Raw genomic sequence first — 72,089 nt, forward strand, 5'->3', positions numbered from 1 at the left:
ACACCATCAATCATTTATTTCTGTAACCGCTTATCCTGTTAGGGGTCGCGGGGGGGCTGGATCCTATCCCAGCTGACATTGGACAGGTCACCAGACAACCATTCACACTCACACCTACGGACAATTTAGAGTCACCAATTAACCTGCATGTCTTTGGACTGAGGGAGCAAGCTGGGGCACCTGGAGGAAACCCACGCTGACACAGGGAGAACATGCAAACTCCACACAGACGGGCTCCCCCACCCTGCATTCGAATCAGTAACCCTCTTGCTGTGAGGCAACAACGCTAACCACTGCACCACCCACACACCAACGTAAGTCTCTCTAAACATCCATGACGATCAAAATAAAACATTAATAACTACAAAAAATAACACGCCCAAAATGTTGCCTGTACTTTGCTTCTCTAAAAGCACCACTGAGGAATAAAACACTGTGCAGCAGTTGCTCATTTTTTGGTGCAGGGCAGTGAGTTGCTCACACTTGACTGTGACTCACTGCACTCGGCCCCAGAGGTAAAAGCACTCTGCCCTCAGTAAAGATCTGAAAATAATTAGCTGAACCAACCCAGTGGACCTGCTGTGTGCCGTGTGCGTGTGTGCGCATCTCTCAGCTAGAATGTTCAGATCAGTTAGAGCTGATTATTTAAAGGTTGAGTGTGTCAAACAGAGGGGGATTTAGTGGCATCTAGCTGCGAGGACTGCAGATTATAACCAGATGAAACTTCTCCCAGTTAGAATTCCGTCAGTGTTTGTTGTTCAGAAGGTTTTAACTGGGAGCTGAATTATCGACAGAGGTGAAAACAAACAGAGCAGCTGATTAAAATCAGTGAGTCAATCAGTTTTACGTCAGAAACCAATCAGCCAGTGTGGCCAAGAAAACACCCTCCATGTCTCTAATGAAATCAGACTGACGCCTATGGGCGTTACATCGGGAACAGGTGCTCAGAGCCCAGCAGTGTGTGTTGAGTGTGCGCTGTATGTATGGGTGTCACCAGAGATTAGTCCCTCGAGTCAGTGACATGGGGTCGATTATGGAATTACAGGATCATGGTGGCTGCCTATTGTTCCTACAGCCTGGGATCACTGAGTCGCACTGCCTCACTGAGACAGACACGTCCAGAGAGCCTCCTGAAATAGGGGGGCTGACCACGGACCGCTGACTCAGATCATAAGTGGTGCACAAACTGGTGTCTGAGGACCTGAGAGCATTCTGCGAAAGTAAAAGAGTTTCACTATGAGCTGGGATAAAAGTTAATTCCAGCATCAAACTGGAAGTATGTAAAGACAGAAACATGTTCAGAGGAGATGTTCAGGTGCATACTGTAGAGGACCTCCTATAGAAAAACAATGAGGGAATATTGTAGTCTAATATCACTCCTACCTCTTATTTAAAGTTCAGAGTGAAGCAAGACCTGCATTTGCATAATATAAAAATGAGAATCCCCAGAGAGCACTTTTCATATTGCTCCCATTTCAAACTATGTATGTTTTTGTGGCTTTTTTGTGTAAATTCCTTGCCCTCCTCTCACTTCAGCGCGCCGCGCCGCAGACCTGACACGTACGAGGCTGTCTGACTGATCAAAAACACGCTCTAAGCTCTAATCATTTCTGCCTCGATCCTTCTCCTGTCACCTTGCCCTTTAATTTCCACAAAAAGAGCAGAGCAGACGGAGTGATCTCATGCTTTCTCTTTCTGCGCTCCCCGTCCGCTTAGCCTCACCCTGCTATTCACTGATTAACCCTCACCCCTGCAGCCCTCCCCTCGCACCCCTCCGTCCCCAGCTCCTGCGCTACAAGTCAAGAAATGTTGCCATTGTACATTTCTGCAAACCACAAATACGTCACATTTGAATGTTTCATACGCATCATATTGATGTTTCTGAAGCGACATAGTGTATGAGCTGAGTTTGTCATCAGGAGGTGGAGGGGACGGTGGATAGTGAGACGCCTGCCAAGGTGCAGACCTCTGTTTGAGACCAACAAACAACAACAAAAAAGGTGCTTTTTAGCGAGTCACTGCTGTGTTTCCGAGACGTTTTATGCACCAACCTTGGGTGTTTTTAAGGGATCTGTTGGTGTTTTTCTAGTAGGAATACTGTCACAATTAGTGGTTGATTTTCACCCAGACATCGATGCGTTTCCTGCTGAGAGAGTGGCACGTAAAGCAACTGTTTTTTAAAGAGACATTGCTGCTTTCCAATCAGGATTAAGCTCCCAAAACTAGGTATATTCAGCCTAAAAATCATCTCTTCCAAACCATAAGCAAGTTTTTGTGGCTAAACCTAACTACACATTAACCACAGTGTTGTTGAAATGTAAAGTTCAACATATCTGCCACCTAATAACGTGCAAATGTGACGTATCTGTGGTATGCAGAAACGTACATTGCCAATATTTTTCTGCTGACTGGGCTACTGAGTGTTTTTTGCTTTGTCTTTGGCCCGGTATACTGAGCAATTTTGGGCTGTCCCAGACAAACGATGACCAACTTGAAAGAAATTTGCCGATATCTTTTTTCTCGTCTTGTCTGTCTCTAAAATGGTGGTCCTATGTCGCACAGTGAGGGAGTTTCAAGGATGGCTGTTGCGATCAAAGACAGCTTGGTATAAAATTCTGACAGTGTAAGAAATTTGGGATGACCATCTCACTGTGTGACTGATGTTACCACCTACGTCTGCTAACCAACCAATAGAAATGCAGCACGACATGACGCACTGGTGCTAAACCCAAACAAAGAGACTAACAGCAGCTCGCCATGGAGTCAAAACACACTAAAAGAAATGTGTGGGATTCCAGCAAAGACGAAAAGAAGGACGAAGCGTGGAAGGAAATAGAGGCGGAGTTACAGCTGCCAGGTGAGACACCTAGCAGCTAGCAAACACACGCACACACACACACACACACACACACACACACACACACAGTGTATAGTGCCCACAAATCTTTAGGTTATTTAATAATGTGTGCCTCTATGTTGAGCTTTGTATGTTGTATCCTACATACACATACAGTTTGCATACATCAAACTTGATGTCATACCCAAGTTTATTAGATCCATGTTGCACAGTGTAGCTTGCATTAAACTTGTACAATATCACAGAAAGGGATACCATAGACTGATAACTGCACTTTAGGAGAAGACCCACGGTGATCCAGTGTTACATCAAAGCTGTCAGTTAAGAGAAACAGGTATTTACAGTAGATGACACTCGTCAGCTAGTCCAGTGTTCCCAACCTAAAGGTCTGGACGTCCCTCCGCTCACATAAATCTCAGGGGTCGCAAGATGATTAAGAAACAAATAAATACAGATTTATCAAGGAGAAAGTCAGAAAAAATAAATGTGTAGCACTACACAAAATTACATTTATTTTTGCTGACTTTCTCCTTTGAGCTCTTCAGCCTATAACAACCCTTCAAATCAAACAATCTGAGAAGGAGAACTCATTTCACAGCTTGTGATGAAGAGTCATGTGGCTATTTCTTCATTTCAAGGTGTCGCAGGATAAAAAGGTCGGAGACTGGAGGGCGCTTTACTAAAGCTGACAGGAAGTGAAACACCAACACTTCTGAAGACTCATTTAAAAGGGAAAATGTCTGCATGTACTGCCCTCTCAGATATGAGGACCTTCTGTTTTACATGATTGATTGATTGATTTTTATTTGTGTCAAGCACATTTACATGTGCCCAACCCTCATGGGTTTATAAGACACCATTACAATGATGCTGCAGTAACAATCAAAAGCATTGCTTCTCAGTCTAGAAGCAGAACACTCTGCCTTTAGCCACAAATGAATCAAAATCTGAAACAAAACTCAAATTTTTCATGATCATCCAGGACAAAAGAGATCAACATAGACAGTGGTCGATTTACTGAAAAGTACATCCCTTATGTCTCCATATACAGGACAGTAAAACAGGAAGTGAACCTCATTCTCACCTTCACCTAAATTACACGCCAAACAAATTCTGTCCTCCTCTAGAGTGGCGTTAAACCTTCCAGTCTCTAAGGCTAAAGGTGACGTTCCTGAGCTCAACTTTGCACGCTTTTGTTTAGATGATACTCCAGGTAAGGTTCCACACTGCAGCTGTTCTTTATGAGACAATAGGTTTGTAGTTTTGGTTTATATCAAGTGTCAACAGACCATTTTTCTCTTAACATGAGAGACATGTCACTCCTAATCTCCTGAATATCACAGATGAACCTGTTCTGGAAAATTTAATTAAAATTTAAGGATTTTATGTCATTAGCCCATTGGACATCTTCAGAAGTCCATTCCCGAGCTGAAGCATTTGACATTTATGCCTGATGTTTGGAGGTTTCCATCCCGTATCTCCATTTATGGCCGAAACAGGAGTTCATTTATGAACACCCAGGAAGGATGGAATCGCTCTATAATGCACTGTGTTACAACTTGTATGATCTTGAAAACCCCAAACAGCAGAGGTATAGTCACACACAGAACACACATGAATTATAGAGCAAGATTTCCACGTTGTTTAACGTTGTTCAGTGCAGATCCCAGTGCTCTACCCACTGACTGAGCCTGAACACTGACTGCTCCTTTAAATAACATGTGCTCGTCCAGCGTGAGGCCACGATATTTATACTGGTCAGTAAATGACAGCATTAATCAACCAAAATGAAAAGCAACTGATCCTCTCTCCATTGATTCTCCTCTGTACTGTAATATTCCCGTTTTGTATATCATTGTAAACTGAACACCTTTGGGTTTTGAATTGTTGGCTGGACCAAAGACTTCACCTTGGGCTCTGGGAAACTGTGGGAAGCATTTTGTGTCTTGTTTTTGGACATTTTCTGTGCTAAACTGCAATGCAAGTAAATTAAAAACTCACCCATAAATTAACCATAGATGAAAATAATTATTAGCTGCAACTCATTTCTCCATAACTCCTTTAATAACAGCTCACGCTGATACGATGTCCAATCTCTGACGCTCACAATGAGAGATACACAGTACATGCAAAGCCATCAATCAATATAAAGAGGCATCTGGACATGAAATAAGGAGGACCTGCCTTCGCCGTAACAATGACACCATAAATCTGTCTGCTGGCGCTCCTGGAACCTGCAGCTCAGACTGTCGATAGATGTCACCTGCCTCTGATGTGAACTACGATCCTGTGCTGCACATGCTTCAGCACTGATGGCCTGTGGGTGTCTCATCCCTCCTGCGACTGGCTGCTATATCAAAGGCCAGAGACATATATAGTGTGACGTGGTGAGAGTCATCCTCTTTCTCTACAGAGAGACTCAAGAGGAGAGAATAGGCTTTACAAAGCAAGCTGTCTTCTCAGCGGGGGTTTGTTTAGAGGCAAATTGGTCATGAAGTCAATGCCCAGGCCAAGATTTTGTTTCTATGTATCTCAGCGCCCACGTTATGATCTCACCCTCCTCTAGGAAAAGCTTCGGTTTAGGGCAAATCGGCCTATTGTGAGATAAAAATGAGAGAGGAAACAGAAAGAAAAGGCTCCTCTCTGTGAAAAGGGGTCAAAATATCAGCCTTGTTCTCTGAAGATGTGGAGGCAGAGCATGCCTGTTTGATTTGACACAGCGCTCGTCACCTGCAGCGTGATAATGAAAATGTGAGCAGCTACATGATTGCGCCACATTCATAGATCAGGCTCTCAAATACCCACAGCAGTGTCAACTGTGGGACCACGGAGTACCTGAGCGGCTGCGAAGAGGGGAATAACATCGCCATCTAGAGGCTCTAATCAGCCTCGCTCCCACACACTGATCTGACCAGGTGGAAAAATGCCCATCATGCTCTCCCACGTTACTCACAGAGTACTCACTCACTCTTCTCAACAAGTGGATCCAAACAGCCACAAGAGGAAGCTGTCCAACGAAACACAGCAGAGCCCTGCCTCTGCATCTGAAGCATTTATCCACTGCTTGATGAGACTCAGAACTATAGCTCCCCATGCAAGGTCACTTCAAGCCAGCATGCAATACTGCTGGGGTGAGAACGAGCGGACAGAAAGACAGGTAGCGGATAGAGAGGATGGGGGAGGATAGATACCTGAGACACAGATAACCTTCGGTGAGAGCATGCACAGCTTGGAGCTTAACCGTGTCTCAACTGAGACAGGTGACCAGTGGAACAATGAAACCAATAAATACAAAGGGATGGAGTGGAAGAGTCCGCAGGGCAGAGTGTTTTCATTCTTACCTATGATGGGAGCCAGGCGGAAAATGTCAGAGAGACGGCTGTTCACTGGTTCATACGGAGAATCCTCCAAGAAATCATTACCTGTGAGGAAGAGGAGCAGATGTTCAGATAGATAGATAGATAGATAGATGGTGTTTTGAACCCCCTCCTGTTTTGTTTATCATCTTTCACCCCTCACATTGGCCTGCATGTGACATGGGTTATTTGGGTCAGTCGATATCCACGCTGGCACACAGCCACACGCTTGATTAGGCAGGTTGGTCAGCTGTGTTGCGCAACTGGAAGTCGACTCGGCGGCAGCGGGCCTGGATGCAGTTTAGGGACTAAAAGGGCCCCCCTGCTATGATCAACACTTAAAGATGGCACTGCGAGCGCTGAGGGGCGTCACGCTCCATTACCCTCAAGAAAAGTGATTCAGGAGGTCAAAAAGTGTCTCGGCTCTGCAGGACCGAGACTGAGGGCCGAGTCCAGAGGCCAGATTTGAATGAAAGTTGAGTGATTGTGCGTGATCATACTGGACTGCTAATGGATAAATAGCTGTGTGCTACTTTTTGAGGGCTTTTTGTGTGTTTCTGGGAGCAGGGGTGGAGGCGGAAGGGGAGGAGGAGGAGTAGGGGGGTCATAACAGTGGGAGGAGCTGGGGCAACTAATCCTTTCACCCTTTACAGGACAGATTAGAAACCCTATGGGGAGTGAATGTCCATTTCACATTAACCAAAGCTGCAGGGTGTTCTCTAAATGTAGCAGCCCACCCAAACAAAGAGCCCTGAGGGATTTTGGTAGAGTTTTATGCCCCCCCCCCAAAAAAAAAAAATCTCTAGTAGACCTTTAAACAAAAGCAACCTTTGATCAGATGGAGTTAAATTACGCACAATCTGGGGTGCGTCTCTTGACAAGCAAAAGTTCCCCCAACAGCCCCAAACCCTACCTTGTAATGTCTGATAGATCCCCCAGTAAATGCGCAGGCAGTTCTTCTCCTTCTTCATGCCCCTTTTACACCGGCAGTTGTACAGCGGGCTCTGTTTGAGCGCGTCCATGGCGCTCCGGCACTCGTCCTTGGCCTCCAGGCCGGCCACCATGCTGAAGTTGCTCTCCTTGCCGCCGGCCACGCACTGCCTCATGGTGCGGTACTTGGTGCTGCACGCCTGCTCCTTCAGGCACTGCTCGCTGGCCCTCACACAGTCCAGCCGGGTGGCCCCGGCGCGCAGGTTCTCCTCGGCGTAAGACAACACATCTGGAGACAGAGGTGGCGTTTATAATATAAATAACAGTATAGTGTGTGAAAAAGCACAATGCCTCTGTCGAGTTTTTTGCTCATTTTTTCTACAGGTTTTAATATTATTTTGTGATATTCTAACCCCTGAAAGCAGCGTGAAAAACACGTCGGCACAAATACATCAGTGCATAAACCTGCGCATGCATAAACAGTTTTATACTTCTTAGCAGCTACTTCACTGACACTTTCATCACTCCAAATGCAGCTGAGTGAGGATTTGCCTCCACATTCATTACTGTTTGATGAGGCATCGACAGATTCTTGATCGACTTTGTCGCTTTGGAGCAGTTTGGACTACAGTAACCTCTCCACATCTTTACCCCGCCGACTCTGCCACGCTCCCCTTATCAGCACAGCTCACAATTTATCCCCAAATATACGCACCCATAAATTAGTATCAGACACACAGTTGTTGGTGGAAATAAATCAACTTAAACTTACCTAAAAGAGGCAGAAGGACATACAATACTGGGAGGATCATTGTCTTCCTCTCCATGTGAAACATAAACCCTTATTTGGAACGAAATTTGCGAACTAAAAGCGACTTAATTTAATTCCCAGGGTACTTCCACTGTATTGAAATCCATTGAAAAGACGTAACAGTGCGCGCTCCGCTGTACAAAACAGATCCAGCTCGCCTCATGCGAGATATTTCACCCCCCTTCAAGAAAAAAAGTGTCCAGTCCCGATTCGGCACAGTTTCTCTGACTCTAGACAAAAAGAAGTGGTTGTTTCTTTCCCTCCCGTGCGGGTGGTCTTCTCACCGCCGGGAGACAAAGACAAGGGATCAGAGCAGCGGTGGAAGCGAAACGGGCGAGAGTGTCCTCCAACTCCAGCCAGTGGGATGCTTGCGTCTGTGCGTCTGAGCGCACACAGCCAACTGGAGCCCCACTGCTGTCTAGCGCATTCAGCAAGGAGGAGAGTGCCAGCTTCCCCCCTCGCGCTGAAGTACAGTAATCTTATAATAAATGTACAAAGCTAGAGCTTCCTATCAGAGCAAACACACTCCCTTATTAAGACAATATCACAGCGCTGAAAATAAATAATTAGCTTTAAGCTCACTTAACTCACTAATGAGCACCGGAGACACGAGTCCCAGCGGGAGCATAACAGCACAGAGATGATCATTCTGAAAAGGTTACCGTCACTGCTGAGTTGCACACTCACTACAAACCTCTCTGGGGTTATTACAGTGTCTTTATGGTGTTTACTTTTAATAAACTTTCCAGCTCACAAAGGGAAAAAAAGAAACAATCACTTTTCCAGTCCATTAAAACACACATAGGCCGCGCTGTCTAACCGCAGAGGGCATGTGGTTGCATTTAAGATGTTATGAAAGGAAACCAGCACTACCAACTCTTGATGCGTGTGGGCTGGTTTTACATTTCAGAGTAGCTGCGTTGACAGGGAGAGGGCAGAGAGCACGCCTGGAGTGCGTTTTTATGACGTGGTTAATACGGCAACATGTGGAGTAGCTCATATGGTGATTTGTAAATCTGGATCTCCTTTTAAAGAGTCACACTGAAGTGAGGAAGTGACATGTTTCAGCTGCACAGAGACGCTGGTGATGATGTTTCAAGCATGTGTGGCACTCCCTGTTTGCAAAATGACAAAAAATGTTATGCAACATAGGACAGTGGGCTGTTAGGTGTTTGATGATGCCACTTCAGATGGTGATATAAAATACAGCCTCTACAGAGCATGGTTTTGGTACTTGGTGCGCAGAGGGAGAGCTGCCCTCAGTCCACACACAGGAGAGTGGACACTGTGGGACTGTCGCCATCTGTTGGTGGTTTTAAAGCAGGGTTGGAAATTAACTTGTGTGTCCACCTGCCACTGTGGATGGTGGATGCAGAGACCTACCAGCTACTCACCAGGGCTCAGCTGTTCACAAAAATTAATCTGGATCAGAGTGATTGAATGAATTTGGAAATCCCATGTTTTGCTGTTCAGGATCAGCTGATCCATCTTGTGCTGGTTTTTGAAGCAACATTGGATCAGATCACCCTGATCCAGATACAAACTTTTCAAGGAATCCAGTTCACCATTGCTGATGAGGTTTGGAGCAACACTTACAGAGCATCTCACAACCATTGCACATCCTTCAAAAGAGAACAATCAGGACAGTAAGCAAAATTTTCAGATCTAGTCAAATTTAAAACCGATTTCATGCATGAATTATGACTACTTAAGTCAGAATTTTTCCCCGAGTGTTTATATCCCTCTTTAGTCATGAAAAAAAATGAAGTTCATTTTTTGAAGCATGCATTTTTGTCAAGGAGTTTTTTATACTCTAAAAAATGATTATAGGGTTAGTGGATAGCACTTAAAATGAATAACAGCAGTCTGCCAACAAACATACTAAAATGACCACTTATGACTATAGGTGCTGCAAAAGAGAAAGAAACAGATTTGAGATCATAAATTTGAATATTTTTTTGTTGATTCTGACAGCTATTTGGGGCCTTAGTTTTAAAGAGGCAACATCCTTTTGTTTGCTTCATAGGTGGCCTCATGTCTATCTTATCTACTTCATCACAGCACCTGTTAAACATATCAAGTGTAACATGTAAATAAAATACATACACACATATACATAATGCATATATATGTGACCGATTTAAAAAAAATATTACAATTTGATCCTGAAATCCACCCTGAATCAACCTTTCTGCTGGGATCAGGATAATCTTCATCTTTTTGACTCAAAGTCTTACCAAAAAAAAACTGACCAAAACATAGCCTACTGAAGGTTTGAGACTGGATTTCATGATCTAATCCAATTTCTGAATATTATTTTCTTTAGAACAATCATTTTCAGGATTTGAGCTTATCCGATGGCCAAAATCTGATCAGATTACTTCTACTTCTACTTTTTGGCTGGTGGATGAAACAAATCTAGCAGCCACTTGCATATTCTACCAGCATTTAGCTGGATGGCTGGTGTTAATTTCCAAAGTAAAGGTCGCTGTAAGCTTTTAGTTGGGTTTCTATGTGTATTTTTATTTGTTTTAGGAATTTGTATTATCATTGTAATTATCTCCCCTTTTTTAAGAATAATGATAATGATAGTACCTCCTGATTCTGTATGTTTCTATCATGCCCTGCTTGTTTTTATATGTAATACTTCATTATCTTATATGATGTTTTATGTTTGTCATGTATTATGTTTCAGTGAGTCATATGAAATGTGCTTTATAAAAAAAAAAAAAAAAATCTGACTTCTTGACTTGTTAAAAGTAATGAAACCATATAAGATACTTTCAAACTTTATATGTTTTACACTTGATAAAGTGAGGTCAGGTAATTTGGGACACTTTTAAAACCACCTTAAACTTACCTAAAATCATATGGAAACTTTGGACATTCAAACACATCTCTATGTAACTCAGTGACATGTTCAGGTAAAATGGGACGTCATGTTTGTTTTTAAATGGTTAAATCTATTTATTTGTTCAGTCATTAATTAGTTAAATCTTAAATGCAACATGTGGTTATTAATTATAAACAGATTGTCCAACTTTTCTGCCATGCTTTCACTGTTTCTTTGCTGCCTGTTTCCTAATATCATCAATGGATGTGCGTGCATGTAACATTTGTGGCTAATTCTGAACTACTGTTGCTGACATGATGCTTACTGCATCATTTTCAATATTCTTAAGTGAGAAAAATGCTTAAAAAGAGTCTGTAATATGACAGGGTGGCATACAATAGCATAACCCATGATGTTATGGCACCTGGTAGTCTTAAGACATTTAGAAATAAGTCCCATTTTAGATTAATGTAGTGTAATAGGGGAGAGCAGAGCACTATCTAATGCGGGGTAAACTCTAACAAGGTCTTTTCAAGCAGTTATACACAGTCAATCATTTTGTGCTTCCGGCCTTTTGACCACAATACCGCCAAACAGTGACCCGCGAAATATCCTAGAGATTGGACGCATTTCAGCAGAGTTCAGTGACAAAGAGTGGTTTCTACTGACATAGTAAATTTCTTTTTCATACTTGGTTTTTGATCACTGAGTTGTCTATGTAAGTCACAGAATCCAACCATGCATTATCTTGATAATTTTTCTCTTGCATAAAATAAAGCACCATTTTGAACTATGTAACCAAGTCACAGCAAGTGTTAGCCATAATTCATCTCAGGTAAGTTTCCATTGAACACTTTCAGATTCCGTCAAAGGTAAGTTTCCATTCATCAATTTCAAAAACTGTTTGCTTCCTCTGTCACACACCTGCTGCTCATCACCTGCACCTCACCTGTATCACCTGTGTTTTCCCGTTCTAGTGCGCCACCCCGTGTACAAACCGTCACCGTTATTTAAACATTAATCAAAACAAATATATGAATGTTATTGTGGCTCCAACATATAATAGCCACACATACTATGTATCTGTCTAAGTGCTGATCTTTCCATTCATGAGGCTTTGATGGTCAGATGAGAGATGTACAGATGTTTAGATATCGATCATAGATAGATCCATAAACAGTTCTCAGTGTGACTGTAGAAGAAAGGCAAGTTCTACTGTTCATTTGTAGCAGAGATGTGCATGATGTTAGAATAAAACAACAAAATAATTGTGACTTTGAACGTGGCATGGTTGTTGGTGCCAGGCAGGCTGGTCTGAGTATTTCAGAAACTGCCAAGGATTTTCACACACAACCATCTCTAGGGTTTACAGAGGATGGTCCCAAAAAGAGAAAATATCCAGTGAGCCAAAATGCCTTGTTGATGCCAGAGGTCAGAGGAGAATGGCCAGACTGGTTCAAGATGATAGAAAGGCAACAGGAAGTCAAATAAGCACTGGTTCCAACCAAGGTGTGCAGAAGAGCATCTCTGAAGCAACAACACCTTGTCCAACCTTGAAGCAGATGGGCTACAGCAGCAGAAGACCACACCAGGTGCCACTCCTGTCAGCTAACAACAGGAAACTGAGGCTACAATTCACATGGGTTTTCTCACCAAAACTGGACAATAGAAGATTGGAAAAACCACATTCAGATGGAAGCATGGATCCATCCTGCCTTGTATCAACGCTTCAGGCTGCTGCTGCTGCTGGTGTAATGGTGTGGGGGAGATTTTCTTAGTACCAACTGAGCATGGTTTAAACACCACAGCCTACCTGAGTATTGTTGCTGAGCATGTCCATCCCTTTATGACCACAGTGTACCCATCTTCTGATGGCTACTTCCAGCAGGATAACGCACCATGTCACAAAGCTCACATCATCTCAAACATGACAATGAGTTCACTGTACTCCAATGGCCTCCACAGTCACCAGATCTCAGTCCAATAGAGCACCTTTGGGATGTGCTGGAACGGGAGATTGAAAAAAAGTGGTCCAACTTGGTACTAGCACAATGTACCTAATAAAGTGGCCAGTGAGTGTATAACCTGATCGTTTTAGCTGCAATGCTCTTATGACCAGAAAGAGAAAGTCAACATGCCATGTGGCTTTCCTTGACTCTTTGCTCTGCCTGTCTCAGACCAATCAAAATGACTGAGAGCCACAGATGTAAAACGGGATTTGCCCCATTTTCCTTTATGGCCCAAATTACCTGATTTTGCGGGATACAAAAAAAATATGAGTATCACATTTTAAATACTGCGTTTAATCAATGTACAGTCACATGAATAGAAATCTAACAGACAAAGCTTGATTATAATAATGGGGATGATGCATCATGTGACTTGTAACTCTTCCTATAGCTCATTGATTGCCTATATGGTCTTTTCAGAGGCTAATCCACTTGGCTAAATACATGGGACCAGACTATGTCAATGAGCCCCTCTCTGCATTAAAGACTGGGCTGAAATCAATGGATGCTGGCGTCGAGCACAGTAAATCAACCCTTATACACACAGACACACACACACACACACACACACACACACAGAGGGAGAAAGAGAGTTGGTTCATTCAGAGATGGGATGAAATTATCTTATTTAAACGTCAGTGAATAATCCCTGAAAAGGAAGTTGTGATTAGTTTGGTATGATGAATCAATCCTGCGAAGTACAGTCACTTTTCAAAATGACTTTCCATTTTGTTAAATATATGCCACAGGCCAGTGTCCATGGCTATTTTTACAGCGAACATGACAGGAGAAGAGACAGAAAATGGGTACGAATGAAAGACAGGCTCAGGCTGCTATCCAGGATAATTGTCTGCTTATAATTTGATGACTTTGCTGTTCTTAAGTCTCCAAAGGGAGCCTTGCCAGTCAGGGGGAAGGCTCAGTCTGGTGATTTATGAAAAGCCTCAATCAATATGTGATATTAATTTTGCAAATGAATGTCAGAATGATGTAGTCCTCAGGTCATTTAACGTTTCACACGGTAATGTGCTTTATGGCACCGGATCAGAGGCTTTTTCCTGTCCCCGTGGTGAAACGAGAAAATTGGTCAAAGTCAGAAATTGTGTGACAAATGTTGGGCAGTGAGTCTCAGTGGATTAGTGTGGAGAGAGCTGACTGTGTCGATACAGCACTTCTTAACGTCCACGGGCCAACACTCAATCCAGTGAGGACAGACAGATCAATGTGACTGTAGGTCTGCTGTAGGCCAACTTTTATTCATTTGGCTGTGTGTGTGTGTCTGTCTGCAACTAATCTCACAAACTACTGGACCTGTCCGCCTCATTTTGTGTTTATGTCTGTCTGCAGCTAACCTCAAAAACTATACCTATCAGCCTCATATTTTGTGTTTCTGTCTGTCTGCAGCTAGTCTCACAAACTACTGGACCTGTCAGCCTCATATTTTGTGTTTCTGTCTGTCTGCAGGTAATCTTACAAACTACTGGACCTATCAGCCTCATATTTTATGTGCACATGTATGACTATGGGGTTGCAGTGATTCATACTTGTTTTTGACTGTTTTATAGCGTCACTCACCCCCGCTATCCAACCTTTTGTTTGCTTCTCCACCCTATTGAATGTAAGGGAGCTGGGAGGGACATAATTCTTTTGGGCCCAGCAGCCTCCGCAGTCCACCTGCGACCGGGTTTTGTTCTCTCAGCAGCACGGCGTCAGACCACACGGGACATTTAAAATGGGGATTATATTGCCTGCCTAATTTAATTTTATGATTTGTGCCGGATCAAAGCACATTCAGCACACTCAACTCCTCTGCTTATGCTCGATTTTCTTTTCATGTCAAAAATAAAGAAAAAAAAAATCTGACATGGTGGTGGGGGATGGGGGAATTGCCCCTCTCTCTGAGTGGCATCCATAGATTTTAAAAATAACCGGCTACCAGACGCCAAGACGGCACCTATTAATTCCAATGGCCACTGGGAAAAAAATGCTGCAAGGCTGCCTTCCTGGGAGCCTGGTCGTGCCATACAGGCAGCTGCCTATGTCACCTATAGAAATGTCTGCTTCTAACTGTTACTTTGATGTGCTGTAGCCTCCAGACAGCACCGTTCAAAGTTCAGATATGAATACATGGATCAAAGATTTCTGGATATGTTTTGCCATTAAAAAAACATTCAGTCTTCATAATATCATATGTATATTTTACATACAGTGCCTATTAGCAGGAAAACTATCTGCTCTGTGCAATGCCTTGTGGCTCCATCAAAAATAGACGAGGCGCGTATTTTAGATTCTGAAACGTGTTGCGGCGCGTCCGCTAAAATTGTGTAGAGTGGCAGTGATCAGTGTCTGCACCCTGCAGAGTTCACTTTACTGTGTGTGTGTGTGTGTGTGTGTGTGTGTGTGTGTGTGTGTGTGTGGGCTTGATCACCCTGCTTACCCTCCGATTGGCGGTTGGGTCGGCAATTACAGTTAGGGCCAATTCATGGTTTCCGTGTCCACAAGGGTCCTCTTTGGCCCGCATAATGTAAATGTCATCGTCTGGCTATGTCAGTGAGGGTCTGTGTGGACCTAAAATCCAAATCAGAAACAGTTTATTAATCCCCCAGGAGAAATTGTGATTTGTTACAATTGCTCGGATGTAAAGAAAATAAGTAGAAATAAGAATATGAAATATAAGCATAAACATTAAGTTAACTAAAATAGAATTAAAAATGTGCATTACACTACAATGTTTAACACTAGCTAAGGATATTAAAATAAATATCTGCATTGTGCTACATTATTACACTGTATAAACTAGTATGTTACATTCATAAATATAAAATGTCTTATGCTATAATGTTCACTACATGAAACACATCAATGATTAACAGTAATGCTAATGACTAGCAAGGTAGCATGAAGCCATTGTTGTGACAGTTATTTTCTTTGACTGGTGTTTTGACTCTCTCAGAGCTGTCCCCAACAAAATAAATGACTGTGGTTCATCTTTTATCAGTAATGGTGGTCTTATTTTGAATAAATAAAAAGAACAAACCAACCGGTGTCAGCCACAGGGGCAGGGCAGTCATTATTGAAAGCTAGCTGCATTATGCTAGCTAGATTAGTTTAGCTAGCCTTATGAGTAGTGCCGACTGAATTAGTAACAGGGGACTGACTAACAGTAGGATTTATTAATTTGATTTGAGGCGACTTATTAAAATGAGTTTAGACACGCTCTTTAAACAGATCCTCCTAACTGAACAACAGTTAACTGAGCAGACACAAAAACTCAAAGACGGTAAGGCTAACTTTGTGCCTGTTTGCTAATTTAATGTTAAGATAGCAAAATTAGCTATAGCATGTAAGCTAACACTGGAAGACTAGCTGCAATGCTAACTAGCCACGTTAGCAACAGAAATAGTTAGCTAAGGGTAACATCTGTCTTTATCCATCCTCAGGTCACTCAGCTAAAATTGTCTTAGGAGTATTTATGTCTGGTTTAATAGCTTACATTAGCTTAGTGCTCAGCTTTCTCAGTGTATGGCATCGTATGTTTTTTTGCAGGTTAGCCTGTTAGCTAACCTAGGCCAGACTTTAGCCTGTTAGCTAACCACCAGTTCTCTTTATTTCAGTCAAAACAGCCATCAGCAGATGCAATGAGAGGATCAAGAGCACCACTGGCAAGTGTGAAAGGACCAGTGAGGAAATTGATATAAAGGTGACACTGCAAAACAGTTTGTTTTCTCATTTATTTGTCACTAATATCTTAATTATGAAGATACTGTATTTTGTGACTAGAGCTGGGGTCTGCACCTTTACTATCCAAAAATAATCTGTCAAAAATCTGTCAGGAGTGCTTTATAATGAAGGTTACACAGCCTTTTAAGTCTAAATTAGCCTAATAACATTACTAATAGGTCTAAATTAGCATTCATTAATAGGTTTTAGCACAAGGTAGCTACTCTGCAGGGTGCTATGACTATTCAGTACTTTAATTTTTTATTTTCCTCCGAGACCCATGAGACCCATCTCAGAAAATATGACAGTTTAATTGTATCCGGGTATACAGTAATATACAGTTATTAGGCTATTATCAGTTACAATGACCCTAACCTCTCAAGACAGATTCTGCAATTTACACTGTAGAATCTGTCGGCAGCCCTGTGTGAAAGACAGCTACAGAGGGGGTGAGGGCGGGGTTTAAGTTTGAACGATGCTGCGCTTTAGCCAATCACAATGGAGGGGGTGTGGCCGAGACATGCAGGTGTCCCCAGGAAATGTGTACCTACAGAAACAGCAAGCTCCGCGTCCATAGTGACCGCTCCAATCAAAACGCTGTCTCGTCAACATGAAAAAATAAAATAAATTTTTTTTCCAGCAGATGTCTGAGTTACAACATGTTTGAGCTAACTGGAGTAGTTTCATGTCGTATCCGACAACGGGAGGCTTTTAACAGATGACGTCCTGATGTTAGCTTTGCTGCTGCTGTTAGCTGTCCCTGTCAGCTGCAGCCACTGATGCTTTCTAGACATCGTGATTTCCCATAACTGAATAAATACCACACATAGCAACACAAAACTGCTTTGCTAGCTCAATCATGTTGTAACTAAGATATCCACTGGAAAAAAATATTTTATTCACGGACCGTTTATTGAGTTATTACCTTATTTTTATACAGTCTATGGTTATTACAGACACTGCTAACGGCTAACGTTAACAGCTAACGGTTAGCCCAGCTAATCTACAATAACCATATTATTGATTACAAATCGTGCACACGGAAATAGTAACGTTTGTTCAGATCATTGTGTTTATAGACTTAAACATCAGATTAGTCTACACGGTGATATAGTGATGTGAAAAATGTGATATATAGCTAAACTCTGCTGGTTTTCTACCTGGAAGTATTTGTAAACAACACGGCGATTCTCTGGGGGCACCACCAGGAAGTGAAGGGCCTGAGCGATCGCCGAGGCCCCTGCACTTCTGTTAGTCGAAAAACTCCGGGCTGTGCCTCCAGAGGTAAAGGAAGGGGAAAAAAAGGGTTTTTTTAAAAAAAAATTTTACCAATGGATTTCCAGATTGCAATGACCCTTACAGGAATGAAAACAGAGGGTTTTTTGGTTAAATGCTTCGTTATAACTGACACTTTAAATATTTTTTTTAGTGGAAGTATGTGTAAAAAGTATCCCTTCTGAAAATAAATAAATCAAAGGTGAGATTCTGCATCCACTTGCATGTTAATCATCAATTTTCATACCATGGTATTGTGAAATCGGTGTGCCACTGCGAACACTTTAACACTCTAAATACACTAAGAGTTCATCTAGGGTTTATGCACAAGGTAGAGTAACATGATGTATTAATAATTTACTATTTTGTCTTTTGTCTGTTGTGTCAGGAGGGAAATATACTATTTGACTGGCCATCCAGTAGGATTGGTTTATAAAACTGGGAAATCTTTATTTTATTTATTATGTTATTTTTTTATAGTGTGAATGTAAAACAGTTGTTTTGCTGTAAAATGTACAGAGAGAGATAAAAAATAACAGTAGTACGTGCTTTACCTTGAGGCAGCATGCAGTGTAAGTGGCATTGACACATGAAGCAGAGAAGTGCATATTGGCATATTGATGAGCTGATCTGCTTTATGATTTAAATCACTTAATCACTCCCATTCGTTTCATCAACACTGCACATTGAAAGTGCCCCTGCAAAATCAATGGCTGATTTCCACCGGATAACATTAGCGAAACCTTTTAGCATGTGTGAGATATGATGTCAAAGACGGGCTCGTTGACCTCTCAGAAATAATGCGAACTTCTTCCTGTGTTTAAAGTTGATATCTGATCAAAAGAGCAAATTACTCTGGCTAATTAAAAAGGTAGCTGAACACAATGCAGTGTCTGTGTGAGAATGATCAGGCTGAGAACACAGGACACGGATACCTTTTCTGACCCCTTCGGAGTGAGCGGAATATTGAAACTGTTTACATCATACAGATATGCAGGGCGTGTTTACAGCACAGCGTGTTTATAGCTCTCATGATGTAACGTCTTACAGTTTATGAGAGCTGTCTTAAGATAATTACAGTGTTTAGAAAACTTGGAAGCTGATTGTGCTCGCTGAGAATGCTCCTCCACTACCGTATAAGAAACAATGAACTCAGCTCCTCGTTGACAGCTCGAGTAACAGACTGAAAACTCCACTGAAAGACATCTTTAAACAACGCCCTCTGCGATTTTACCCTCCTACATAATTTGGCAGTTTTCTTTCTTTTGGGGTGTACGGTATAATCACACAGGATAAAGAGACAACAGGAACTAAACAAGAAAAGTTTGAAAGTGAATTACATATATACCTATATAATTGTGTTGAAAAAGAAACGGGTCATTTTTGTCCACCGTTTCCTGGGAAGCATCACTAACATGTCACCTTGTACAGTATACAGCATGGTGATGGTGCCAGCTGCCACTCCTACAACTCTGATTTCATATAATTTCTCCTTCTGTGGCATCACTAACACATCTCTCACATGTAAAGCATCAGTCATGTATGTTCCTCTCATCTGTCTGTCACACTGAGTCTCACTGTAACTGCCCACTCATGTCTTTGTGCTCCAGGCTCAGCAGTTGTCCGCGATGAGACTGCAGCGTGACCTGATGAAGAAATGTGAAGACCAGATGTTGAAGCAAATTGAGGAGCTGCTCTGCCAGAACAGTCAACTCAGTGAACGTCTGGTGGGTTGGAGCCTGAATCAATATTTACATCGTATGTTATATTGGTTATGTGTAATATGAATACCTGGACAGCTTATAGTGTGTAAACCAGGCATACTCAACTTACTTTGCCTCGGGGCCCCTTGTACAAAAAGACAGGAGGCCAGGGGCCAGTTACGAAACAACATATGATATTTATTAGTATGTATAGTGAATAAATTGCCTGTTTTCAACCTTTAACTTGTGCTGTCCTCACTCATCTTTGCCAAGAGGCAAATCCAGCTGCAGCAGCCCCAAACAGGTCAGGTGTAAGCAGGGGTGTGAGACTTCCAGCAAACTGTGTTCAAAGAATTATGGGTACGTTATACCTGCTGAATAGCCTGGAAATCCAGACTCAAATCTAGAAAGATTTTGAGTCTGGCCCTCACCTATACACCCTTCCTACACAAGGGGCGGCACTAACTGAAGCATTTCAAATGCCGCCACGCTCAGTTGGATAGCACGATCGCCAATCAGAGCAAAAAACAAGGTGAGGTATTCATTGCACTAAGCCCCATTTGTTTGCCGACCAGTGGGGCTAACTGATATGTTATGCTTTTGCCGTATCCCGTCAGCAAACCGGCAACCACGTCCTTCCTGGAAGCGAAGGCTTCTAGGGCAGTCTTCTGTTCCTCTCTCAAGGAAAAAGATAAGTGTAGTTGGCTTAGTGTTTCTTCCAAAGACTGATCTGATTGGTCCAATGGCGATTCAACGGGCTCTGCTCGTCGGGGATCCCCGTGCAGTGCAAATTAGAATTTGCATCTGGATTTCCAGGTTACCTGCCGAGGATACACATGCATTCTTGAAAATTCTCTGAATGAAGGACTCTGTCCTCGGTAGAATTTGAAGGATCCTTGACATTGGAACAGTCCGTAGGCAGAATTTGATGACCTACCATCCTTGAAATTCAGCCATTTGAGAATCCTTACTTGATTTTGAGAAACACTCCGGATGTGTCACACCTCTTTGACCTCTGCATCAGCTTAAAATCATGTGTGATGAGTCCCTAGTTAAACTTGATTTCTCACCTGATGAGCCGATCTTTAGAGTTATGACTCTCCAAGAAGTGCCCTTTTGGCTGTTGTCTTTATAATGATGGGATTATGGGCCATTTAATTTGGGATATTTCTCGACCTCAACAACAAGTCTCTCCTCATCCACTCTTTGTCACACATGAGACCCAACAACAGCTACTGAGTTCTCTTTATCATCCATGGTGAGGAGCTGCCATCAGAGCAGAATAGAAGAGCTGCTATGGGAGCTGGTATGTACAAACAGAGAGCGAGCGCAGGGAAGATGCATTTAATTCTGGGGGCAGGGAAGCTGTGGTTTGGTGCATCCCGGAGCCCCGACACACGTCTAGCTGCTGCTGGTGTGGGGTTATACAATGAAAATAATAGGGGCATATTTTTTTGACATGCCGCTGGTGTGTTTTGGACTTAAGCCTGATCTCTGTCCGGAGGTCCAGGGGATCTTCCCCTATATTTCGATGCTTTCTATGATCTCTGGCAACTTAATAACCTTCAAAGTCCAGCAACAGCAAAAAAGTTAAGTGGGAATCAATTTATTTTTTACTGTGACCTAAAAAATGATGGGGGTGGTGGCCACCTGTCACCCTATTGCAGGCCAGATTTGATCCAGAGGTGGCAGGTTGAGTATTAGTGGTGTAAACTATGTAGACGTACACAAACTGACTCAGCTTTATTTGGAACATAAGCTCTCAGTCAACCATTGTGTGTCAGGTCAACAACGTTTTTTTAGCTGTTATATTCCCTGCACTACAGAGCTTTTGAAAGATTCAGAAAATGTCAAAATAGTGATAAAAAGTGTTAAATATTGCACACAAGTCAGACAATACTGTAAGCTCTTGACTTCCTGTGGTAATCTCAGTGGATAGTAGCAGCATTAGAGGTTGTTGTAGCATCTGAAGCAGCTGTGTTTGTGTTATTGTTGGAAGCATTTCCCATGATCCCTCTTTTCATACCAGGCCAAGATAAAGTGGGAGTGTACAGAAGAAGAGAAAAACTTCCTTCAGGAGATCTCGAGGTTCAACAGTGACTTCAGTCTTCGAGGAAACAGAGGGGTAGTGTTCGAGAGCCAAACACACACTGAGATCCTGGACCTGGAGAGGGAGGTGGACTCATTATACAAAGGTCATAAAAGACTGTCAGCTGCACTGTTGTCACAGTAGACAGATGTTATTTAAGGCAGATGTGGCCCTGACCGCTCATTCAAAGCTGTTATTTATGTCTTGGTATACTGTGTGGTATAAGTAGATGAATAAGTGGTAGTGAGTAGATGAATTATAATGACGCTCATGGTCCCTGACATGTTGACAGCATGTCGCTGACACAGTGTAGTCAGTAGTTGGTGTGATTTCAGGTTAAATTTATAGATGGTGGTTAGAGAATGATAGTAAAACTGGTATCAGGAATATGTAATGAAATTCATTACTGAGTGGAGTGAAAATATAGTAGCTGTATTGCATAATAATGCAGGGACGTTCAATAGATGCACACAGTAAGAGAAGCTGAAAGGTTTCTGAACAGTTTATCGTAATGGAAAAAGAAAATCTGTCCATCTGGACTCTAAAGGGTGTTCTCACACCTTACCCATTTGGTTCGGTTAAAACAAACTCGGGTTAGTCCAGCTCCTTTGGCCTGGTGTCAAACAACTGAACAGACACCAGTTGAAAAGGGAGGTGTCGCTCAGCCAACAAGCAGACTCTGGTGCGGTTTGTTTGTGGTGTGAAAGCAAACCAACTAACCACAGAAATTTATGATAGATTTTTTAGTGTGATTTCAAAAACTAAACTACTAGTAAACCCTCTGCTGATTGTGAAATCTGTTCAAGAAGCACTCTTTATCTGCATAATTCTGTGTATATAACCAATCTTTGCAAATCATTTGGTAACCATAGTAACATGTATGCACGCCAGCATGGGCATTTTCCCTGATTAATAGGTCATAAGTTGTTAAACTGCTGTTTTTGGAACCAACTCTGACAGATCACAACTCCACAGCAATAAGCTGTGAATCATTCCCATTTAATAATGATAATAATAGCTTTTTTCAGGCGTTTGATTGGCAGACATCTTTCTCTTCTTCGTCTTTGCATGGCTTTAGTGTTAGGGTTATATCCAGGATTCCCACAAACATTCCACTTTGAGAAACATAATGCCAAATTTATTTTCTGTAGCTGTTGACGTAACACAGCTCTAATATGCGTCGATGCTTGGCAACGTTTTGTTTGCCACCACATATGTTTCTTCTTTGTCTTGCTGCAGTTCGTCTCTCCCTTCATGTGTGCCCGCTAGCTGGAATTATGTTTTAGTAGAGTTTGATATGTTTGAAAAACGCCGGAAAGGTGGGGCAAGAAAAGTAATGTTGTGAAGGTGTGACTAAACATGTAGGGTCATGTACCCCAACATTTCCGTACTGATACCCCACTAATACTTTTTAAATTGTACCTCATTTTTGAAATGGAGCGATTGAAATCGGCAGCATAGGGTGTTTGATCTGTCACTGGGAGTGCCAGTGTGCAGTTGTCTTTAATTTCAACTGTTCTGAAAGTAGAGCCTTATAGTTCGGAGGTATGGAGCGTTCTTGTTCAAACAAATGAACCAAACTGACCTCCCGGCTGTCACTTCCCCACTCTGGAAGCTCTACTGGTCTGTGTCCAAGGACTGCCTATAATAAAATAATTAACAGTTGGAGTAAAGAGTACTTTACAGTTGTGTTCGTGTCCCTGAAAGACATGGAAAAGTTTTTAAATTTTGTCCATGAAAATGTGTGGCAACCCTGTATTTCACTTCCTGTCGGTTTAGCATGCTCTTGATAGCGCTTCAACTGTGTTTTGGTGTTTTCATTTAGACAGAGAAAATTTTAAAATAGTGTTTGTGTAGACGGGATTTTTTTTTGAGAGCGAAGAAGGGAAAAACCCCATTTTCAAAAATAATTGTGCCCATGTGGGCTAGGTCTTAAATGCACCACTGTAATAGAGATGAGCGAGTACACCATTCTCCGTATCTGTGTCTGTATCTGTTCAACCAACTAAATGATCTGTATCTGCACTCGGGATGGGCGGGGTTTATGCCAAAAGTGGGTGCAGTTTAAATGGAAAGTGGGTTGGGCCTAATCAGAAGTTGTTATTTTACACCTGAAATTTATATGGATTGATCAGAGGTGGCAATATTTATTACTTACGAGAAAAGTATTTACAGAACAGCCCCAGAACTGAGCTTCAGATAGTTTGTTATCAAAAGAGAAATAGATTAAACACAGCTACCGAAACAAGGATTTCCTTGATCATGAATACAGATAATGACACACTTTAATTAGACGATACTCGTTCTTGTTAAGAGTACATTATCTGTAATAGATACTTGTTTCATCTGAGTATTTGGCTCAGCCCTACAATGTATGATTTTTTTATCCTTGGTCTAGACCAAATGAACTGAACTGCTGATGTGAAAGCAGCAGCTGCTAAAACACATCATGAAAATACACCAAATACTTAATACAAAATTGGTCATTAGATCTTGGGTTAAAGATTGTGTGCAGATTAATGTGCTCCAGTGTGTCCATGAGAGAGCACACTACCATGTATGTGCTAAATCTGTCCATCTCATCAGTATTTCTCTGTCATAATGTGCACAGAAATACACAAAAAGAAAGAACAAACGAACAGACTAAATCTTATATTTATAGATAAAAGTTAGTTTAGTCCAGGACTTGGTTTTCCTTTGTATCTTAACAAACGAGGCGACAGAGCGAAGCACAAACCTCCTGAGGTGTAAAGTCCCTCATTTTATGGTGTTATTTAAATTCTTTGCAGCTCAGACTGTAACACGCCTGACCTCTGCAGCACTAATGAGACTCTGGTTCTTCACATCCCACCATTCATGTGTGTAGTAAAATAATTAGCAATGAAAGTGAAATGTCAAAAAGTTAAAAAGAGTTTTGAGAACACCGAAACAAAGCTGAGTTAACTGGGTAAAATACAGTTGTTTTAAAGACAAGGGAAGGAAAGCAAGCAGTAATATAATCATTATGTTTAACCAAGAATTAGTGTGATTATTGGAATTATTTGTTCAGAAATTGCAGTGGCAATGGTTTATAAACGTGCAATATATTGTATTTGTTTTAAAGCCCAGCAACGTTTTCATTAGTTCTACAGGATTAAGGGTAAAGCTCCTGTAACCAATAAGCACCAGTGTCTTCAGATAATGTATTATGTCTGGGCTCAAGGGAACAACATTTTCTGATTGTTCAGTTAAAGTGAATTTAAAAAAATGCCCATGTTGCATTCCCTTGAAAGTAAAAAAGTTTTCTTCCACTGAGCAGTTATAAAAAATTGAATGGAAAGTTGAGCCCTCCTGGTGATTCTTACTCAGTCAGTCTCGAGGCCTGAGCAGGATCCGTCTCTTTCTCCCTCTACAATCAGAGATGGAGCTGATGAGCCGCGGGAACAGTCACATGAACGCCGTGCAGCAGGAGAAGAGAGCGCTCCAGCTCCAACTGCAGGGCCTGGAAAACATCCAGAAAGGTGAACACCAACTGTTCAATTTATGTCAGATGATGTGGTTCTGAGAGAGCGCATGTAAAGCAACTGCACTTTTTCACACCGCCGACTGACTGCTGACAGTTTTCTTTTATCTGCAACACGCTTGACAAGCTCCTTTGTTGTTTCATTCGCACACTGCCAATAGCAGACCATCAGTTTCTCGGCTCATTTCCATCTTCTGTTTGACAGAATTTAAAGCTAGAGAGAAAGAGTCATCTAGAAATTACAACTGCAGCAGAGTCAGCATTGTTGTTGTTGTTCAGAATCTTGAGTCCAGATGTTAAACATAAAATATGTTTCTGGCTTTGTGGCCAGGTTGGAAGGCTCTGCAATGATGGTGTGATTTTTTTTATTAATTTAAATCTGCGTTAAAGGGGTTATACTCCAAATTATACTGTATGTATTCTTCGCTGGAAGCTATCCAGTACACGCACAGGTTAGATGAAGTCAGAACAAAAATAGTACAGCTGCACTGATGTGTTTTACTGGTTTGAGGCATCATGTATAGTAATACCTCCATACTGGATCCCAAGATGGCGCCTTTTCATTCCAATCGCCTTATGCATGCGCCAACAAAAATGTATTGCTTCCAGGTTTACTTCTGCAGTGTGCAGCCCACTGAATGTGAGCAGTAGTGTTTCTGCCAGCAAGTTTCCACTTGGCTCATCCACTTCACATTGTGATGATGTCGTGGATTTTTAAATCGCTTTGCTTGGTTCAAGGAAAGTTTAACAAATATAAAGTCTCCATGGATCAGAAATAACAGAAGATAACGGAACAGAAGACTCATAATTGGGCCTCTGCTTGCTGCAATACCACGAGTGGCCACTGGAGAACATTGGCAGCAAGGATGAGTAGCGAGGAAGTACAATGCAGGAAGTCCAGTTTGAGTAACTGATCCATGAGAGCAACTCCTTTAGAGTGGGAATGGTCAAGTGCCTGAAGACCCAGACCCACCAAAACATCAAATAACTGGTGGTGACAAACACGGACTGTTCAATAGGCTCATGTCGCCTGTGTCTTGGCCAAAAAGTTGCACTTGACCACACAGCAAAGACTACAGCTACCGGCCAACTAGCATGTACATTTTGCGCCTGTATGAGAGGAAATAACTCTCCACAGAGACAGAGCGAACTTACTTCCTGTCTAAACTGTAGGGGAAAACAATTTGTCGATCTTCATTGACTTTGTGTTGCATGAAGGTGCCTCTTTGTCACTTAAGTCTGCTAGCAAACAATGCTGTGTGCTGGGGTGCACTTCTAACAAGATAAAGAACCCAAAACTAATTTTTCATAAGCGGCTTAACTGAAAAACTGAGCTTCTGAGCAATAAGGAATCTGCAGGAAGGATGGGAAAACTGGGATCCTGACACTCAGTATGCCTAACGTCAAGTTTTCAGCAAGCATGTCACTAATTTGGCAAGACAAACTGTAGAGGCTGACGCTAATTTGGTTTTGATCTTACCTGGTAGGTCTATCAAATGTTTGTAAATATCAAAGTATGTCACCTCTGTCCATTCAGTGGGATCATGGGTGAATGGGTCCAGCAAACACCGACTTTCACCCGAGAGAGCAGCATTCACATCCTGTAAGATTGTAAAGACAAACCCTGTTCTTTTATCCAAAACTCAACCACGTGTGTGTGTTGGTGAAGGAAAAAAAATGTCAATTTGCGGTGTTGTACCGACGTAGTGCTTTTGTGTTGTATTTTGAATGCATGTAACAGGCAGAACTTGACACGGTGTCCCAGAACGTCAACAACCAACACACCCAGAGTACCTTGGATGTGGACGTAGAAAGTCCATGACCAAACGTCAATATGTGATAAAGTCGGAGTGAGAATGTGTTGGATGTGACGCCATCTTGACTTCCATATCTCTTCTCATGCACTGAGCTGAACTGCCAATCAGAGTATTTTCCTCTCACCGACGGTCTCCGCCAGGCCAGCCCTGCCGCCGATTCAACATGCCTAATCCTAAAGGACTGACTAGTGCCAAAAGTGCTGGACACACCTCAAAAACTAGGATGACAGAGGCTCACCAGCAGCCGACAGTCAGCCTCAAGTGTCAGAGCTCTTACAGTCAAAACATCCCATAGTTATGGTGTTGGGGGGTATTGTATAAACTAGACTGTGTCCCATTGTCTCAGCCACCTCAGCAAATACGTTAACAGTGCACCTGTGTCTGTCGTGTTTGAGGAAAGTGATTTGGTGTTTGATTTATCACTCCTGACTGCAGAGCTGGATCAGCAGTTGATTGAGGCTGAAGCGGTGACAGAATCTCTGCGAGCTGAGAGCCTGTTTGTCAGTCAGAAACCTCGCACTGACAGCACCTGTCTGAGGTGAGTCTCATCAACTGTCTGGCTGCTGAGAGAGGTTCATATATTTGGATACACAGACGCAGTATACAGTACCTGATTTGCTTTCAATTAAATTATGTCATAGTATATAATCCTTACGAGGCATAAAGGAGTAAACAGTAAACGCTGCGGGGGAATAAAAGCAAATAAAACTCAAAGGAGACAAATAGAACAAAACAAAGTGTAAACACAGCAGTAAGCTATTTAGCAGCTCATAAAAAATGTTAATTCACAGGCTTTCCTTACAGCCGTCTGATATTCTAAATATTTCTGCTGAGCAGCTGTGATTTTTAATTAGTTGAGCGTTTTTTGTTTTGTGAGGCCTGTCAGTAAGCTCTGTGAACAAAAGTGCAATCACTGTCCTCTCATCACCAAAACTCTGGTTTTTATACAGTATAACTGATAAAAATCATCGAGCACTAATAGCTGCAACCACTCGTGTGTTGCTAAATGCTCTTAGAAAAGGACAAGAGGAGAATGACAGTGTTAACAGCACAATATGACGCAGCGTTCTGCAGGCCCATTAGATAGAAGGTGTTATTTATGCAGAGCAGAAGTGAATCATACTGTGAGAAGTGCTGAATAGACCAGTGAGCCCAGCTCCCGTCTGTGTTCCTCTCTCTGTGCCCTGCTGGCTGGAGTCCAGATCTACAAGTGTAAATAACAGAGCATTAAGACCATTTGGCTTAATTAAGGCTTTGATCTGCGGTGTATTTCATTCAGTCAACAAGTGGGGAGAAAGAAACTGAGGCTGATGTGATTGATGCAGGAGGTTTGTTAGGGAAATGAATGAGGGGCTCAGAGTTCAGCTTTTACACTGAATGCTTATCCAACAAAAATACAGTTTGATTCAGTGAAAACATGATTTCACTAAAACCAAACTTTAATGTGTAAAGTGAACACATGGAGCAACATGAACATTCCTCCTTTTAAAGGGGTACTTCGCCAATTGACCCTTCGCTAAGCCCCGCCCCTTTGTGATGGTCTGACAAGCTGTTGCCGTAAGCATGGAGCCCACAGTGTCACCAACTGCACTCCCTGAAGAATCATATTTTCGTAAAACTGAAAGAGTGATTCCAGAGAGCAGCAGACAGAGGGGTCTACAGTCTGTGTTTGAAGGATATATCCAGGATGTCAAACTGACTCAGCAGCAACAACAGGTTAAAAAGACAAAGATAGTTAGAAGCTAAAGCCGAACTATAGGCTACAGATCACAGTGTAAAAGTGAACCACCACATCACTGCTGATCGCCACACAAGACAATGAATATAAAGGGAAACTTTGCTGATATTGAACCAGCTGTATGGCATCGCAGTGTGTGCACATGAACGGTGTTTGCCTTTGCCCCCGTGCCACCATCAGTGCCTGGACCTCCACCACAGGACCTCCGCTGCTGGACTGGTGGGGAGCTCTGGGGGAAGCCCAACACTGTTCATCTGCTCACAATGTGATGACACACAGCTGGCTGAATATGAACAAAGTTTCCCTGCTTCCCTTCACTGGTTCCTGTACAGCAGGGTCGGTCTTTGTTTCACTGTTATAATCATTACAAAGCAAAAGCAGCATGTGTATACATTCAGTAGGCTATATCTTCAGTAGCTAGCTAGCTAACCCTACACTTTTCAGGGTTTGATTTTGGAACAGGGAAGAAACGTATATCTTTTTCCAACCTCTCCAGGTAACGAGTATCATTAATACACGACGTGCCCCAGGCACAACATTTAGCTCCAAATCCACAAAACCAGCCTGAAAATGAAGGAAATCTGAAACGACTACATTAAAGTCAATGGAGCACAGCTGTGTTGTTGGGCTGGTCTGAGCCGACCTGATGCTACGTTATGATTGACGAGTCTGCATCCGGGGGCGGGACTCAGCAAAAGGTCAATTATAAACCAGCTCTGTATCATAGCTAGGGTTGCAGCAGTATACTGGTTTTCAGTGCCAGCCCATGGTGAATGGGGGGGCCCCCCCATCATCCATTGGGGGTGCCACAAGTGAGGGAAGAATTTTTTTTTATCTTTTACTGTTTATACTAGTATTATTTTGAAATATGATGTAAGGACACAACAACATAACTACATGGCAAAGCCAACTAAATAAGAAAGGCAAAAGCGACAAAAGCTTCCCAGTGGGCACATACAACGGCAGGGTCTCACTCTGAAGTCAGTAGAATTAGAAATACAGATGTGTATCTTTAAAGGAGAGAACTTGACAAGATGTCCCAGAATGTCAACAACCAACGTCCACCTTGCACGTTGTATGTGGACGTGGAATGTCCATGAGCAAAACGCCGACATGTGATATTGGTTTGAGTGAAAATGTGTTGCCCCTGTGCCCACTCAACTACCACTACACTACTGAGAGAAGTGTATGTGGAGAGAAAGAACATGACATCAGCAGGCCTCTGAGCAGCTGGCTCTCGAGCTGTCACACAAGTATTGAGGTGTATCGAGAGACAGACCTGCCTCTAGCTCTCTCAAACTCTGATCAAAAGTTAAAACCAGGCAGTGCTGATCACTGCACAGCATATTTCTTCTACTTGTGTTCTGATCACTGAAACACATGTTAACACCACATGTAAACAGGCTCATAAAGAAAGGCTCTTAGATAGATCATTGCAGCTAACTTTAGAGAAAACAGATAAGTAAAGACGTCTGAGCTTCAGCTGGCAGGGAACTTTTATTTAGGTACCTGTTCCCTATTTTAACCACTGAATTAACTTTATACTCCAGTTGTATCTATACACACCAGATCCAGCTGCCTCATTATATTTCCCTCTTTACAGTATTTTGGGACAATTACTGGAGATATTGTTCATTTTATTGTTTTATCTTAATGCCTACTGCACACTCAGATGCTCTGATGAGGGGTCCCTTGTTCCTTCATTTTGTTTTCTTCTCTTAAGTGCAAACAATACTGTCAGCCTGTGTAGGACACAGACAAGGTGGACGTCCATACACAGCCTAGAATGTGTGACTGCAGACTGTATAGACATGTGAACAATTTTGCCTGTGCAGACACTCAGTGTAGGATAAGCAGATTTACATCCTCTGTCCATTTTGGATTTCATCAGGGCCTTTAGGGTCTGAGGCCTACCTACACTGTGCTAAGCTTTGCTCAGGAGGTCTTGCTAGTATCTTTCCATGATGTTTTTATTTTGTTGAGCACTGTTTTGCATAATATTGTCATGTGAATGAATATTGATTAGTAAAGCAGGAGTTATACTTCTGTGTCGAATTGACGCTGTACCTGTTCTGCGTCGACATAGAGCCTACAGTGTGGCCTGACGATCACATCCCTAGAAATGTAACTACACATCGCGGCAATGCAGACTTCCTGTCTATTTTTGTGAGCTGAAACCATTGCCCTCAGTGGAAGTTAAGCTTTTATTTACTTGAATTTCACAGATAAGAAACAATAAATTGTGAAACAACAAAGCAGAGCTTTATTGATTTATCCTGACCTCATGTAACAAAGACAGGTTTTTATCATCTCAAGAATATAGCCAGAGTCTGCCTGTTTCTCTCTCAGGCTAACACAGAGGTGCTGATGCATGCTTTTATCTCTTGCCAGAATATTGTAATGCCCTGCTCTCTGGTCTTCCCAAAAAGACAATCATCTAATCTACAATTACTTCAAAACTCAGACGCACATGTGCTGACGAAGACCAGAGAGTGGGTGCACATTACGCCGATTTTAAAATCGCTGCATTGGCTCCCTGTGTGTTTCAGGATTGATTTTAAGGTTCTTTTATTAGTTTTTAAATGTCTTAACGGTCTTGGGCCATCTTATTTATCTGACCTACTTTTATCATATCAACCCTCGCGGATCCTTTTAATCATCCAAAAAGTCAGAACAAAAACCCACGGGGAGGCTGCATACAGCCATTATGGCCCTCACTTAAGGAACAGCCTGCCAGAGAGCATCAGGACTGCAGAGACTATTGATGTTTTTAAAAGGAGGCTCAAGACTCACCTTTTTAATTTAGCTTTTAACTGATTTCTTCTACTCTTTTTTTTATTATATTTTATTTTATTTATTTTTATTTATGTTTTAATGTCTAATGTACTTAAAGATCTACTTTTAAATCATTATGCATTTAATTAATTTTTAACTCTTTATTTTTAAAATCTTTTAGTTTTTAGCTCCAGTGTTTCCTCATGGGGAGCCTCCACACTGGGAGGTGTGCCCGCGGGGATGTCGAACTGGAGATCCCTCGGGCCCGGAGGACTGGGGGGCTCTGCACCTTGTGTGGAGTCCACCCCGGTCCATCTGGCTTGGGGTGGTCTCTGTGGCAGCGCTCCCTGTGGCCGTTGGCTGTGGCGCCTCTTGGTGTGGATGGCTCCCCATAGGTGGTTTTTCCTCACCTGGTGCCTCAGTGCCTGTGTATTATATGTGGGGAGTGGGAGGGGTGGGTTTTTCATTGTTTTTTTTTTTGTTTTTTTTTATCTTGTGCAGCGCTTTGTGTTGCATTTTTATGTATGAAAAGTGCTATATATATAAAGTTTGATTTGATTTGATTTGATTAGGCTTGTGCTAATAATGTTAGCATGTTATATTTGTTTGGAAAACGCGTTTAGTATAAGACAGTTGTTTTGTCTGGGAAGCTTGTGAGTTGTAACAGAACAGTATCTTGTAACGTTACCTTTGTTAAATGTTGCTGTTATCCCTCCTTCAAGTAAAGGTTCATTAGCTGCTAGGCTAATTTATACAATGTAAAATGCCATAGGCTTGTGCTAATAACGTTAGCATGTTGTATTTGTGGGGGAAATGTGTTCAGATAAAGACAAGTGTTTGTCTGTGAATGATGCGAGTTATAGTGAAGCTGATTTGTGTTTGAAATTGTCTCTATTAAGTCATGTTTAATGTGTGTTTAATGTGTGTTTTGAATCAACTAAACTTTACAGCACTTCACAGAAACTCCGTCGCCAACTGGTGTGTTGGAGGTGTTACTGCAGAGTGACAGAGACACACCACTGCACAAGTATAAATGCTCACAACAGTGTAGGCCACGTGTGTAGGCTACAAGTATAAATCTCACTTAAGATCTGTGTTGGTGAGCCGTCCTGTGAGATCAAGTGTCTTGGTTAAGTGTTCCTTCACCACAAGTCTCCAAAACAACTTTGTGGACATAGATTCTTCAAGTCTCTTATGCCCTTCTGGAGGGATGAACACCATTCCTCCAAAATATATCCCCTCATTTGGTGTTTTAATGAGAGCTCTGTCTCAGCCCATAATCTCCAACTGAGATTTGTTGACTGTGAAGGTGATAGCATAATAGGCACACTTATCACACTATGCAGTGACCCCTTACGCCCCAGATGGACTAATTTATCCTGATTTTTCTTAATTGTCATCTATTGGCATCTGTAAAAAATGATCTTACAGCATCTTTTTTCCCCTTTTTTTCAAAAATAGTCAAGAGCCTTTGGTCAGTCATCAAGTCACAAAGCCAGACGGTGTAATTTAAGACTGGTTTATCATATAACAGCAAATCTACATATTTTAAATCTGCACCTTTGACAGTGAGTGGGAGAGCACGGATTTCTAAGAGATGGAGCTCAATAAGAGTACAAGCTGTTACCAAACACTAAGAACTAAACTCATAAATACTCACACATTTCTTATCTCCTTAGATTAGAGTAGATTTCAGCAGCATGCACTGGTAAAGACGTGCCTGCTCATCCCAGTAGAATATGAACCAGCTGCAGAATATGAATTGAGGGCCTCCTCTATTAAAACAAGACTGGTAGGTGAGAGCCGGTCCACTGAGTTTCTCCACAAAGAGACTTCCTTTATTTAATTAAAGACTGGAGATCAATAGTGTTCCAGGAAGGAAGGGTCATTGTTATTGCTGATGCCGCTACTTTAGATAATGTCTTCTCTCCAATACTATGAATGTGAAGTGATTAACAAATCCCCAAAACCCATCAAGACAATAGGGTTTACAGGATTGCAAAAAGAAAACTGTGTAATTCTCAAAGCGCCTGCAAACGGTGAAACGCACCCCTAACTGCATATGCCACGCAAACAGCACCTCGGTACTCCTGTGCTATTTGCACATATTTAAATGAGGTAATATGAATACATGTAGCACAGAATTGGACCCTTTTCTATGTAAATGAGCCTCATTGCAAAAACAGCCCAATTCACAAAGATCAGCGCTAATAGCCGCACGCAGTTACAATAAAATTATGAGCATTGTATGAGAGTTGGTGGCAACTAACAAGCATTTATCGTCATGAGGTGCGGAGCAGGAGGACCAAACAGGAAGTCGATTAGACCGCTATTTATTCCAGCAAACTAGAGCGCTTACAACCAAATCAAGGATCCAACAAAGACTGAACTGAAAACTAGCACTTAAATACAAACTAGTCTGACGAGGGGATGAAGTACAGGTGGAGAAAAAGGGGCGGCGAGGGGAATAAGGGAGCTGATTGGCTGGGAAAAAGGACTAATGAGGCTGATAGACGTTTGCAGCTGGGTGAATGAGGGAAAGATGGCACAGGAATACAGGAGGGAAAGAACACAGTAAACAGAAACTAAAACACAAACTGCTTAATAATAAACTGACTTACAAGACTAACTAATGCGGGCAACTTAAATGAGTCCGTCACACTCAGTTCAGTCTTTTCAAAAAGTCATCAGGACACTGACTGTGACATTAAATAAGAGGTGTCATGCCCAGACTTTCCAGTGATGATTGATTGTAGACAGGTGAAGGCGTCATCATGCCAGGCACGTCATGAGCAGACATTTGTAAGGAGAATGTCACTTTCTGATTCGACTGAGACAGAAATTATTTGCCGATACAAAATTTATTTTTCTCGCTGCCATTGTTCTGCCATGTGTGTTGTTAGTGCAAAGAAAACATTTATACTTTGCCACATGAATAAAAGCAATTAGATGCAATTAAAGGGCAAATTGCACTCAGCTTCAGAACTTTATAGGCATGTTTATGATGTAATATCATCAGCGCAGTATCTTGAATGAATCGGACTTTGAGACGGAGCAAAGTTGCAAGTTATGCACAAAACATGATCAGCATCCACAGACACAGTCCATTCTTTGTGAATTCAGCCGTCAGTTTTTATGCCTCCGTGCCGACAATAGCCGTGGGCGGAGGCATTATGTTTTGGGTCATCTGTCCTTCCCATTCTTGTGAACACAATGTCTAAACAACACCTTGAGGGAATTTTTTCAAATTTGACACAACATCCAACTGGATTCAAGAATGAACTAATTCGATTGTGGGGGTCAGAGGTCAAAAGTTAAGGTTGTGTTGACCTCATCTGTCTCATTCTTGGGAACCTGATATCTCAAGAATGCCTTTTTAGGGAATTTTTGCAAATTTAGCACAAACTTTCCCACGGACTCAAGGATGAATAGATACGATTCATTAGATTCATTGAATAGACGATAGATTTGAATGTGAAGAACACGGTAAGAGACTTTTAAATTTGGCACAAACATCTACATGAACTCAAAGATAAACTAATTAGACTTTGCTGGTCAAAAGTCACTGTGATCTTGCGTCAGTCTCATTTTGTGAACATAATATCTCAAGAACACCTTAAGGACATTACATCAGTTCTGGCACAAACGTCCACTTAGACGGTCGAGGTTGTTGTGACCTCATCTGTGTCATTTTTGTGAACAGGATAACTCAAGACTGCCTTGAGGGAATTTCTTCTTGGCACAAATGTCCACTTGGACTCAAGGATGAACTGATTAAACTTTGGTAGCCAAAGGTCAAAAGGAAAGGTTACTGTGACCTTGCATCCAGCTCATTCTTGTGAACATGAACACGGCAAGAGACTTTCTTTAAATTTGGCACAAACATCTACATGGATAAACTGATTAGACTTTGGTGGTCAAAGGTCACTGTGACCTTGGGTCAGTCTCATTTTGTGAACGTGATATCTCAAGAAGACCTTGAGGACATTTCATCAATTTTGGCACAAACGTCCTCTTGGACTCAAGAACGAATATTTTGGGGGTCAACAGTCGAGGTTGTTGTGACCTCATCTGTCTCATTTTTGTGAACAGGATGACTCAAGACTGCCTTGAGGGAATTTCTTCATATTTGGCACAAATGTCCACTTGGACTCAAGGATGAACTGATTCAATTTTGGTAGCCAAAGGTCCAAAGTCAAGGTCACTGTGACCTTGCATCCATCTCATTCTTGTGAACATGATATTTCGAGAACACCTGGAAGGTATTTTTTAAAATTTGGAACGAAGGTCTATTTTGACTGGTGGTCAAAGGTTAAGGTCACCTAACCTGTTTTGCCCATAAGCTAGGAGTTCATGCCCTAATTATGACAAACTTTCACACTAAGATAAAACAACAATGTGATGACGTTTTATATCCAAAAGATCCAAAGTCAACTTCACTGTGACATCATAATGTTCGTTACCTTTTAAATTTTCTCTCAGTGTTTAATTAAAAGTATTCTCACCAGTCCTGTTGTCAGGACGAGGTATAACTCAGGCATGTTATAATCCTCGCCTTCACTTTAATCAGCTGCATCCTTATTTATTTTTCTCTGTCCTTTCCTCCCTCTTCTCGTTCTACTCGTGCCTTCCCCCTCCCAGCATTGCCTTAAATCATGCATGTGGGTAGCATGTCCTGTTCATCCATCAGCCTCATTAAACATACTAGGTCCTTCATTACCCACGGGCTTATTAGCCTCAGGAAGTGCTGAGGATGTGGCTTTGGAGTAGAGAGGCCTCCTCTCAGTCATTCCTATGATCATCCATTCTGAACTGAAACCATCAATCCTGTCCTTGGCCGATGCAGCGTCTCTTTAAATCGCATATTTAACTCTCCGCTTATTGATTGTTGGAAATTGAATGCACGTCAATTTGAATGAGTGCTACAGTCATTTAAAAAGTGTTCAGTGTGCAAAACAGGTTGGCTGCCGGCGTAGATCGTTCACTGTCACACAACAGAACAGAACGATACCTGAAATATTCAGTGTGCCCGGGACTGGTGATTTAGGAGTTGTATGTATTTTTGAAAGTGTTGGATTTTCTTCACTGATATATTACTGCTACATTATTTGTGAAGGCTCATTTGAAGATGTCGTTGCGCTGCAGAAATCTGATATTAAACTGCAGAAACCACCAATATCTGTAAAACAATCCTGCTGTTGGAAACATCATTCTACAGTTTGCAGAACAGTATCCTCGCTTTAAAAATCTGATTTGTAAGTTCCACAGAGAGGTGTAAAGTTTAAAACACTGCTGTTGGATACGGCACTGTGAAAACGCAAGTGTGGCTCAGTTGTTTTATTGTTTCATTAACTTCCAATAAAAGAAAGATAAAGGTGACTCGTCTCAGATTCATGTGTAGCTCAGTATAGATCCCTCAAACACCTGCCATCACGGTTAAATCACAGCCAAGGCTTCAAGTACAGCAAACCCAAAGTCCGATGCTTTTTCCAGAGGCAAAGTAAACTGAGTAATACAACTTAATATATGTTTATGAAGTTATAGTGAAATATTTACTTTGCCACCATGAGAGCAAACTGATTTTAGAGCTGACAGTTTAGTTTGTAAGAAAGCAACAGCAGCCTCCTCCTCTATGTATCTCCATCTTCTTTTTTATGGCTTTGTCTGAAATTGTAGGCCTTTAAAAATTTACTTGTTTACTTATCAAAGATTTAAGAGTCACATTTTGTATTTAAAATACATTTTAATTTATAGATTCTCTGAAGGAGATATTGTCACCGAAGTACATGGAACTACTGACAAAATGTTGCCTACTGTAAATCCTCCTGTATCTTGATTTTTTTTCCTGCAGCCACTTACCTGAAATTTACCAACTGGCCTTTGAGATTTACTTAAATTCAATTATTTTAACCAATTGCCAGAAAAAATGTTGGCATTGTACTTTTCTGAAAACCATAGAGATGCTACATTCGTATTTTAAGTAGCAGATTCCCTGAAACTTTATATTTCACCTTGCTATGGTTAATGTGTGGGTAGGGATAGGCACAAAAAACACTGCTTATAATGAGGTTAAAATCACATTTTGGCTTAAATTACCAGATTTTGGGGGCCATATCCTGCCTGGAAACACTGAAATATCTCAGTTAAAACAAACACTTTTTGTGGCACTCTCCCAGTGGGAAAATGATGATGGTGATACTTTTTATGTCGGGGCTTCAGGACACTTGGATCACTACGGACAAGCAGTATGGAGATATTTTGTGATTTCAATTATTAGATCCAAGGGGAGAGGGGGTAGCAACACAACTCCACCTAATGGAGGCTGACGGCGCCCCAGATTCAACCGTCCAAAAACACATAATTGAAACCACAAAATATCTCCATACTGCTCGTCCGTAGTGATCCAAGTGTCCTGAAGCCCCGACATAAAAAGTTGTTTGGAAAAACATCATTTGAACTCTGTTTTCAGGACACTTGGATCATTACGGACGAGCAGTATGGACATATTTTGTGGTTTCAATTATGTGTTTTTGGACGTTTGAATCTGGGGCGCTGTCACCCTCCATTAGGTGGAGTTGTGGGGAACAGCCCATTGGTCTGACCATATTAAACTCATTGTTCCGAAGTCCCGTTGTTCCGAAATCATCGTGATGCCTTGTGGTTAAGGTCTGGTTAGGTTTAGGCACAAAAACCACTTGGTTAGGGTCAGGAAAAGAAAGAAAGTGGCAAACACATAAGCCATGAGCTTGCTTCGCCTCAAGCCTTTCCCAGCTGACCCAGAGCCGGTTGCGGTGCACCATCAAAGTAGAAATATGCCTGCCGGGAGCCGTTCAACACCGCAGACCGTCCGACTAATGGGATGTCGTACCAATGGGCTGTCGGACCAATGACATGGACCCGAGTTGTGTTGCTACCTCCTCTCCCCTTGGATCTCCGCAAGTGTTGTGAGGACTCTAAAACTTTTCATTTTTGGGTGCACTATCCCTTTAAGGCAGCTTAACATATTCATGGTTTGCAAAAACGTACAATGCCATCATTTTTTAACGTGAGAGACTTTTCTAAACTTGATTTATTGCTTCAGTTCCTTCTATACTTAGTCATTATGTCCCTTCAGGCCTTCTGTATACCATCCCCCCTGTGCAGCCAGCCCCAAAGGGACAACACTATCAGACACACACTAACAGGGACCTGACTACTCTGACTGCAGCTTGTTAGAGCAGGACTGCAGGTACCTCAGCCAATCAATCCAGGGAACACTGTTGACTGTCACTGTTGATGCTGCTCCGTACTCTCTTCCCTCTTCGGCTGTGTTGTTTCAAAATCCATTTGCATTAACAGAGTCAACCTGTAGCTCCTCAGGTACTTTGATCAGGTACAGTAGTTGCCTCAGCCTGGTTTCTTTTGCTGTTTGGAGTCAGCGGGAACGTCACAAAGATCGCAAAATGATGCAAGGCATGGAAAGCAAGATGTTCGAAGAAAGATGCACATGCCAAGTGTTCACTAAACATCACAGAGTCCCTACTTCCTGTTAGCTCACAAAACATCACCCTGAATATTAACTCAGCTGTCAAACAACTCGGACGTTCTGCCAGCTGTATTTCTAGTAGTAGCTTTGGGAATAACTGCTGCATACATCTGAATACATCAAACCAGTGATGTGAACTTGACTTCCGTTGATCTTAATGTGGTTATTTATAAGAGTTTGGATATATCGTCACCATCAGCTTGAACACCAGTGTGGAGAATAGGCTTCACTTTCATGGAGATGATTTGGTTTAGTTTATTTTCTCAGTGATAAAACACTCCAAGTGTAGTGATACAAAGAAAAAGCATCAGTAGGTTTAAATCCAATATGTGGAACTGAAAGTGCTGATGCTTTTCTTTACAAGTTGCATCTTTTCAGGAGTTTCTTCTTTTCTTTTCTTCTCTCTGCACCGCTCCTTCAGTTACTGACACAGGTTTCATTTGTTTACCAGGCTGAGGAAGGAGCTGGAGATGCATAAAGAGGGAGAGCTGGAGTTCCTGCGAGAGGTGCTCAGCTCAGAAATACAACTCCTGAAGACGGTAAGTTGTTGTGTTGTGAACAAGGCTTTTATTCAGGCTGATAAAAAAGTGTTTTAGATTTAGACGCAGGTATTCATATCCTACCAGAATCAGACAGCATTATTTGCATGTCAGAGCGGGCCAGAAAAACAACATCTTTCAAATACAGCTGAGGTGTAGCACATCGTTATTCATTTTCAAAGTGGAACAATGGGGAAAGGAAGTTCATTCATATTCATCCTCATTCTTCACTGGGTTCTTTGTAGGCTGTCATTTAGTTTCTCTTCTTTTTTCTGTCAGCAGAAGCTGGACAGCAGCCAGGAAGTGAGTGGGCGGCATTAGGTCTGGCACAATGATGAGACAGGGATACAGGTTACATCAGTTCGCTGATTGTCTCGTCTGGTCAAAAACAAACATGAATATGAATAGAGGGGAGGGAAAGAGAGGAAAGGAGACAGGAAGGAACAAATGGAGCGGGATAGTTAACAGTGTTCTGTACTTAAAGGTACATGAATAGAACAAGTTCTGTAAGTAAATGGTTTAAAATCTTCATCATTTAATGTGTTATTGTTGTCTTGTATATATACACTGTAAAAGATCTAAAACAAAACAGAGTTTAAATATTAAAACTGACATTTTCAGCATAAAATATTTGTTTAATCTTTTCCTCTTTCATTCTCAAACCCAAAATACAATTTGCAGGTGTGTCTCTACCTTCAGCGAGTCCTTTTATTGAGATATATTGCTTGATTTATTTGCACAAGACCAACTAGTGAAAGCATGCACACACATTTTGAACTGAGTAACCTGTGAGTTTCACTGCTGACAGAGACAGCATTCAAAAAGTGAGTCTTTGCTGCCCTCTAGTGTACAAAGTGTAACACTGCACAACACAATCTTACATGCAAACACACATGTAAACTAAATGTTACAATATTCCATGATAAAGGCAAATAATGTTGTAAGTTCTGCTTTATTTGAATTTAATCAGTGACACTGAATTAAGGACAATTAATTAGGAAAAGTGATGAAATGTTTATTTTCACTGCACTTATCAATCATCTGGCTGGAGGATTGAACACTAGATGGTCAAAAGTATGTGGACACCTGTTTGTGATTCTCTCACATGTGACTTTTAACCCTTTGAAACCTGGACATCACTTTTCTTGTGCTTTCTTTTCAGACGCCTTTCGCAAGTACTGAAACCTTTGAACCTCTGAGCAGATTGGTGTGATTTCTTTTAGCCAACTGGTAAAACATGTTCCACAAATAAAAAAATAAATAAATTAGAAAATCATTAAAAAAAAAAAAAAAAAAAACAAGGGCAGAGACAAAAAATCTTTTTTATTTTTTAATATTATCATTACACTTTAAAAAATTATGTCACAGAATTATTAGAATTTTAAGCACTCTTTTTTTAAACTTATTTCTCTTTTTACTTATTTTTTTTCAGTTTTTGGGGGAGTCATTTGTTCTTTGCTACTCATTGCCTCTTCCCCATGTTTTTAAAAGAAATCAGGCCAATTTTCTGAGGTTTCAAAGGGTTAATATGCGGCTGTAATAGCTGCAAGCATGCATGCCTACCTGCTTTGTGTCTGCACATCTCATATATAAAAGTGGTTTTCATTTCTTTATCTTTGTGAGAGAAGTTTATGATATTACACCACCAAACTTCAATGAAAATGGCAAGAATAGCATGCGTGCTGGTATCTTTACTAAAGTGTATTAGGGAGAAATCCCCCTCATGCATGAATCTGTCATCAATAATGGCCTAATTTTACGCATGATTCCTGATAATGAAGACACAGAAAATAAAAATGCAAGGCAAAAATGGCATATTGTCAATATGCTTGAGAAAAACATGTTTTCAGGAGCGCTCATGTCTTATTAAGAGGAGCCAAGCTCCCCCTGGCTGCTTACTAACCTGTTTTCTGGTCTGTCCGTGACGTTGAAGGTGACACACCCAAAAAAGAAACCTAACAAAAAGCACACATACCCCACATAGCCAGAAATGCATACTCGTTTGCTTGTCGTGTTTAAAAAACCTGCGTACACGAGCTAATTTTGGTGGAAAAGCTGTGTATGTTTGCTTTTGTTTTTTCAGCACTGTGAGCATGATTTTCAAAGCTTCGTTCAAATATGGGCTGCTTACGGTCTGGCGCCTTGTGAAAGCAATAAATCAAGTTTAAAAAGTACCACTATCACTTGTGCACTGTGCTCAGGAACATTGCAAACAAAGCAAAAAGTGGGGAAAATAATAAGCTAGAGAGCAGCGTCACTGCAGATAAATACACCTTCACACACGTCTAGTGGGTCATAAGTTATGGGGGGGGGGGGGGGGGGGGCTGCCAAGCATAAATGGTGAGAGGCAGCCCCAAACCAAATATAAACTGAGGTATGTTGAGAGGGTTGTTAGGATGATTCAGCTGCTAACCTGCCACCTAATGGGAGATGTGCGACATTACAGTTTACCACTGTTGCTCCTTCAGTCCACAGACGGTTATTTCAGTAATTGAAGATTAGACGGGCTGTCAGCCGACACCAGAGGGTCACTGTGCGGGTCGTTTTCTCTCTGATTAGAGTGATTCCTAATAGAATGATGTGGAATGTCAATGGCTACCCTAATGAGATCCTGTAATCTCATTCTGACTTTTTAACCTTCACCTCTGTAAGCTACGTCTGGATGTGTTAGCAGAAACTGAGGGCAGACAGAACGGCACACAAAGCAGCCCATTTGGCGGAGTGGTTAACCTCGTTTAAACTGCTGCTCTTGTCCGCATCTTGCCATCAAGCACATAGATAACAAGTGACTATTAGTAAAATGAAGCCAGACGGAAAGTACGGCGATCAGGGCCTCACAGGTGTACCCATCCTTGTGTGAATGGAAATGCTGTGATGCAGTCGTTTATCAGCAGAGAAACATCAGCTTTAATCCAAAGTGTTCCTGTTTGAGCTGCCTGTTTATACTTCAGCGGCTGCTGGAGTGATAAATATGTGTTTGCCTTGTCTAGCTTCACCTAATTTCACACAGGTCCATACTTTATTTACTTGTTGTCAGCTAAAATGCATTCATGTAACTCAAAAATATACTATGCACAAGTTGTCAGCTACTGTTAGTAAACAGTACTGCCAGCAAAAGCAAAAGTGAAGACCAACACTAGCCTTGTGCGCTTGGCGTTTCACCCATCAGCACATTTTCAAGATGAGTGTCACCAACTCAGTGTCTGACCAAATGTCTCCCCTTCTGTTCCCAAGATATGACGCTGAGTAACAAGTAGAAAAGTGTTTTTGCAGAACATCCTGATGTCACAGTGAAGTTGACCTTTGACCTTTTGGATAAAAAAATGACATAACTTCATTATTTTATCTCGTCAGACATTTGTGTGAAATTTTGTCATAATTAGAGTATGAATTCTTGAGTCACGGACAAAACCATGTTTTTTGAGGTCACACTGACCTTTGACCGTCAAAATCCAATCAGTCCATCAGTCCAATGAATATTTGTGCCAAATTTGAGGAAACTCCCTCAAGGTGTTCTTGAGATATCGAGTTCAGACGAATGAGAAAGACACACGGACACAAGATGATTAACTGGTATCAACCTGAAGTATGAACACCAAATGTACATGAAATGTGTTCGGGCTGTCTGTGCAGACAGTAAGCTAATGATGTTTATGTACTTAGTTTCTTTTATTGTTCTATTAAATTTAAAGTGAGGGATAAAAACAATTAAAGGGATAGTGCACCCAAAAATGAAAATTCAGCCATTATCTTCTCACCCATATGCCGAGGGAGGCTCAGGTGAAGTTTTAGAGTCCTCACATCACTTGCAGAGATCCAAGGGGAGAGGGGGTAGCAACACAACTCCACCTAATGGAGGCTGACGGCGCCCCAGATTCAAACGTCCAAAAACACATAATTGAAACCACAAAATATCTCCATACTGCTCGTCCGTAGTGATCCAAGTGTGCTGAAGCCCCATGAATGCGGTGCCCATGTCTCACGGCCTTGGACGTTTTTCCAAACAACTTTTTATGTCGGGGCTTCAGGACACTTGGATCACTACAGACCAGCAGTATGGAGATATTTTGTGGTTTCAATTATGTGTTTCTGGACGTTTGAATCTGGGGCGCCGTCAGCCTCCATTAGGTGGAGGTGTGTTGCTACCCCCTCTCCCCTTGGATCTAATAATTGAAACCACAAAATATCTCCATACTGCTCGTCCGCAGTGATCCAAGTGTCCTGAAGCCCCGACATAAAAAGTTGTTTGGACTCTGTTTTTAGCCCTGAGACCAGCGAAAGTACGTGAACACACATGAGCACGGTGCCAATGTCTCACGGTCTCGCACACATAAGCGTGGTGCACAGTAGGGCAGTCAAAAAAAATTTGTTCGAAATATATTCAAATATATATATTTTTTATAAGTTCGAACCTAAATTTGATAATTCGAATATCATTAATAATTCATTAATACTATGAATAACGTCCGACCCCCAAATTCCACGAGATGCGTGTTGGTTGCGTCTGTGCACGCAGCGGACAACTAGCGCAGCCGTTCCGCAACGGAGCCGCATCCAGTGGAATTCTGGCAAGAGACGGAGGGAGAAGCACGGACGGGAGAGCCCGCTGCGCCAACACCACCCGCTGCGCTGTCCGCTTTGTGTGACCTGTTCAGGGAGACATACAGGGAGAGTGGTGCACCTGCTGCCTCCCTGCCTACCCTTTTTGAAGAAGAGATGAAACGTTACCAGAATGAGACACCACTGTGAGCCGACCAGGATCCACTCTTGTGGTGGAAAACTACGCACTGAAGTATCAAAACATTGCGGTCAGAACGGGTGTTTTCATCCGAGTGTCACGTTCATATTGCTCCAGCAATAACTATCTTATTTATATTTGTGTTTTTTTAAAATAACAATAATAATAATAATAATAAAAATTAATAAAAAAAATAATAATAAATTCGAATATTATTCAAACTCTACTAAATTAAAATATTCAAACTCAATTTCATGGTGCTTTTGACAGCCCTAGTGCACAGAGAGGCAGTCAGAGCTACAGGCTACAGTGAGGCTTAAAACAGAGTTCAAATGATGTTTTTCCAAACAACTTTTTATGTCGGGGCTTCAGGACACTTGGATCACTACGGACGGGCAGTATGGAGATATTTTGTGGTTTCAATTATGTGTTTTTGGACGTTTGAATCTGGGGCGCCGTCAGCCTCCATTAGGTGGAGTTGTGTTGCTACCTCCTCTCCCCTTGGATCTCTGCAAATGTTGTGAGGACTCTAAAACTTCACCTGAGCCTCCCTCGGCATATGGGTGAGTAGATAATGGCTGAATTTTCATTTTTGGGTGCACTATCTCTTTAATGTTAAAAAGGTAAGTAGGAAGCTAAGGCTTCAGCCTACATCTTTTTGGTCCTGTTTTTTGGTTATATATTGTTTTTTGTTTTTTTTTTAATGCTGAAAAACGCATTAACTTAATGTTTATGTATTGTCTATCTCCCAGAACATTTGAGTTTTATAAGCTGGAAAATGACCAAACTAAACTAAACTAATTGTGCAGACGGACGGACAAGCTAAAAAGATAATGCCTAATTTCTCCAAATTTGGCACAAACATTTACTTAGACTCAACTCAATGATGAACTGATTAGATTTTGGAGGTCAAAGGTCAAAGTCACTGTGACCTTGCATCCATCTCATTCCTGCAAACATTTTATCTCAGAACTTGAGAGAATTTCTTCAAATTTGGCACGAACATCTACTTGGACTTAACGATAAACTTATTAGACTTTGGAGGGCAAACGTCAAAGGACACTGTGACCCTACTATCTTGGTGCCAGCGTTGAACTGTGCTGACTGTATGGATCTTCTGTGTTGTCAGGGGAAAGATGTGTGAAGCATCAATGTTTTTATCGACATGAATGTTAACTGGTTCGTGGAGGCATACAACCCTGAGGCAGTAATTCTAGTTTAGGAAGATCCTGCATCGTACAGTATACCTTTAAGAATTCTGATCTTTTAACAGTATTGTCAGTAAAATCAGTCAACACAGGATTGATCAGAACCTTGTCTTATTTTTCAAAGGAAACACTTCCTGTCTTAAAATAGCCACAGGGGATTGACTCCTTCAACACAGCAAACAGCATGACCTTTTGTTTGAAACCACCACTAGTCTGAACTTCATTATTTTTGTCCCGCTAATGGTAAAAACCCAGGAATAGCAAATATTTCTCATCCAGCCGACAGCACTATTGTGTTCTGGTGTGTGAGGACCTCACAGAGCTGCAGACACAACTACAGCATGCAGTCAAAAGTGGGACTTCAATAGCTTCATAACAGTCAGAGGGACACATTTCACCATGTGTGCACGAATGCCAACAAAGGAAACCAGTCAAGTTCAGGAACACTTTTATTCTTGAAACTTGAAGTGAGTTTAACAGTCACAAAGTTTTTAATTACTCACAAAGCGTCACCTCTCAGTGCAGCTTGGATCGACTTTCACACCACAACATTCATGACGTGACTCATGCATTTTCATCCCACTTGTTTCTGTCTCATGGTCATCCACACACAAGACAGGCAGACTGGGAGTCTGCCTGAATGCCCTGACCCTTCAGCTCAGTGATAAAAACATCAGTGATGCTGCTCTGCAGCTGGCTGTTGCTCTTAGTCGTCAGGCAGTCCTGATCTTTGGGAAAATATGCTGTACTTGCTCCTGAAATTTGAAATGTTGCCGCTAGAAACAAGGAGAGGGGAAGTTAAGGTCAACTTCAGAGCTGCTGTATAAATATATAATGTGAGTTTCCTTGTACAGACAGTTTAAGACATAAAAAAGTAATAAAACATAACCGTGCTGCAGGATTAAAAGTGCATCTTCCTGCTCTGAACTCAGTAGTTTCCTTCAGACTCAGAAATTTGCAAATATAAATTAAATGCAACTCCAGGTTAGTTAATAATCCAGAACCTCACCGTTGCACACAGCCAGCGTGTTTCCTCCTACGTACTGAGTTTGCCATTTGAATCCCGTCTGCTCACTGCATTCCTCATAAATACGACTCCTCCTCAGGAAACCAAAATCATAACCCTGTGAGAGAAGATTCACATTATAATACTCATCCTTTTTTAAGAGACCTTTTTAGGGCTGACATCACAATGACGTCATTTTATTAGCAGGAGGCAAAACACAACTCTCCCCCACAGGGCTGTAGGCTACATAGGAGTCTGAAAATGTGGTCTTGTTGTATTATTGGCAGCCAGAATAGAAGGAGTCCTGGCTCCGTTGGTCAGTGTTCGCGTTTGTGGTGAGAAGGTGTTCCGACCTGGATGTGAAGCAACTGCAGTCACATGACACATTGTTTGGGTTAAACATGAGCATGTTACAGTCCTGGAGGATTATTAATGTGCACCTCCTCCTGTACTGCCTTAATATGCACATTCAGCACATCCAATGCATCAAAACATTGTTTTCTAGTTGGAGCCGCGTTTGCCTCGTTTTCAAACTGTATGCTTTGACTAAAATGAACAATGACAGCAATATAGTCCACGATGAGCAGCGCTAAAATCAACCTGCGTAGTTGTCCCTCCATTGTGACATTAGAAAGTGTCACATTTATCTTGCAAGTGTACTCTTCTTCAACGTTTGCTTTACTTCCTGGATTTTTCCCACATGGAAATTCTGACCAATCAAGAGCAGCTTTCTCACACAAGGCATTTGATCTGGTCCGCTTGTAAATGCTGCCGTGAGAACACCAACCAACTCTAGGCAATTATACAACTTTGGAACAACATGAGTCCCTGATTCAGACCAAAGCAGATGACTCTAGGTCTGAAAGCACCCTAACACTGGCGGTCCCGGAGAGTGAGACCTGACATGGTGCGTTGGTAAATTCAGTCTGACTCTCTACACTAAAATGAGAGCCCTGTTGGTGGAAGAAACGGAGCGTTAGATTTCCACATAAATTGACAAATGATTAAGTTAATCCCACATTCACTCCGCTCAGTGCTCTGCTGCTCCGTCTCCCCAGACAGAGTGTCCAGAGTGCGCTCTGCCTCTCTGAATTACCAAATGGAACATTCAGACAGCGCTCCAAATTTGTGAATGGTCCAGTATGTGCCAGAGTGCACGAGTCCACCTGTATCATCCTCCTCCACTGTTTTGCCTCCAGCTAAGCCCCACCCACCAAAATACATCATACTGTTTACTAACAGTGTAACAATGTATTGTCAAGCAGAACTATCCATACATTTATTAATATGTAAAAATGTATGCATCACTTACATGGCTGCAGAGCGGTTTGCAGTAGCTGTTGTTAGCAACTCTGACACATATCAGTCCTCCATTTTCGGGAACTTTGGCTTCAGGGCATTTCTTTGGCTCAGCATCTTGACAGCCTATAAATCAGAGATTATTCAATAAATAAAGACGATAAAACATTGAAGCTGTTTCTATTGTCATCTGCAGCCCTTTATTTATCCTTCAGGCTGAAGCTCCCCACTGCACTGACTCCCTTGTTAACAGAGTATCTGAGAAGTCCTCATTTAGTCTGATGAAATCTGGAGCTGCCTGCACGAGGAGCTTGATCTTTATTCAGCAAATTTCAGGCTCCCATGAAATGCCACAGCGATTACTACCTGCAAGAGTCCATCTGCAGACTTTACACAACAACATTTAATCTTAATCAGTGATGAGAGCATCTTCAGTAGATCGCACTCCTTCTATTTGCCAGGCAAAGTTCACTTAATCCAGCGTTCGACTTCGAGTGCCTTGACAAATGTGATAAATGTGGTAGACCCTGCCGCTCTGTGAGAGCACCCCCGCTTTCTGAAAATGATCATGTAGTCAGTGCAGTGTACTTCAGTACTTCTAGCTCAAGACGTAATTGTGACTGAGCGGAAAATTGTCCGAACACAACCATTGAAAGTAATACTACAGATCATATGAACCACAAATACAGAGTGAAAAAATAATGATATTATCTGTTATGATCATGAGAAGAATGTCACTTGTACTCTTCACCTTCTAACCTTTCTCTGTAGCATCTCTTCAACCATTTCAACGTCAGCCAAAACTCAATACTGACATCAGCATACATATAATCACTAGTCCATACCCATTGAGTGCACAGATGCCCACGTACAGTTTCACATGGTGTGTGTTTGGGATACAGGTCATAGGAAATTGCAGATTAAAGAGTCAGCTGAACCCATTAAGAAGAGCAATGTATTCAGACAGAGTGTTTGTGAAGTTGATAGTACGATTACTTTATTGAAAGTACAGTAGTACCATTGCCAATAGTGGGATAGTTAGTGGGCTAAAACTGTACATTAGTAGTTGAGGTAGCACATTGAAAGGCAGATAGTTAGTGTTTAAAAAACATTGGTCCACAGGGGGAGCCACAGCGATCGGTCACATTTTAGCCATTTTGAAGCATTTTTCTGTTGTTATAGCGCCACCCAGTTGCCAATTAGAGTTAAATTTCTCCAGTCACCTTGAGGCGTCCCGTTCTACATATCTACCAAGTTTAGTAAAAATCCATATGGCGGTTAGGCCTAGATAAGAAATGAGCTCTCTAGCGCCCCCATTTTGTTTGATGGGGTCAATAATGGAGGGGTCCCCTCAGATTATGTGTGGTCATATGCCTACAAAGTTGCGTGGTGATGGGTGAAACCCTTGAGATGTTATACACCTTTATGTGATGAGCCACGCCCTCCGCAATATTCATTGCCTTATAGAAGCTCAGTTTTAGGAAGTTTTCCAACTTTTGCCAAGAGGGAACTTTAGATATTGGTCCCTAGATTATGTTCACCCAGTTTCATGCAGATCGCTCAAACTTCCTAGGAAGGGATCCATTTGAAGTGTTTTTCAAAAAATTCAAAATGGCGGAAAATCTATATAAGCGGAAGTTATGGGTTCTTGAGGCAAATGTGTTCCTCATGAGGAGAGACATCTCTGTGCAAAGTTTCATGTCTCTACGACATTTCAATGGGTTGCTATAGCGCCCCCCTTTGGCCAATTGATGTAATATTGCTTCATTGGCATCCTCCCATGACCCTCTACCACTGTGCCAAATTTCACATGGATTGACCAAGTCAGTGAGGAGAAAAACATGGAACAGACACACAGACACACACAGAGTCGTTATATATTAAGATTAGGGCTGTCAAAATAACGTGTTCATTTCAATCGATTAATCAAAGAAAAAATAATGCATTAAAAAAAATTAACACTGATTAATCATGCTCCGTGGTGCCCTTTGATCATTTAAGGCCACAGAGGCTTTGTCACATGATGGAGGCAGATGAGACTGCGCTGCTCGGCCCCCTGAATGGAGCATTTACATTTCAAAAAACCCCAGATGGAGCTGTTGATAGGAGCAACGTTCTCGGCAGTCTCTGTAGTGAGGAATGTTGGTACCATCGGTGTACTGCAAGCGTGAAATATCACCTCAACGCAATGCTTTTAGCAGCAAACCCAGAGGTCAGAGTTCGTCAAGCCACACTCAACCAGGCGTTCAAACTGACTAACTCGACTTGTGACCAACTAACCACCTCCTTTACAAAATGGACTGCAGACCAGTTTCGGTGGCAGAGGAAACACCTGCCAAAATTAATTTGACTTGAACTTTTAATACTTTCACAGCATAAATTGACATATGCGATTAATTTAGATTGATTGACAGCCCTTATTATTATTATTATTATTATTATTAACAAAACATACAATGTAAGAGAATCTGAATTTAATATATACATATTATACTGTACATGTCATATACACATTACACATACTTATACTGTGTAATTTATATATCTTTATATCAATTTGCACCAATCAGCCAAGATATTTAAACTACCGACAGTTGAAGTGAATATCACAGATCATGGGTGCAGGTCGGGTTGCAGTGGGTGAGGCTTTGACTCAGACATAATGACAGGAAACGGGTCGTTCCTGGTACTGAGCTTTAAGGGTATGAGTGGTTGAGGGTTTTCAAAAATGGACCAGTGCAGAACTTTCTGAATTTTTCCAGCATGGGATGAATAAAGTCTCATCTTGTCTCCTCTCCTCTTGTCTTCTCTTATCTTAACAAACACAGATGTCTCTGTCTCACTCCTCTCCTACCTTTCAGCTGGTGTTTGTGCAGAATATCATTCAGACTCCTCAGGGTCAGCAGGATCTGAGCTGTCTCCTGTGTGCTCCATTCAGATGTCAGGCTTTCACTATTCTCTACCGCCACCTGTTGGTTCAGATCAGACACAACACATGTTTTTTCTCTGTATGACAATGTGGGATGATGATGTGGAAAGCAAACAGCAGCTTAAAAATATCACACTGTCTCATTTTCTGTTTGTTTGTGTGAGTACGGACAGCGTGAGCTACACGTGCGTGCATGTTACAGCTTCTCAAACACTGACAGATTACCTTGAGATGCTCGAGGAGCTGACCTGACGAGGTGCAGTTCTGAGGTAAAGATTCATGTTGAGGTGCAGCGGAGGACAAGACTGCAAACACACACACAAACTGCGTATAATATCCAACTTTTTACCTTTGCGTTATTTGTTTTAGCCGCACACAGTCACATGACGGTCTCCACTTCAGACATATAAAACTGAGATTACCTGCGAGTGAGCAGAGCCAGATAAGTGTTCCCTGTAATGCCATGGCCACTGAATCAGACTTTTTAGGACCCAGCAATGAAGGCAGAAAGTTGGGACAGGAGGATTTATTGACTCAGTCTGCGGGAGCAAAGTTTACAGAATTGGCCAATATTGTTATTTGCAGCCAAGATTGAAGTCTGAAGTGGATTGCCAACATTTCACAATCTTCCATTTCTAACCTATGATGCAACGTGAACTTTGGACCTGCAGAGGTGGATATTATTAAGTTTTGTGTACAACTCCGTTTCATATTTATTTGTGCAGATTTTTTTGCAACTGACACACAAATATTTCCTGATTTCTTCCAATAATGCATCATTTGTTCCACTGTGCATGTCCCCGCTTCGTGCTGATGGGGGAGCTGGTAGTACACACTAACCGAAGTAATAAGCCTTTGTACTGTTCGTCTTCACACAGAATGCCACCACCACTTCTTAGCTGTGAGCACATTATGAAGTCGGTATGAAATCCACACACACAAATGAACACAAAAGCCCGTCAGACACACTGGGTGACTCAGTGTCAGTCAGTAAGTTGTGGCGCGAAGGATGACTGTGTAAATAATTCACTGTGGATGTTATTCATTATGGATGTCTGACGATCTGGCAGCGGATGAATTATTGAAACTTTTAGGAAGAGTGATTGAGCTCATTAACACAGAGAATTGCCTTTTTATGTTTGATTTGAGGAACAAAGATTAGTCCTCCAAATGGACCTCGAAAGCTGTCATTATCTCGCCAGCGTGTCCTCTCACATGCTTCAATCCTTCGCCTTTTAGTCTGGGTTTCTTCTCACGCATTCAAAGACAGAACACAAAGTCACATTTTTCTTTAACGCGTTCATGTTATGTTACACACAAATCCATACAGCACAGCACAGAGAACTCCCCTGCTGATTGGACGATTACATTTAATGAGAAGAAAAACAAACAGTAATGAATAAATGAGCGCTTAAATCCATAATGTTCGACGTGTTGTTGTGGAAGCCTGCTGTTTATGTTCGTCAATCTGCTATAGAAGTGTGACACGAGCAGGTTATGCATATAATCATTTTGATGCATAAAGCCGCTGTGTAAAAACCTCTAACTTCATATATAAAAGTACAAGACACTCAGATGTGTGAGTGCCTGTAACTAGTGCTTGATAGTGTTACCAGTCACCACATGGTTTTGCCTTCCCGCTGCCATTCCTTAAGTTAGCTCCCTGTGTGATCACTAACTGTATATTTCCATCACTGTGTCAAAAGAAAACGGTTTTACTGATCTTACACAGTGATGGTTAAAGGGCAGATCCACTGATTTCACACATCAAAGTCTGTTTACAGGTCTTGCGGAGTACTACTGCATATGTAAAATTGTATAAAGCCTTTTGTGGCTCCAGAGGGAGCTGTGTCCATAAAGTCCATAAAATGCCTCAAGTGATGTCACTAGCAATGTAATGTAGGTGCCACATGTCAATAAGGAGGAAGAATGTGTTTAACCAAGAGAAAAAAAAAGAAAATTATACACAGTTCTCACTCCCAGGACGTCAAATACTGCTGCTTTGTCACTACTGATATCAAAGGCACCCTTTAGAATCTTTTTGAGACGCACTGGGCTTTTAGTTACCTCCAATGATAACCTATCTGCTGCAATACTTGACATTTAAAGCAGGACTTATACTTCTGCATCAAATCTACACCATACCTACACCGTAGCCTGACCTGCACCTCCTGAGAGATGTGACTACATGCTAGGCTAATGTATACAATGCAAAATGCCATAGGCTTGTGCTAATAATGTTAGCATGTTATATTTGTTTGGGAAACGTGCTTAGTATAATATAAGACAGTTGTTTTGACAGTGAAACCTGTGAGTTTGAATGGAGCCAATTTGTGTACTCGTGTTCGAAACTGTCTCTATTAAGTCATGTTTAATGTGTGTTTAATGTGTGTTTTGAATCAGTTAAACTTTACAGCACTTTACAGAAACCCTGCCGCCGGCTAGTGTCCTGTAGGTGTAAGTGCAGATTGACACAGACACACCACTGTACAAGTGCTCACAAAAGGCGAAGGCCACATGCGTAGGCTGTGCATAGAGCTGAGTATAAATCCACGTTAAAGCCACTAATGTAGTACAAATATCAACAAAGTCTTGTTTGAGACCAAAAGTCAGTAGTGATCTAACAGGACATTATGCATGTGTGTACTGATGTCACTCACATGATGTATTTATATCATGTCAGTTGTGTAACAAACCTACTTATTGTATCCAAAAGCATGATCTTTTTTCTAAACCTGACTGTGACTGTTTCACAACATTAACTACGTGTTAACAATGTGTTTCAGCTTTGTGTCGCATTGTTTTTAACTATCCCTCATGAGTATAACAGTGCCATAGGAGTGTGATGCTATATTGGAGGCGTACTCTTTCAGACCGTCTCATAAACTGTTCCGTTTTCCTATGAAAAGTAATGCACCCAAATTTGTACATATCCACTGTAATCATGAGGCAGTAATTTATGCATAAACCATGTATTTTGGAAAGCTGCGATCACATGATCAGTGTGCTGACCAGGGTAAACAAGTAGAAAGGAAACAAGGTCTTGTAGGGAGGCAGGTTGGGGTAGTGGATTGGTCATAAAACACAGGACTTTCCCCAAGAGACGGGTGTTCAGAAGGTCCTCACCATGTTTTTTTTTTTTTTTTCCCCTACACCTAACCTTACCTTAATTGTGCAACTTTCCTTTGACATTCGTTGACGTAACGTCATTTGCGGAGGATACAATGAGCTTTAAGGTTTGATTAGGTTAAGGCCCAGACCAATTGCGTTCAAGTTTGGCAAAAAATCCTGGTTGGTTAAGGTTAAAGAAACATCAGGGTTTAGGTTAACCACCTCCTTAAACTCAGGAGACCCTACATGTCATAGATACATTAATAACCATGTGGTTAATGTCCAGGAACGGCCATGTTCAAACATTTCGCTGACCCATCTGACCAACCAGATATTCTCCCTCTGCTGGTTTAGCAGCTCCACACATGGACGTATTAAGAGAACTGGATACAGTGGTGGAGTTGGGGCCCTGTTCATTGCTATGAGCGCTGTTGAAACCTGGGTGTAGAATTAGCCAAATCTTCCACATCGTGGGGTTCATAGTAATTTTCCGCTGGCTGAGCAGCTAACTTAACCAGTTAAGCCAATAATTTAATCATGTGACTCTTATAGAAATGTTATAAGACCAAATGGATCAAATCCTACTAGTGAAATGAATCCTTTGTCCTTATGTGTCTTTCACAACTTTAACCTATGGGAAAGTCTTTTTGGGCCCAATGCCATCATGTGATGGACCCAGAAGTTGTAAGTCCACAGTTTGGCCACTATGTCAAACAGCCTTCAAAGCCTGGCGCTGTTCCTGGGTTCTTGGCTCGAGAGCAAAGTCACACTACTTCCTCCTTTGCTCCTGACAGACAAGAGGCTTAATTACAACCACCACTAGAGGGCTTTGGCACTTGGCCGTGAACATATGGCGCTTTGGGGCATTTGCTGAAATGACTAATCCTCTCGTTTTTCTTTGGATGGCACATTCAGAGTGTACCCAAACATGTGGCACCTGTGTCTTTGTAAGACTGGGATCCCAGTGGTGTCCATATGGGTTCCCCTTTCTCTCAACTGCATGCTAAGAGCACACAACAACTTCTGGCCATTGGAATTAAAATTAAATGACATCAAGTGCTTCTCTGTTGGCAGCCACACCATTATTAATCCAGTAACATATGGGTCACATTAAGCCAGCAATATGTTATATACATACACTAGTCCCCATACATAAAAAAGGATGGTACGAGTGTTTGTATGAGCTGGTTCTTCCATCAGTAGGACAAGGTCACACCTGAAGGGCCTTAAATCAACGTAAGTTAACTTTAACTTGTCTAATTACTGAGAAAATGGTTAGATTAATTCTGACAAACAACATCCACATAACACACTTCCTTGTAGGACAGTTTGTATGATAACCATAGGTTTGGGCAATTAAAACAACATATCCTCATTGAGCGGATCATAGGATATCCTACGAATTAGCACCCCACAAATGACATTACATCCTTAACGTAAAAGTATGTAATTAACGTAATGTTACATAGGTTAGGTTTAAGCAATTAAAGCAATATATCCTCATAGAATGGTTCGTAGGATATCTTACAAAAATGCAAAAACAACAGTTCGTATGATAGTCTACAAAAAATAGTGCCCCACAAATGATTTTACGTACTCAATGTGAAGTTACCTAATAAACGTAAATCAACAGAGGTTAGGTTTAGTCAATTAAAGCAACGTATTCTCAATAAATGGTTCGTGGGATATCCTATGAATTAGTGCCCCAGGCAGGACGTTGCATTCTTGTAATTAACGTAAAGTTCGAGGTTAGGTTTAGTCTATTAACGCAATGTATCCTCATAGAACGCTTCAAATTATATCCTACAGAAATGCTGACACAACAGTTCATAGGTCATTTGACGATGCCCCACGAATGGCGTAACATCCTAAACGTAAAGTTACGTCCGAAATGTAAAGATACAGAGGTTTAGTTTAGGGAATTAAAGCAATCCTCATAGAACTGTTCATAGAATATCCTACAAAAATGCAGACACAAGAGTTTGTATGATATCAAATTAGCAACCCACAGCGATGTTACGTACTTAAAGTTAAGTTACAGAAATAACGTAAAGCTACGGTGGTAAGGTTTAGGCAATTACAGCAAGGTATCCTCACAGAACGATTTTGTAGGATATCCTACAAAGATGCAGACACAACAGTTCGTATGATATCCTACAAAATAGCCCTCCACAAATGACGTCCTTCAGGTAAACGTGTGGGATTAACGTAAAGTTACAGAGGTTAGGTTTAGACAATTAAAGAAACATATCCTTATATAGTGGTTCATAGTATATCCTACGAAAATGCACACACGCAGCAATATGTATAATGTCCTAGGAATCAGCGTCACATGAATGATGTTACATCCTTAATGTAAAGTTGCGTTATTAACGTAAAGTTACAGGGGTAAGATTTAGGCAATTAAAGCAATGTGTTCTCATACTGTATAACGGTTTGTAGGATATCCTCTAACAGTGCAGACACAACAGCTCGTATGAAGAGGAGGGTTCAGAGGATATCCTATGAATTAGTGCCCCATTTCGTCCTTTACATAAAGTTACGTAATTAACGTTCATTTACAGAGGTTAGGTTTAGGCAAGTAGAGTTACTGTGGTCTGGTTTAGGGACAAGAAACATGGTAAGTTTTGTGATGTTTTGTGACTTATCCATAGTCCCAACCTGCCTCCTACAGACCACTTGGGATTGGGAATTTGAATGCATTACTTTTTGTAGGAAAACAGTTTGGGAGAACAGCCTGCACACTTCAACCCTGCCGTTCCTGTTCCACATTACAGACTTAAACGAAAGCAGATTTAATACTGTGTTACTTACTATACAAATAGTACATTCACTAAAATACAAAGTATCTCCACACACCTGTCCTCTTTACATTTACATAAAATGTTTTTAAAAAGTCAATTAGATTCCAAAAGTGGCAGCATTAAAGTTTTATGCTATGGTTCTCTGGAGAGGCACACACTCACAAGTCACACACAAACACATTCATGGGGCCAATCTACGTGCACCACACACATCGATACGGTGCCAGACACACACCCACTGAAGCCCTTTGTGACTGTGTGGCATAAAAATGATGATGAATGGCGTGTATGATAGCAACAAGCTCTCCTCTCTGTCTAACCTTTCTCAAATACTCGTGACATTCTCCCCACGGTGCTCCTTGTCTACCTCCCTCAGAGGCATTGTGCTGAATTAGCCAGCCGTGGAAAACTGCTACTCTGTTGTCAAATGATTCACATGGATGAGCCTCAGAAAGCCGAGCAGTCTGAGCTAATTGGTATTCAGGAAGACGTCGCGCTACCTGTTTCAAAGACTTCTCCTGTTTGGGAGGATCACTACGCCTCAAGGGAAAGTTTGAACGCAATCGCAGCTGATGAATAGCTAATAACGTCTATTAGTTCATTTTAATTACCCCTTTGCTTTTATCACGAGGCTGATTTATTTTCTTAACGCACAGAAGCCGCGGCGGTTGCAGATCCTTTTAAAGGTGCAGCACCCGGGCCTGTAGGAGATTTTGTAAGATTAATGTGCAAATGCCTTCGGAAGCAAGGGTTTAACACGGATATTCAACTCTGAGCTTGTAAAGATACAGCCAAACTGATCTTGTCAGTTTAAAAAGGCTTTTCTGTCTAAACAAAAATCAAAGTGAAGGGAAGGAAGAGACGAGCAGGGAACAGGGCAGTTAAAAGTGGGCCTGATAACTCCAGCTGTGCCATATCAGACATTTGAAGCGCAGCAGGAGGCCCCCAAAAAGAGGCTTTCTTCTCCCTGTCTCGACTAACCTCGAACACTAATTAACACGCCATTATAGTGACAGAAATGTCTGCTGGTGGGATGAGAAGATGCTATGAAAAGTGTGACTGACAGCTCCACTCATCAGTCAGTCGCCCACACTCTTTTTTTGTCTCTATTGTTTAGTGAACACAAATTAGCCGAATGTCACAGAGGCCCCTTACTGTACAGGCAAAGTGCAGCAGGAAAGAACATGCTGAATGAAAGACCATCCTCAATGATGCGACGTGTTCACACTGTCACTTAGTCATCCGATGTGCTAGTCAGTCAGATTAACATGCAGATTGTTCAACACCTACAGGAACGAAGAGAACATCCTCGTACCGAAGCAACAGCCCCAGAACACACACCAGATGGAGGAAACTATTAATTTATCAAATATTTATAAGATGCAAATGTGAATAAAAAATGATGATGCTGTCCCTGAACACCTGTTTCCCTGCCGGCTTACCGAGCTCCTGTTTACCACCTGTCCTCTTACACACTTCCTGCCTTCCCGAACACCAGCAGTCCTGTGCGTTTACGTCGTGTCCTACCGCCTTTACAGCTCGTTGGCTAGCTTTCTCACATGCTACATACTCCTTTTCCATGAAACATGCCTGATTACTCTTTACCTCCCTGCACCTCACTTCTGTCTCTTTTCTCACCTCCTGTTTCCTTAACTAGCTCCCACCACTATCAGAGGTTACCACCTAATTGGCTGTTAGTATGCTAATGACTGCCTGTGCATGTACATGTTGACAGATTGTGTGTCTATTCGACTGTCAACAAATCTATTTGTCAGGATGAGGAGCTGCTCACCTGGGGCTTCAGTTATAACCGTCGTGTACAACCAAAACAGGGCCTGATTGAGCTGAACGCCACTTCCCACGCAAAAGATGTGAAACAAACTTGCACCTGGAAACTCTAGCTCCTTCTACACAGAGATTGTGTTATAGTGCTGCTACTAAGTCCCTTCTTTATGCCTCCTTTGCATTGGCCCCATGGCATTTGCCCACATGGGTGGGTTTAACCCAAGTGTGCCCCAGAGAAGATTCCCATTTCAGACCCCTACGTACTTTGTACTCAGGTAGCCCGGACGTGACCCATGTGGGATCCACTTAGGCAAACCCACCCATGTGGGCAATTGGTATGGGGCCGATATGGAACATGTGGACAATCCAATATAGGGTCCATTTTTCAGCCCATTTTCTTCCTACATGGGCTCCACACACAAATGTTGGCTGGGGCATTGTGCCTTATAAACAGTAACGATGGCAAAACATGGCAACATCAATCATTTACCGTCCCTGTTATGTGGGAGCCAAATTCTGTTTTTTTTTTAATTTTACGTTAAGTCTACCTCTGCTGATTAGGAGAGCTTAACCTTGAATACTACTGTAAGAAGGTACTGCAGAACTGTGGAATAAAAACACTTTGTTTTTTCTTTTCAACATCAGAGTCCTGTGAGGGTTTCTTCCTACTCAAGTGAATGTACATGAGTTAAGTTAGGGCAGGTTGTGAGCTTCAACTCCCCACACTGTTAAATGGTGGTCTGCCCTCTGCTCGGAGTGTCAGGAGCTCTCATCGTTTCATAAGTTGCGGCATTCACAGTGTCTGTTCTTCTTTTTTGAGTCAGTTGTATACTTGTACTGACTACTTTTTAAATCTCCCACAATCACATGCATAACACGTCGTCAAAACATCACACCCGTGTTGCCCATGGTCCCGTTCTGCTGGTTGTCCTGTTTACACAGACAGTAGCCCCTTTTATACTGCCAGATTTCTGGCGAATGTTGGGCTGTTTTGCAGGCAAGCTGCGCGCGTTTAGACACATGATCCGTGGCGTAGGGTAGTCATATTGGCGGAACCTTTTTGGTTTAAAAAGAACGAGGCGCCCTTCCACAACGGGAGGGGCTGCTGACGACTTGTGGGAGGAGATGTTGATGACGCTGCACGTGTGACCCACTGACGGTGGATAAACAGGAAACAGCTGATAGCAGGAATGAGCGAGCAGCTAGTAGCAAGAGGGAAACACAAACCTGACAGACACTGTAAAGATGAGCAACTGGGGAGACAAGGAATTGTGTGCCCTCCTTGTCCTCGCAAACGAAGAGGCCATTAACCGTCAGATGACGGGGACGGTGAAGGACCGGCCAACTTACGAGAGAATTGCCGAAGGACTGACCAGCTGCAACTTCTGTTTATGTCACACACTGAGCTACACGTTTTGTTACTTGCTCACGCCCCCCATTGCACCGAAAAAGGCGCATTCTGTATAAACAAAAGTAGGTAGTCACCGATTTTGTTTTTTTATCCTGCCAATGCTGAACGAAGACTGATTGGGCTTTCCTGCAAATTTGCACAATTCCTGTTTAAAAAGGGCTACTGTTTCGGCACTGTTTCTATCTACCGTGGTGGCTTAAAGGCAACACCACCCTGTCCCCCATTCCGTGATTGTACCGTACATACAGCACGGCGAGATGGCATAATGGCATGATATCCCTGCCTTGAACAGGCGGTGTTAAAGACCCATGTAAAAGAAAATTTTGGGGGCAGAAGTAAATTGGCAATACAGATGGTGTGGTGGTCAAAAGTGAATGTGTGAGGAATCATTATTCGCTTATTTTATGCTTCTGACACACTAACTTCACTCCATATCATGTTGCTTATAAACCCACTTAACATTTAATTCATTTACACAGTGTCCCAATGTTTTCGTAATCGAGGTTTTGCTCGTGAGAGTGAGTCATAACTATTTCATTATCACCCTTAATTCAATCTAAGTCAGCTCAAATCTTACATCAAATTCCGCTCAATGTTGCATCAGTGCTGTTTGAACCCCACCCATGGAGCGCTGAGGAGAGGGCCAGACTGCATGATATTGACACTCATGGTCAACTATTTCTTGTCCATACAACTCACTATTGACATTGATATTTTAATGTTAATCACAATTTTCCCAAGTTTCATTCTCATTTTATTATTATAAGAATCAAACAGCAAATTCATTTGACCCGATAACTCTAGATGTCCTACTGCTGCACTTGGAGAATTCATCAAGATGGCTTAATCGTATTAAATGTGTAGATAATGTTGGAATAACTCATTGGAAAATGTTGGCAATGAACACTTAATGATAATGAGAGCTCAGTCTGATTCATGCAAGGTAAAACACATAACACACGCTTAAGCATCTATGCATGGTCCTTGTTCAGCTTCCCGGCTGCTGACGAATTGAAACAGGAGCTCATACAACATGAAATAAAGCTCAGTGTATCATCCAGAATGGATCTGTGCTGTGGGGCTACGCTCTGTAGCTTCATGACAGAGGGGCACACAAAGAGCAAGAGTTCATTGTTCATGTGTTTAAAGGTTCAGAACGGCTGCCAGAAGCTGACAGGAGGCCAAAAACCTGCTGCCAGTTTCTTTTTATTTTTTCTCTTCCTTTCTTTTAAAGAACAAAAAAGCAGCATGAAAGCTTTTTAAATGGTGCGAGGAGGCTTTGTTAGCGATCGATAGAGTGTTTACTGAAGAGAACTTTTGCTTTTAATGACTTGTTTGTTTTGAAGGGAAGAATCAACATCAGAATGTTCTTTACTAATACCTGTGCATAGTGGTGCTTTTCTTGGTTGGATACACAGGATAACGTGCGGAGATTAAGGACCTGTGATGCAGTGATTACCTTCACACATTGTTTCTCACTCACTGCATAGCTACTCAGACTAAATAACAATTTAAAGCCAAATCAAAAATATTCATGTTTCATAAAAAGCCTCAGTTCCTTTTTAAACTGGCCGGCAAAGAGGACGTCTGGGTTTACAGCTCCTGAGGAAAACATGTTTTCTTCTGCGTCTTGTGGACTGGATTTCTCATGACTTCTTACAGAAGCTGATGCAGACTGGCCAAGCTGTCTCCTGCTGGGATGTTTGGCATCGCCTGCTGGAGTCTTTCCAACGTGGTCTGTAGGAACTTAACTGGATGTTTGTCTTCCACATCAAGCGACGGGAAAAATGACAACGTCAGGTGCTGCCAAACAGATAGAACGTGAGCCACATGACCTCCTCTGGAGACCTGGAAAGGGGACAGACGACGGTCTCAAGAGGCAGAGCTGAAGCACACATTGACACAGTCAGGAGACAGGAAACACAAAGGGAGAGAGAGAGAGACAAGGACAGCATCCACACATAGGGGAGGGAGAGACAAGAGGAGAGGCTGAATCTCCTGGAGGACAAAGATCCAGATCCAGACATCTGGAATGGGGCACCGCCAGCCAGGGGAGAGAGACAAAGATCCCAGGGTGGCTGACGGTCCAGCACAGAGACGCCTCAGTGAAAAGAGAGGACGAGGAGGAGAAAATAGAGACACGCACAGCCTGCACACTCATGTGCTTGTGGGACACAAACAAACAGAGGGTTGGAGAGATGCAGTGGTTTTACAAAGTTTACAGTATTCTCGTCCAGTAATAGGCTTAATAGACTCGTTGGGACTGAGACTTCTTGAGACCTGCAGCCTGCTGACGTCATGAGCTCTGTATTCTGAGAGACAAGAGTCCTGATTGGAGTGTAAGGTTTAGGGAGATCAAGTAGATATGAGGAGGCGGGCCCATTTACAATATATTTTAAGTCATTAGAAGCACCTTGAAGTGTGATCTCACAGGAAGCTGATGAAAGGAAGGTAAAACTCCAGTAATGTGCTCAAATCTTCTGGTTTCATTTAAGATTCTAGCTGCAGCGTTCTGAACCATTTAATATGTTAGTAAAACAAAAATAAATGTGTGTAATGAGTTTTCTACACCACAAAAAAAAGCCACGTGTATAAAATCGGGTTCAAGAATCATGAAAAATGAGCAGTATTCTCTGCTGTGGCATGTTGTGGGTGTGTCTGTGACAGGAGCCAAAAAATGAGCCGTCACACAGCTATTGTCTCTTGTTAGCAGCTAACCTAATAGCATTAACATACACGATCCTGAAGCTGAAGAACAAGCCAACGCGCAGTGACAGACTCTCGTTAACTGTTGTCCTAGTATCACAGAAACATACCAGTCTCTGGAGGCGAGGAACAAACCACTGCACAGCGACAAACTCTCATTAGCAGCTATCCAAGTACCACAGTAACATACATGACCCCATACATGAAGAACAAGCCACCATGCAGTGACAGACTCTCGTTAGCAGCTATCCAAGTAGCACAGTAACATACACGACCATGGGTCCAAAAAATGAGTCACTTAACAGCTAAAGCCTCTTGTTAGCAACAAACCTAGTAGCACAGTACCATCCATGACCCCAGAGACAAAGACTGAGACACTGTGCAGTTACAGACTCTTGTTAGCCGCAAACCTAACAGCACAGTAACATACACAACCAGAAAGCTGAAGAACGAGCCACAGCACAGCACCAGACTCCAGTGAGCAGCTAGCCAAGTAGCACAGTAACATACACAACCTCAGAGCCAGAGATCAAGCCACCATGCAGTGACAGACTCTGGTTAGCAGCTAATCTAGTAGCACAGAAACATACACGATCCTGGAGGTGAAGTACAAGCCATTGCACAGCGATACTCTTGTTAGCAGCTAACCCAGTAAGACACACAGTTGGTTACACAGCACACACCCAAAGAACAAGAGAGCAGCTGCAAGACGACAGCCTCTCATTTAGCAGCTCACAACAGCTAACGTTAGCACAAAGCACACATCCACACCAGTGAGTGGTAAATGCCACCAGGCCAGGTAGCAGATTCAGGCTGTAAGACTGCAGATAAGTTAGTGACAGCGATGTTTTTTAATGTATTTATGGACTGAAAGAGCTCAGAGAGCTTGTGGAACGTAGCAAACTTGCTGGGAGTCGTGTGAAATGACTGATGTTATGCACTCTAATGTTAGCAGTAATGTAGTATTACATAGCGGGTGATGGGTTATGATAAGGATGGCTCCAGGGCATCATTAAGCCACCATTTTAGGTCAGCCCCCCAAAAAATTGGACTTAGAAATGATGTTAGCAACGTTTTAATTCAGTGCCAAACCGTTGAAAGTCTTGTCAGCTGTTTGAGACCATAAACCAACAAAACTGGCTGGTTTTAGCAACTCATTGCTGTGTTTCCAGCAGCTTTTTAGTCACTTAAAGTAGGTGTTTTTTAGTGACCCCTTGCTGCGTTTAATTCTGGGATAGTGCCTGTAAAAACAGGATAAGTTAAGCCACAACATCTTATCTGAACCATAACCGAAATGTTTTTGTATCTTAACATAACCACGCATTAACCACAGTGTTGTTGATGCTACATTATAATGTAACATATCAGTGGTTTGCAGAAATGTGCAATGCCTGGGTTCAAGAAACTATACAGTAGTCGAGAGTTGCTGTCACTTGATCGAAACGGTGTGGAGCGCAGCCAGCATGACAGTGTTATCCTAATTTTGGAGCAGGAAATTACGTGAAATCAAGTTTTCCACAGCAGGGAATAATCATCTCCTTTGCAGGCACTCACAGCTGAGTATCATCAGCGTAGCAGTGTAAATTAATTCTATTATAGCATATAATTTGGCCAAGAGGTGAAGTATAAATAGTGAAGAGTAGAGAGCCAAGAAAGGGTCCCTGAGGTTCTCAATAATTCACATCCGGAATGTTTGATGTAGCATCATTATTGGAAACACACTGTTCTTTCAGATAAGTAAGACTTTAACCACCTGAGAGCCGGAGATGCCAAGTTATATACAGTGCCACCAAACATCTGTGGATGTATAAAAACATTTTAAAGAGAGGAAGAAAAAAAAAAGCAGCTGGCAACCTTTTGCTTCAGCTGTGTTTTTTTCGCTCTCTCACTCAGTCATTTGCTGTTTCTCAGAGACACTGATGCTGCTAATGGGCCCTGGGACGATAAAAGGCTTTTCAGATTAGTGCTCCAAAAGCAGCTTTAGGATTCTTCCCGGTCCCAGCTGTGGGACCCTCCCTTGTTGGGGAGTTTGGCTCTGCGAAACGTTTGGTTATTCCAGGAAGAGAAGTTTTATGAAGACAACTTTTGAAGGTTGAATTGCGACATTATGTTCGGCATGTGATGTGTGTGCTCGCAGAGAAAGAGTGTGGTTAATGTGTTGTGCTGTGTGCGTTTATGTGTGTTGATTTCCATATGAGACAGTGTGCATATCTGTCTGTCTCCGTGTGAGTTATCGCTTTAATTTCCCCCCTTTATGTGACTGTAAATGAACGCTATTTGAATCAAACGAACTGAGGCTCATAAAAGTGCCTGTGTTGAGATAGTGGATCTAGTTAAGTTCCTTCTCACATTCAAAATGGAGCGAGCTGATGGGCAGCAACAGAGACAGGAGCTGAAAGGAAAACTCTCCGTGATATCTTAAAAATCTGATCCAGACTGGTGATTACAATCTTCCCCAGGGCTTCTTTTTGTGACATCACACTTAATACTGACCCGCAAGATCAGAAAGAGGAGCACTATATAAAGTCAAAGCATAATGTGGGTGGAGGCGCAGTCAAACAGACTCATCCACATTTCCACTGCAGCCAGCCCTGTAGCAAATATATTCCTATTACTCATTTAATTTCTTTTTCAGACTATTGTGGAGGGAAAAAGATATAAAAAGGCATTAATTCCAAAATGATATATCCATTATAATATATCAATTTTGGAGACACTTCACTGCCTGACATTCACAAGCCAATTTTTCTCAAACACAGGTGATTATAAAACAGAAATTGAACCAATTTGTGAGGAAATTCTTAAAACGACTGAACAGTACGTCCTCTGAGTACTTATCATTAATGCATTAAGCACTAATTTATTCATAAAGCCTCATTTTGGATTGTAAATGTTCTAATTTTCATGAGGACAACAAGCAAAAAAAAAAAAAAAAAAAGGTTTACTGCATGTTTAAGCTGCACATATAAACCTGCATTGTGTTGCTGGAGAAAATGAGTCCATCAGATATGACTGCAGTCTGCAGGGATCAGCAACATGCATGCCCCGGAACAATTATAGCATTTTAATTGCATGAGAGAAAATATAATAAGGTCACAAGACTTCCCATAGAAAAACGAGGACACCAGTGTTTACATCGAGATCAGCGTTAACATTAAATTTGCATGTTTTAGCAACATGAATAAATAACGTGCTCGTGTTTGTTGTGCACTAGACCAATATGATTCCACATTGTTTATCGACCACTCCTTAAAACATCATACTCGTATCATGAGTTTTCAAAATGCTGTAGTGTAAAATAATGGTTAACGGCCGTCAGTGTCTGATTCTGATGTACAAGACACTTTAGCGCCTGTAAATGCATGATAATATCAGCACATCATTGGTGTTGGATGATATCGGCTTTAAAATGAACTATCAGAATCAACATGCTTTTTCATATTTTGCACAGTGAATTAATATCACATACACAGAAAGCTTTGTGTTTCATGTCTCCATCTGCTGGTGGGCCATCATCATAAGAGTGTGCATGTATAATATGATGTTAAAGGGAAATTTCGGTTTATTTCAACCTGTCTCCTAAATTTGTTTCAAGTGACAAGTGACATAAAAATAATAGTTAGCATGTTAGCTGTTAGCCTAGTCCGGTTCTGCCTTCCAGCTGTTGTTGCTTGTTCTCGCGAGATTTCAGGCATGGTGAAATCGCTGCTTGTTCTTGCGATATTTCGGCCGCACTTTGGAAAGCAGAGCTAAATGTAAACAAACATGGCAGCACACCGGTAAGGTAAGACAACACGTTTACGTGTCGTTTTCTGTATGTTCTCTGACATTTATCCTAACGATATGAGGCGGTCTTTGTGGGAAAAAAAGCTTGTTTAGTGGACTAACTTTGTACTTGAAGGTTGCCCGTTCACTTCCATTTTAACAGGTCTGACGCTACTATGCGCCCCGGCTGTATCTAGGCTAACGGCTAACGTGCTAACTATTATTTTTATGTCACTAGTCACTTGAAACAAATTTAGGACAATAGGAGACAGGTTGAAATAAACCGAAATTTCCCTTTAATTCCACTACAGAAGAGACTTGCCATAAAGTTCGAGAATGTCCGAGCAGGTGTGGTGGATGCGTCAAGCAAACATAGAACATTCACCTAGGAGACCTTAGTTTGTGTCCCTTGTGAAATGTTGGGATTCTTTTAAACACGTTACGCATTTAACGTTTCCTGACGTGCTCATTAAGTTATGTACAGTAAGTTAAGTTACGTACCAAACAAACGTACTTTTACCCAAACCATGATCTTTTTTTGAAACCAAACCAAGTCATTTAGTTGCCTAGTGCCTCTCAACTTGGATTGTGAATTATAATGGATTGTTGTACGCGATAATCCAGTGTAGTGATAATCGTGTCTCATAGTAGACAACAACCGACGCTGCGTCTGAGTATGTCTAATATGTTTGAGTTTCTTTTTGTTGTTCACAACTTCTCCCGTCACAGCCATCATTTTGACCGATAGGAACACAGAGCGATCTGCTGCCGTGAAAACTGTATGACGACAGCAGCCAAGCCTTTTAGATATTTCCTGAAGGGATGTTGCCACACAGAGTAAAAAGGAAACAGCAGAGGCACTTTATCAACCTGCTGAGTACTGTCATTAGCATCAAGCTAGCAAACAATGTTCTTTCTTCATAATGGAGGATATAAAGGAATAAAATTCGCAAGTGTGGCGGGGCTTTTACTCACCACAACTGCAGAGGCTACCAGCTTCATTTGAAACAGACTACATTAGAAACAGGCCTTTATTTATTCGTGATTCCTTCTGTATTTTTCTAATTTTATTTTCAATCCGCTCCCGTTTGCCCTGTTAAGTTCATTGCATTGCCCCGACATTTCAAACTCAACACTTCCTGTTTCTGTTTAAAATTAAAAGCCCTTATAACTTCGTTTGAGAGAATCCCTTCATTTTCTAAAAAGGCTTTTATTGTGAAACATTTGCAGGAACTTCCTACTTTATTACAACAACATTTCGGCTGGCACATGTACAGACACAGTGACTGACATAATAGTAATACTGATAAAAACAGGACTAGAATAACCCGATGATATCACGCACGTCATGAAAGACAACCAGGGATGATTGGTGTGGATCAGCGTGTAGTCTGTCATGTCTGTCGGCCAAGTCACAGTACAGTTTTATGACTCCACAGTTGCCTAATCTGACATTGCGACATTAGGATTAGAGCGTGTTGAGTATTACGCTATAGCCCTGACCAGTCAATGTAAGATTTCTTGTGATTCTGACATTTTATAAATGGTCATTTCAACATGCGAAAAAATGATTAGTTCACAGACGGATCTTTTTGCTTTTCCCCCCTCAGTCATTTCATGAAGTGTTTTTCGGGTCATCTGCTATTTTTACCTTCCTGCCCTCTAACTTGCCTCCACCACAGGGGACTGCAGCAGCATTAGCGTATGAGTCAGAGCACCAGAGGGCGACACATACTCCGACGTTTAGTCTCCATGCTAAATGTGCAGAGCAGAGCAAGACGGCTGACTTACATGTCAGGTGTTATTTGCCTCAAAACCTGCTCTGTGTGAGTGTGTGAGTGGGTTTGTGGGTGTTGGGTGAAGTCTGTGTGTGTGTGTGTTTAACACCACAGGACCTAAGCAGATGCTTCACTAAACACATCAGAGAGAGGTGCTCCTTCCTTCATTATTTATAAATGTCACAGTTGTCATTGTTTTTCTCCAAACTCAACCCTGTCCACTGCAAATGCCACAGTCTCGGCCCAGTGTCTGTTTTCTGTTATTCCTTTTATTGTTTTTGATTCCAACACACAAATCAATACTTTAGAAAAAAATCTGACAGGGAAAGTAAAAAGGAGCCAGCGTCCCTGAGCAGCAACTGTGGAGGTGCCTCTAGCTGTAAAACTCAAGCCCTAATTTCTCCTCTAAGCTGACAGAAAACTGTGAATGAACTGAGCAGATCGCAGCTGTTTAACCATGTGAATGTGATGTGTGGTGTTGCTACAACAAGCATTCGTCCTCACTTAACCTCCTCCGTGTAACAAAAAGGTAACAGTTACAAATAAAGCAGAACCAATTAAAAATAAATTTCCATCTTCTGAACGCTGTACATAAATTTGTCTACAGCATACACTACGTTTTTCACGCAGATGATTGCACCACCTGAAGCTTTTTGACTAATTTATTAAATGTTTGTCTGCAAGCAACAGCAGCTGGTTTCAAGTTCAAGGTGCACACAGCCTCATCCCGTCATGGAAATACTGTATGTGACCTTCACTCTGGTTAGAAACTCACTGGTTTAAAAAAGCCAACAAGCTCAGTTTATAGCAGGGATCATTGATTACATTTGTCCAAGGGCCAGACTTTGTCTACGGAGGTACTGTGAGGGCTGGACTTTCACATGACAATAAATAAATAAATGAAAATACAGACAAAAACACATTTATTTAGGCCTAATTAGTCGGGGTGGGGAATGTGAGTGTGAATGGTTGTCTGTCTCTATGGCCCCTTTTACACTGCCAGATTTTCCGCAAATGTTGGGCCGTTTTGCCGGCAAGCTGCGAGCGTTTATACACACAGAGGCGAAATGGCGAGTTGATCCAAGGTGCCCAATTTTCCGCCTCGTAGAGTAGACATATTGGCTGAACCTTTTTGGTTTAAAAAGAACGAGGCGGCCTTCCGCAACGGGAGGGGCTGTTGAAGACGCTGCACGTGTGACCCACTGGTGGTGGATAAACAGGAAACAGCTGATAGCAGGAATTAGCGAGCAGCTAGTAGCAAGAGGGAAACACAAACCTGACAGACACTGTAAAGATGAGCAACTGGGGAGACAAGGAATTGCGCGCCCTCCTTGCCCTCACAAACAAAGAGGCCATTAACCGTCAGATGACGGGGACGGTGAAGAACGGGCCGACTTACGAGAGAATCATCGAAGGACTGACCAGCTGCAACTTCTGTTTATGTCACACACTGAGCTACACGTTTTGTTACTTGCTCATGCCCCCCATTGCCCCGAAAAAGGCACATTCTGTATAAACAAAAGTAGGTAGGCGACATTTTGCTGCACTCCCCGATTTTGTTTTTATACTGCCAATGCTGAAAAAAGACTGATTGGGCTTTAGTGCAAACAATTCCTATCTAAAAAGGGCTAAAGTGTCAGCCCTGTAATGGTCTGGTGACCTGTCCAGGGTGGACCCGGCCTCTCGCCCAGTGTCAGCTGGGATAGGTAGGGATAGCAGTCAAGGAAAATGAATGAATGGATGAATAAAACTTTATTTATATAGCACCTTTCATACAATAAATGCAGCACAAAGTGCTTTACAAGAAGGGCATCAAGTGCTTCACATGAAAATAGACATCCTGACAGACTAATAACAGACTTAAAATCATTAAAAAAAAGTAAAATGAAATAAAACACCAAAAGTTTAAAATCATGACAACATAAAATTACAGAATTGTAAAACTATAAATCATAAAATCAAGTACGATACATTTTAAAAGAGTTGCAGTAGCGTGAAGTGTAAAAAGGAAGAGTTTCAGACCTGTATCAGGAACATCAGAGCTAGTTAAAGGCTAAAGTGTACAGATATGTATTTAGCTTTTTTTAAATAACATTTAGCGAGCTAGCATCCCTGATATTTATAGGTAGAGTGTTCCACAGCTTTAAGATGTCACTGACAAAGGCTGCATCCCCTAGGGTGACCATATTTTGATTTCCAAAAAAGAGGACACTCGGCCGGCCACGACATAGCCTACTTAAATGATACTCGCAGTTTACTCAAAGATGCCTTATCATTTTAATATATTTAAAATTTATATGTATGGATAGAAAAGTCAGTTATATTACAAAATAATATCTCTCAAAGACAGAAATTCAGATTAGTGTAAAAATAAATAAAATCCTATTGTCTGTCCTGTTTATTGCTTGGGCACTGTTATTTACGTGACAACACCTGAACATAACACACACAGACACACATTGGCTGTTTGTTTCTACCTCTCTCCTCGCTGGAAGTCTCGGACCTCCAGCCGCCCGCCACCGCCTTGATTAAACGCTGAAAATGAAATAAAAGAGGGAGACAGGTTTTTCCTATTTTATCTTATTTTGTTTTAATTCTCCATCTCCTCTCGCTAGAAGCGTCTGACCTCCCGCCTCCGGCTCCCGTCTCAAACAAGGAGGTCCCCCTCTCCGCAGCTGAGCACCCACGGCGCACGCCCGGCCTGTTAAATAGCCTGTAACCACTGTGTGACACAAACTCAGTGCTTTGGTCATTAAATAATGTCGGGCTCGGTTCGGGTTCGGACAGAAATATGCTGCCCATGCCGCACTCTAACACACACACACACACACACACACACACACACAAACACACGGAAAACCGGACATTATCATCAGTTTATAAAAACCCCCTGGACGCCCCGGACGGGACGTGAAAAGTGGACATGTCTGGGCAAAAGAGGACGTTTGGTCAGCCTAGCATCCCTGATCTTCTTCGGGCTGCTGTTGGGAACCTCCACTGAACAAGCAGCAGATGATCGAGGCGTTCTTGGAGGCAAATAGTTATTAACAAGGGAGTTAGTGATGTAACTCGGTCCGAACCCACTTTGTATACAAGGAGGAGAAGCTTAAAATCAATTCTAAATGTAACAGGAAGTCAGTGCAGAGCAGCTCAGACTAGCCTGACGTGCTCTCTCTTGGTTCTGGTTCATAGCCAAGCTGCAGAGTTTTGAATGAGCTGAAGTCTTTTGGTGGTGTTTTTCGGGAGGCCGGTAAAAAGTGTACTGTAGTAGTTGGGTCGGCTCGAAATAAAGGCCTACCGTGTACTATGGAGCTGCCACAAATGATGCACCACACTCTAAAAGTTTAGGCCAGTAAAATATTGTCAAATATCTCAACAACTACTGGATAGATTTTTGGTACATTTGTTAATCCTAATGACTTCAATGATCCTCTGACTTTTTATCTAGCACCACCAGACGCTTGACATGTTTGCTGTCAGACTGATACAACTTGACAGCCGCTTGACTGACTGCCATGATATTTCGTACGCGCATTCATTCCCCACCAGATGAATTATTATGTCTCTCTTTTTGTTAACAAGCTCCAATTGTGTCCATGACAAAACCACAGTGACTGCAGAGTAGGTCGGGATGGTTTATTTTTTGGTGTAATTGGGAGAAAATCTTGCTGATTCTTACGGACATTTTAGCGTCCATGTGACAGTTTCAATAAATCATTCAGATTGTTGCACATTATGTTTTCTCTATCAGACTACGAGTGTCGAGAAGAGACGGACTTCAGAGACAAAGTGGAAAGGTTTCGGGGAAAACAGAAGTTTCTGGGACAGCTTTAGGATTATTTTTACAGTTTCACTGCTTTATTGGACTTTATGGAGAAACGGTGAGATGAGCATGAGAGGCCTGATGACATGAAACATAAATCACGAGCTGGTGTCAGAGTCATTTACCACTTTATGGCAGTAGATGCTTCTTAGGCTGGTATGCCATGTGAGACAGTTTTATTACCTCGTGGGACACGTCTGTGATGGAGTCTGCATTTATTTAGCATGAAACTAAATGTTGAGAATTA

At 41.8% G+C, this 72,089-nt stretch overlaps 3 protein-coding genes across 4 annotated transcripts in view; 1 reads left to right on the plus strand and 2 right to left on the minus strand.

Annotated features, from left to right (window-relative positions):
- gfra1a (gdnf family receptor alpha 1a) overlaps window positions 1-8,542 on the minus strand; it is a 176,025-nt gene extending 167,483 nt beyond the window's left edge. The window contains exons 1-3 of one of the 2 annotated variants that reach the window (XM_049600227.1): window positions 7,916-8,542; window positions 7,127-7,432; window positions 6,199-6,279 (exon numbers count right to left, since the gene is read on the minus strand). In XM_049600227.1, the coding sequence (XP_049456184.1) occupies window positions 6,199-6,279; window positions 7,127-7,432; window positions 7,916-7,979 (451 nt within the window). In that variant the 5' untranslated portion in view covers window positions 7,980-8,542. The remainder of the gene's footprint in view (window positions 1-6,198; window positions 6,280-7,126; window positions 7,433-7,915) is intronic. The other variant, XM_049600228.1, reaches the window with a different exon arrangement.
- A 7,455-nt stretch (window positions 8,543-15,997) lies between these two features.
- Window positions 15,998-39,890, plus strand: ccdc172 (coiled-coil domain containing 172). The gene is made up of 8 exons (XM_049600233.1): window positions 15,998-16,076; window positions 16,411-16,496; window positions 19,402-19,518; window positions 21,524-21,689; window positions 24,982-25,083; window positions 27,338-27,440; window positions 39,392-39,479; window positions 39,762-39,890. The coding sequence occupies exons 1-8, from the start codon at window positions 15,998-16,000 to the stop codon at window positions 39,798-39,800; spliced, it is 780 nt and encodes a 259-aa protein (XP_049456190.1). The 3' UTR covers window positions 39,801-39,890.
- A 6,021-nt stretch (window positions 39,891-45,911) lies between these two features.
- Window positions 45,912-51,193, minus strand: si:ch1073-126c3.2 (uncharacterized protein LOC555816 homolog). Its single transcript, XM_049600232.1, has 6 exons — window positions 51,082-51,193; window positions 50,885-50,964; window positions 50,585-50,699; window positions 47,744-47,856; window positions 46,435-46,549; window positions 45,912-46,201 (listed from the first exon to the last, which is right to left on the minus strand). Exons 1-6 carry the CDS (start codon window positions 51,122-51,124, stop codon window positions 46,026-46,028), a joined length of 642 nt encoding a protein of 213 aa, XP_049456189.1. The 5' UTR covers window positions 51,125-51,193; the 3' UTR covers window positions 45,912-46,025.
- Between the last annotated feature and the right edge of the window lie 20,896 nt (window positions 51,194-72,089).

This window comes from Epinephelus fuscoguttatus, linkage group LG16, assembly GCF_011397635.1.
Source record: "Epinephelus fuscoguttatus linkage group LG16, E.fuscoguttatus.final_Chr_v1".
In the NCBI taxonomy this organism is placed as follows: Eukaryota; Metazoa; Chordata; class Actinopteri; order Perciformes; family Serranidae; genus Epinephelus; species Epinephelus fuscoguttatus.

What these genes read in the sequence shown, in the direction of transcription:
- ccdc172 (XM_049600233.1), top strand. Translation starts at nt 15,998, where the DNA reads ATGAGTTTAGACACGCTCTTTAAACAGATCCTCCTAACTGAACAACAG. An exon ending in CCTGGAAAACATCCAGAAAG is followed by an intron (nt 25,084 to 27,337) that starts GTGAACACCAAC and finishes TCCTGACTGCAG; the next exon opens with AGCTGGATCAGCAGTTGATT. An exon ending in ACTGACAGCACCTGTCTGAG is followed by an intron (nt 27,441 to 39,391) that starts GTGAGTCTCATC and finishes TTTGTTTACCAG; the next exon opens with GCTGAGGAAGGAGCTGGAGA.
- si:ch1073-126c3.2 (XM_049600232.1), bottom strand. Translation starts at nt 51,124, where the DNA reads ATGGCATTACAGGGAACACTTATCTGGCTCTGCTCACTCGCAG. An exon ending in CTGGCTCTGCTCACTCGCAG is followed by an intron (nt 50,965 to 51,081) that starts GTAATCTCAGTT and finishes GTGTGTTTGCAG; the next exon opens with TCTTGTCCTCCGCTGCACCT. An exon ending in GCAAACCGCTCTGCAGCCAT is followed by an intron (nt 46,550 to 47,743) that starts GTAAGTGATGCA and finishes CTTCTCTCACAG; the next exon opens with GGTTATGATTTTGGTTTCCT.